The sequence below is a fragment of the Pinus tabuliformis genome, chromosome 7 (assembly GCF_031772625.1).
Source record: "Pinus tabuliformis cultivar Carrire ecotype Pingquan chromosome 7, CPIR1, whole genome shotgun sequence".
NCBI lineage: Eukaryota > Viridiplantae > Streptophyta > Pinopsida > Pinales > Pinaceae > Pinus > Pinus tabuliformis.
In genome coordinates this window covers 1,747,084,601-1,747,156,689 of record NC_142293.1, presented here as the reverse complement: position 1 = coordinate 1,747,156,689, position 72,089 = coordinate 1,747,084,601, and the positions used below count along the sequence as shown (strand labels likewise).

At 37.0% G+C, this 72,089-nt stretch overlaps 1 protein-coding gene across 3 annotated transcripts; it reads right to left on the bottom strand.

Annotated features, from left to right (window-relative positions):
• Window positions 1–29,173: 29,173 nt before the first annotated feature.
• LOC149255318 (uncharacterized) lies at window positions 29,174–41,580 on the bottom strand. 3 transcript variants are annotated; one of them, XR_016267223.1, is made up of 5 exons: window positions 41,475–41,580; window positions 35,244–39,542; window positions 32,276–35,103; window positions 31,676–31,790; window positions 29,174–29,538 (listed from the first exon to the last, which is right to left on the bottom strand). XR_016267223.1 is itself a non-coding variant. In XM_089460455.1 (4 exons), the coding sequence occupies exons 2-3, from the start codon at window positions 39,435–39,437 to the stop codon at window positions 32,320–32,322; spliced, it is 6,978 nt and encodes a 2,325-aa protein (XP_089316581.1). In that variant the 5' UTR covers window positions 39,438–39,542; window positions 41,475–41,580; the 3' UTR covers window positions 29,174–29,538; window positions 32,276–32,319. The 3 variants fall into 3 exon arrangements, 1 of the variants encoding a protein (XP_089316581.1); XR_016267222.1 differs by having other exon boundaries at window positions 31,676–31,782; XM_089460455.1 differs by lacking the exon at window positions 31,676–31,790.
• Between the last annotated feature and the right edge of the window lie 30,509 nt (window positions 41,581–72,089).

Sequence of the window (72,089 nt, the reverse complement as noted above, 5' to 3'; positions counted from 1 at the left end):
AATTCTTACTCAGCAAGGGAATCTAGTGGCTTACCACAGTGAGACACTTTCAAACACAGTCCAAAAGTATCCCACTTATGACAAAGAAATGTATTCCATTGTGCAGGCATGTCATTAATGGAAGCATTACATTATGGGGGAGGAAACGATCATCCACACAGACCATCGACCTCTACAGTTTATACAGACACAAGAAAAGTTGCATAACGATTACCATCATAAATGGCCCACCTACCTACAACAGTTCCAATTGAACATTAAGTACAAGAAGGGAAACACAAATAATGTTGCAGACTGCCTCAGCCGACCACTAGTCATGGCGTTGATCACTGTGCTCGACTCCTCTAGGCACGAGATTTCAGGGTGGCCACATCTCTACCGAAGTGATCCAAAATTCGATAACACATACCAAACACTCTTGGAAGGTAAGAAAGTTCCAAATTTTCACCTTCAGGATGGACTGTTATGCCACCTAGGACACATATGTGTTCCTTCAAGCAAGCGTGCCAAGATGATTTGGGAGGCACACTATAGTTGGGTCGTTGGACATTTTGGAGTAGAGAAAACAGTGGCAGTATTTCAGAAGTATTTTTATTGGATGAAACTTTGTCAGGATGTTGGGAAGTGCATTAGGTCTTGCACCACCTGCGCCATTGCTAAACCAACCATCAAGAAGCAAGGCCTATATAATCCTCTACCTACTCCTAGTCAACCTTGGAAATCTATCTCCATGGATTACATGTCGGGCCTTCCTTCTACTAATCACAACACGACTACGTTTTCTTGGTCGTCGACATATTCTCTAATATGGCCATCATGACGTCCTGTAAGAAGAGTATCACAGCAACGACCACTACTAAGCTCTTCTTTGAGCGAGAGTGGATACACTTTGGGATCCCACAGTCCATTATCTCAGATCGGGACAAAAGTTACCTGAGTGCAATTTGGTCAAGTCTCTGGTTGATGGTGGATACAAAACTTACTAAGTCCATGAATTTCCATTCCCAAGCTGATGGCCAAATAGAGGTTGTCAACATGATGATCATACACATTATGTGCATGTACAACTCGAATCATCCACGCACATGGGATGAAATTCTCCCCTATTTCCAACACAATTACAATAGAGCTCTCCACAGCTCAACGAGCCACAACCCCTTTCAGGTAGGGCTGGGATTTCAGCCATTATGTCCCATTGATGTGGCCATACCATTTGCATCCACTCAGGCAGATTCGACTCACGTCCAGTACGAAGCCAGCAAGGCTACCAACTTCATTGAACGCATTCAACACATCTTCCAACAGATCCATGATATATTGTACAGAGCCAATGCTAAGTACAAGCAACGCCATGATCAACATCAAGTGCTGCACAAGTTCCAGGTGGGCGACCCCACCACAAGATTCAACCACTCTTATATGGGCCATACACCATCACCAAGGCTATCAGTGATAATGCCTTTGAACTCAACATCCCACCATTCCTTGGTCTACACCCAGTGTTCAATGTAGACTGCCTTTGGCCATAGTTTCCACCATTGTTGGACACATCCAACATTGTAGAACAACTCACACCAACAGAGCTCAATTGAGACTGCATAGAATAGGCCACAAACTGATAATCTCATGGACACGTAGATCAAGAAAACTCGCCAATAGAGGATCCAACTATATTTAGTTGACAAATCAGACCAACTCCTTCACCAGGGCAAGTGGTTCACCAGGGACCAGGTTCAACAAAAATTTCCTCACCTCATGGAGACTCTTCATGCAATGGGGACCATTGCTTCCTAAGGGGGAAGGAATGATTCAGGTGGATATTGGTGGCCACCTGCCTATTCCTGTTGGGTTGTGTTATATTCTTTCCATGACTAGAAAACCTAGTAAACCGGGGGGTTAGAGGGGGGGGAGGTACCCCCCCTTGTTTAGGGGGTTTGAGAGGGGCGGGTAGCCCCCCTCTACAGGGTTCAGGGCAGCGCCCCGGAGAAATTTTTTTTTTTTGACCCTATATTAGGTGGGGCAAACCTACCTATGGTTTTATACATGGTTTTCGTACATGGTTTTGGGCGCGATAGTTTTCGGTCCATGGTATTGGATGCTTCAGCATGTATATATATGTCTTGTAACATTGAAAGGAACATAATGAAAAATCAAGCTGGTAGCCCCGGTTTTGGGATCCAGGGGAAAATCTCCGTGTATATTTGTTTTATGTGTTATTCTCTCGCTATTGTTTATTTTCTGTTTTTAGAATTCGTATGCGGTTAATTTCTGTACGGGGTTAAAACCTACATTTGGTATCAGAGTTGTTTTGGCTTCAAGGGGACGCCTTTGTTGCTGAGGGGTTTTGCTCGGGCCTGTGGTAGACCCTGTTTAGTGGGAGATCTGTGGGATCGATTTTGGTGGTGAAAGAAGATGGCGAGCAGTGGAAAGATAGAGATCGAAAAATTTAATGGTTAGAGTTTTGAGATATGGAAAATCAAGATGGAGGATTTGTTGGCAGATAAAGATCAGTGGATCGTGGTAGGTCCAGGTACTAAACCAATGGGAGTGTCCGATAAAGAATGGAACAAGTTGGATCGGAAGGCAAAGAGCACAATACGATTGTGTGTCTCAGATTCAATATTGTTGAATGTATCAAGGGAAGCTACGGTGAAGGCTTTGTGGGACAAGTTAGGGAATTTTTGCCAATCTAAGTCTCTGGTGAATAAATTGTTCCTACGGAAAAAGCTGTATAACTTGAGGATGAAAGATGGAGACTTGGTGAAAAAGCATCTGAATGCATTTACTACTGTGGTAAGTCATTTATTGTCTGTTGATATTAAAATTTCACATGAAGATAAGTGCATTAGTTTTTTGTGTTCTCTACCAGATTCGTGGGATAGTCTGGTTATTGCAATAGGTAGCAATGCAACTGCCTTGCAGTTTGATGAAATAGTCTCATCCTTGCTGACGGAGGAGATGAGACGGAAAAATATGGAGAGCCAGAATGGTGATGCCTTTTCTGTACGAGGATGGTCCCAGAACAGAAACAAAAATAAGTCATTGAGTGGGAGATCTAAATCTCTAAGAAAACCTGTAACGGTGGTGTGCTGGAAATGCGGAAAGTAGGGGCACTACAAAAGGGACTGTAAATCTAAAGCTCCTGACAAAGGAAATGGATCTGATGATGCTCCTTCTACAGAGGCGAAAAACACTTTAGATGAAGGTGGGGATGTGTACTTGGCTTTTTCAAGTACACATGTAGATCTTGAAACATGGTTGATTGACTCAGGTGCATCCTTTCACTTCACTCCCCATAGAGAGTGGTTCTGCGAGTATAAGAAATATGATGGTGGTGACGTCTTCTTAGGGGATGATAGGAAGGTTATAATCGTTGGCCGCGGAAAAGTAAAATTGAAGTTGCAAGGTGGAAGGGTTAGAACACTTTCGGGTGTTCTTCATATTCCTACATTGGCCAAAAATCTGATTTTTGTAAGCAAGGTGGATGATGCAGGTGTAAAAACAGTGTTCGAGAAAGATACCTGCAAGATGGTTTGGGGAGCACTGGTATTGATGCAGGGAGTTTGGATTGGAACTCGGTACACACTGCAAGGTAGCATTGTTATTGGTGGGTGCAACAGTTCTATGGTTCCTAAAAGTGGAGCAGAAAATCTAGTGGTTTGTGGAGAAAAGACTATGCTATGGCATCAAAGGCTTGGACATATTGGAGAGAAGGGCCTTCGAATACTTCATGGTAAAGGTATGGTAGAAGGTATGAATAATAGCTCTCTGGATTTTGATTTATGTGAAAAGTGTGTATATGGGAAGCAGAATCGGGTGAGTTTACCCTCTGGTGGTAAGAGGGCGAAACATATATTAGAGCTTGTGCATAGTGATGTGTTTGGACTGTGAAGGTTCCATCACTGGGTAAGTTTGTGTACTATGTATCATTTATAGATGAATTCTCAAGGAATACATGGATATATTTCCTCAAGAAGAAATTTGAAGTCTTTGACAGGTTTAAATAATTTAAGGCTTTGGTGGAAAACCAGATAGAAAAGAAGATAAAGGTGCTAAGGACAGATACCGGTGGAGAGTTTTGCAGTAAGGAATTTGAATAATTATGTAAGAAGTGTGGTATAGCACGGCAGAAGAATACTCCATATACACTTGAGCAAAATGGAGTTGCAGAAAGAATGAACAAGATGTTGATGGAAAGGGCAAGAAGCATGCTCAGTGGTGCCGGGTTAGGACAGGAATTCTGGGCAGAGGCGTTGGAGACTGCATGTTACCTAGTCAACATGTCACCTTCATAAGCGTTGGAGGATAAGACTCCACAAGAGGTATGGACTGGCAAGAAACCCTCTCTTTCACATTCGAGGGTATTTGGATGTGATGCATATGTACATGTTCCAAAGGAGAAAAGAACAAAGTTGGATAGTAAATTTGAAAAGTGCATCTTTATTGGGTATAGGGATGGTTTAAAAGATTATAAGCTTTGGAACCCAGTAACAAGGAAGGTTGTGTATAGCCGAGATGTGGTGTTCAGAGAGGTTAAAGATGTTATTAAATATGAAGTTCCATCAAAGGAACCTGAGAATATAGAGTTTGAGATAAAGGAGGAAGAATCAGACTCTACACCAGAAGAGGAATCAGAAGATGAAGAGCCACAAACTCCGGTTGTGAGAAGATCAGTTCGAGAAAAAAGGCTGCCAGAAAGGTATAGTCCATCTGCTTTCTGTTCAAATTTTTCTTTATCTATTATTGATGATGATCCTAGAATTGTGAAGGAAGAAGTAGATTCAGAGGATGGAAAACTCTGAAAAGAGGCCATGGTTGATGAAATGGCATCTTTGCACAAAAATTAAGCGTGGGATCTGGTGGAGTTGCCGAGTGGAAGGAAACCCATTGGCAGTAAATGGGTGTTCAAGAAGAAGACAAAGGCAGAAGGAAAGATGGAGAAGCAAAGCTCAGTTGGTAGCAAAAGATTATTCCCAGGTGTCGAGAATTGATTTTGGTGATATTTTTTCTCCTGTTGCCAAGGTAGCTTCTATTAGATTACTTTTGTTTGTTGCTGTTGCTTTTGATTTTGAGGTAGAACAGATGGATGTGAAGACAACATTTCTTCACGAGGATCTGGAAGAGGATATCTACATGAAGCAACCTGAAGGCTTTACGGTGAAGGGTAAGAAAGAACTCGTATGCAAGTTAAAGAAGTCTTTGTATGGGCTAAAACAGTCACCAAGGATGTGGTATCAAAAATTTGATACATTTATACGGGGACTTGGATTCACTAGAAGCAAAGCAGATCACTGTGTGTATTTTAAATTAATTGGTGACTGTGTTATTTATCTGGTCTTGTATGTGGATGACATGTTGTTGGTTGGAAATGACAAAGAAATTATCCAGGATTTGAAGACCCAATTGTCCTCCAAATTCGACATGAAAGATCTTGGTTCTGCAAACTATATTTTGGGCATGGAAATTAAAAGAGATCGGGCAAAGAGGAAGCTCTGGGTAAATTAGAGGAAGTATATCGAGAAAATATTGCAGAGGTTTAATATGCAGGATAGTAAACCAGTGAAAGTTCCTATTCTCGTAGGTGTAAAGTTATCAGCTGAACAATGTCCCAAGATACAAGAAGAGGAAGAGGACATGTCCCATGTTCCATATGCAAGTGCAGTCGGTAGCCTGATGTATGCGATGGTCTGTACTAGACCAGACATTGCACATGCATTGGGAGTATTGAGCAGTTTTATGTCAAAACTAGGGAAGGAGCATTAGACAACAGTGAATCGGGTTTTTAGGTATTTGCGTGGAACTAGTGATTATGGTTTGTGCTACCAAGGAAGCCCAGGATTGGACAAAGTGTTGGATATTTGTGGCTTTGTTGATGCAAATTGGGTTGGAGATCTAGATCAGAGAAGATCTACAAGTGGGTATGTGTTTAACCTATTTGGAGGTGCAATCAGTTGGATGAGTAAGAAACAATTTGTAGTGGCACTATCAACTACAGAGGCAGAATACATGGCAGCCACTCATGCAAGCAAGGAAGAAGTCTGGTTGCAGAGATTGTGTTCAAGTATGGGGTTAGTATAGGGAGCTATAAGGATAGATTGTGACAGCCAAAGTGCAATTTTTTTGGCAAAGAACCCTTCTTACCATTCAAAGACAAAGCACATTGATGTTCAGTATCACTTTGTGAGGGATATGATAGAAGACAAAAAGGTGTTGCTGGTAAAGGTGGACATTTTGAAGAATACTGCAGATGCATTGACAAAATCTGTGAGCTTTGAGAAGTTCTCTTGGTGTAGAGAAACAATGGGTGTTGCAGGGCTGGATAAATGACTAAGCTCTCCTGTGGCCCCCTGTGGAAAGAAAACAACAAGTGGGAGAATTTTGGGTTGTGTTATATTCTTTCCACGACTAGCACACCTAGTAAACCGGGGGGTTAGAGGGGGGGCAGGTAGCCCACCTCTATGGGGTCTAGGGCAGCGCCCCGGGGAATTTTTTTTTTTGGACCCTATATTAAGTGTGGCGAACCTACCTATGGTTTTGTGCATGGTTTTCTCACATGGTTTTGGGCGCGATGGTTTTCGGTCCATGGTATTGGATGCTTCGGCATGTATATATATGTATTGTAACATTGAATGGAACATAACGAAAAATCAAGCTTGTAGTCCCGGTTTTGGGATCTAGGGGAAAATCTCTGTGTATATTTGTTTTATGTGTTATTCTCTCGCTATTGTTTATTTTCTGTTTTTAGAATTCGTATGTAGTTAATTTCTGTATGGGGTTAAAACCTACAATTCCACCTAGACCTCCAGTTGGTTTCATCTATTTCTTTGTTTATTTCAGCATTTACTATTTTTAGCAGTTTTTCGAGTCCTGAATTTCTGGAGCAGTTTTGACCCCCTAAACGACGTTTTTTTGAGGTTTGCTGCAGGACTGTAGCCATTGGCAAGGGTTTGCTGCAAATACTATATTACTCGAAGAGACCTTTCCAATAAGGTATCTGACCAAGTTACGACCCCGGGAAGTTGGCTAGCGAACTAACCCCAACGAGGCCCACAAACTATTGGCGTTACATCTCTTGGGGTTAGCGTTTTGGTTGTTTAGGGTTTTCTCTTATTGTTCAATAATAAATAGGCCATTTAGCCTCATTGTAACACAGTTCAGAGGCATGTAGCTACCATATATCTTCTCAGAGATAAGCTACCATCGCCCGAGCTAGTTTATTTCCATTTTGTTTGTAAGCATATTTTAGTATTTTGATATTAATGAAATGAAGCGTTATTTCTGCTGCATCTTTGTATGTATGGTTATATCCATAATTTTTTGTGTTCCTGTTTAAGTTTCGATCACTTTTATTTTTAGAATTTTTGCAATATTATTGATGACCCCTTGGATGTAAGGTAGATAAGCAATCTTTCCAAGGCTATGGTTGCTGGTGGGTTGAGGCTCCTTGCGAGCTTTCTCAACAGAAGTTCAACCACTTGGATCTATTGTTGTCTTTAAATCATTTAATATTTATCTTGATCCATTTCCCTATCATTTGATTTCTCGTCATGAAGATTGGACTATGGGTTTAAAAATGTTGACAAAAAACTATCCAATCATGGATCTTCTAATCATTAATGGAATTTCATGTTTTGTTAGAATACATTGGAATCCATGAGAACATAGATAAGTAATGAGTGTGTTGGCCAAGGATTATCTTCTCCATACTATGACAATTTATTTGCATTCCATTATATGTGGATTGTCTTTCAAGTTGTTTTTCAATTTTTGTCAACTATTTTCAAGTTTGTTTGTAAGCGTTTTATTTGTTGAATCCTAAAAAGTAGTTAATGCACCAACAACATATAGTCTCCATGGAGAAATCATCCACGACAACCATGTACTTTATATGATACTGCATATATTTTCATAAGTTTTTGATTTATAAAATCATGGAATAGTAGGGAAAAAGCATGGAGCTAGGTTACACTTTTTGGTGAGAGAGGGTGTGTTTGGGTGGAAAAAACAATGGTTCGATCAAAACTTTTTTAAGCGCTCGATTGAGCTCCTTGGGCGCTAAAACGGTAGCTTGATCGAAGTTTAAAAACTAACCCTCGATCGAGCCGCTTTTTTAATATATACCGTTCTTTCGGTCTATTTGCTCCATTTTCACAAACTACATGAGCTCTATCGAGAGTTTCAGAGTAACACGATTGAAATTTATAAAAATATGTTATGAAATTTTATTAGTTTTTTAAATAGGTTTATTTCAAAATTTTACATATATATTTACATAGTTATGCACTATGAATAAAATGCATTATTAAAAAATGAGAAAAAGTGTGAGGGTAGATTTGATCACTTCTTTCGATTGTGTTTACATGGAACTCGATGTACTTTGGTTGATATATTATCAAAAAATGGACTCTAAAGTTTAGGACTTCAAGCTAGATTATTCTGCTTGAGTTTAGTAATGGTGTTTTTGTTAATGTTTTTTTTTTAGATTAGTTTATATGTATTATATGTAATATGTTGAGGCATCCCATATGCTCGCCGCAACTGCAGGCCATTGTAGTGTGAGTGGGTCTATTGTACATGGCTGGGCTTGTGATAAATCACATAGCCCACTGAGAGTTCATGTTCCCCTAGTAGATCCTGCCTTCGACGCCGTCAAAATGTCAGAGGGAGTGTTTCTGTCTCTATTGATGACCATTCTTGTACATTCAGGGGACCTTCTTCGCCCATTTTAGGTACACATCGTGCATGTTTAAATCCTCTTTAAACTTTATGTGTTTATGTCTTGAAATTGTCTTCAACTGATGTGTTTGAATTTAATAGTTATGTTATTATGCTTCTATTTTATTAATTATATCTATTTTAAATTATGTTTACGATTTACAGGTCCTCATCAAGTTGAAGCTGAGGACCAGAGTGCAGCATTGACCCCTCCATAGGATGATGCTACAACTTAGATCACATTAGAGGATGTTATGACCCGTCATGGCTGAATCACAACAGAGATAGAGAAGATCCCTGCCAATTCGGCGACTCATATTGCATTGTCTTTGAGGCTGGATAACATGACTAGGTTGATCAAAACATACCAGATGTTGGGCCCACATAGTCACATATTACAATTCATACATAGGATCAAGAGGCATGAGGTTAGAGGCTTAGATTATTGGGAGGTGGTGAAAGAGGATACCAAGGACATTGATGTTCATGGGGAGTTGTTCGACATCCCTCTGGATCTCCCTACTAGACATAAAGGTCTGATCCCACTGAAATATTTTAGTAATGTTCATGCAACCCCCTTTATGTATGATAGATTCATTGGAGCTTGGGGCAAGTTCCCCAACCATGACCAGGTGGTTGTTTATTTTGTTTAGCATTTATATGCAAAGTTTGTGTTACATATGATGCCAAAGTACATTGATACCGAATCTCATTTTTATGGTACCGATAGGGGACGTACCTGTTAGCTATGAGAACGAGGAGGCTCATAGGGACCCTGGGAATGTACCACCACCTCCGAGATTCTTGCCAGTACTGTCTCAAGCTTGGTATTACCGACAGAGCTAGAGGATTTGTCGCAACTCGGTGGTGAGACGCGGGAGACTATTGCAGACAACATGTACACGTCATTGGCTAGTGCGTGTGCTGCATTGGATGGGGAGATTAGGAGACCACCACCACTGCCTCGTGACCAACAGTGTCCTTATATGATGATTCATTCATCGCGAGTTTACCCTTTGACCAAATTTTGACACATACATGTATGAATTGTGATGCCATTCATGACACTTGGAAGGTGCACGACCTACATGACATAGACCAGGTACATAGATATACAAAACTTTTGACTCTTATTGTCAAATTAGACATAATTATTTATATTAAAATTTGTAGTTCATATTCGATTGGATTTGTATTAATAAGTTCATGATGACATGTAGACACATCCAAACTACATGAATGACTTTATGAGGTCATCTCAAGGGGAAGTTGATCAATTAGGGCATCCTCGACCAGAGCATGTTTCCACCTCCACCTCCACCTCCACCTTATATGTTCACTAATGTGGAGGAGAGTCAATATGTACATTGACCACATGGAAAAAAAATTGAGGTAAACTTTTTTATTCCTAATATTTCAACAATTTTTTTTTAAGTTACATAAATATGTTAATTAATTTGTAGACTAATTATAACTTGTCCTTGTCATTGTGTACACAAGCCCATATGCAGAGTGTTGTTGATGCTAATGTTATGTGGAGACACGAGTGGGATGCTGGGTTTAGAGCCAATGATGATGCATTTCCATCGATGCAAGACCCAATCATCAAATCACAAGCAAGGGAGCACCAAATCTAGATTCATGATTAGACCCCCATCCTATTTGACTTGCATTTGGACTCGACCGAGTTTAGTAGATTCATGTATATGTAATAAAAAATGTGGTTCAATATCATTTATTTCCTTATTGTTTATTTTATACAAATAATGATCTAATTAGTTTGATTTTGAATGTGTTATATTACAACACAACTTATGGACACTTACTTTGTGTGGTAGAACTCACATAGGAGTTCTAGTGGTACTTAGAGTGTCATAGTTTGTATATTTCCAGACTCATTTCATCTAGGGCATATTCACATGTGTGATACCAACTTTGTATATTTTCATACACAGATAATTTATGGATGTACACCATGGACAATATTTTAGCTTATGGATGCTTATTATTTCAGTTTATGGATGTTCATGTGATATTTGTAATTTGTATATATTTTCATATGGATAGTTATTGATACATGTATTCACTATTTCAATTTATGGATTTGTATTAATTTTGTTTATGGATACTCATTAATTTTTGAAGCTTATGTATCTATTAAAATTATTTCACTAATTTAATATTTTTTCTATATACTATAAATTTTATTAGTAAAATATATGTTCAATTCCGATTTCCAGTTTCATAGACTAAGAAAATAAGTACAATCTTAAGTTATGATGCAAGTCACTTTGATACTTAAAATGAACCAAAATATATCATGTATCAATTTAATATTGAACATGGAAAGAATTCCAATCATGCTTCATATTGGCTTGTAGAAAGTGTCTTTTAGTGCAATCAACATGTATGTTATTACAATTCAATTTTAAAAATAAATTATTTGAACTATAAAGTCATCCGTGTGTGTGTATATATATATATAGTTTTCTGACCCACCCATATACCATTGCATGGGAAACGTTTTTAAGTATTTCAATCAATTTCTTATCCCAAGGTTCAATTAAAAAACACAAATATGATTGAAATAAGTTTTATTCAATTTTAATATTAAAAAATGTCATGTAAACAGAAATTATGTTTTATTCAACATTTTTTTATTTTGAGATTATCTGCAAAATCTTAGTCATAACATGATATAAGAAAATCGTGTAAAAAATTAGTATATAGGCAAAACAACAATATATGACAACATTTCTATAATTTTATATAATTGTATCAACTTTCATAAATTTACAAATAGTTATCTAAGTATTTCAATCAATTCCTTATGATGAAAATTTAATTTTTATTCGATTTTTAAAAACTTAAATATGATTGGAATAATTTATATATTCAATTCTTAAAAGATGTGGAGATGTAAAAGTTACAAATACGAATTTTATTTGCTTTTATTTTATTTGAAGTTATCTACAAAAGCTTAGTCATAATGCACGTTGTCAATAATTTTTTTGTGCTTACACTTAAATCAATGCACAATGTTAAACTAATTACCTTGAAATTAATGTACCCCATATACCTAGTTACATCATTTATAAGAAATCAACATCTTCGCTGAAATCAATGCCTCTAATGCAAGCAATCAAATAGGATCAGAAATCATCATCTACACTAAAATCAATGCATCTAATGCAAAAAATCAAATAGGATTAGAAATCAACATCTACACTGAAATCAATGCATCTAATGCTACAAGCAATCAAATAGGACTAGAAATCAACATCTACATTGAAATTAATGCATCTAGGGATAGAAATCAGATAGGATTAGGAATCAACATCTACCATGAAATCACTGCATCTAATGCAAGTTCAATCAATCAAGATTATAAAGTTCGTAACAACTTTAATGAAATGAATGCATCTAATACAAGCAATGAAATAGAATTAGAAATCAACATCAACACAGAAATCAATGAATCTAATTGCAAGAAATCAAATAGGATTATAAATCAACATTCGTACACTGAAATCAATGCATCTAGTGAAAGCAATTTTCTTCCCTTTCTCTCCCCCCTCCATCTATATCGATCTCTCCCTCCATATCTCCTTTTGTTTCACTCTATCTCACCCCCCCCAGAAACACACACACACTCTCTTCATATCTATCTATCTCTCCCTTCCTCCCTCTATCTCTCTCTTCTTCCCTCCCTCCCCCTTCCATCTATATCTCTATCTGCCTCTGTCTCTCCTTCTTCATCTCTCTATATCACCCCATAAACATACACATTATTTCTCCATATCTATCTATCTCTCCCTCCCTCTCCCTCTCTACCTCTCTTCCCCTTATCTCCCTTTGTCTCCCCTTCTATCTCTCTTCCCTCCTACTCTTTTCTCCCCCTCTCTCCAGCTCCCTTGTCACTCCCTCTCCCTCTCTCTCCATCTGCCTTGCCACTCCCTCTCACTCTCTCTCGACCTTTCTCTCCCTATATGTCTTTCTTATTACCTCCCTCTCTTTCCCACTTCAACTCCATCTCTCTCCCTTTCCCTCACTCTCAAGTCCTCTCTCTCTTCCTTTCTTTCTGACGTCCCTAAGTATCTCCCCCACGTCACTCACTCTCTCTCCTGTGCTTTGTCCTACAACTCTATTGACTATCTCCCTCCCTCTCTCATTTTCTCCCCCCTTCTCTCCATATCTCCTTCTTTATCTTTCTATATCACCCCCCAACACACACACTCTCTCCATCTCTCCCTTGTCATTCTCTCTCTCTCCACCTTTCTTTCTCTATTTGTCTTGAACTTATTCCTTCCCTATATTTTCCTCCAACTCCATCTCTCGAGCTCCCTCTCTTTCTCTGAGGTTCTCTCCTCCTCTCCCTCTCTCTATATTTGTGCCACCCCCTCTCTTTTACCCTTCTCTTCCACTCTCTCTGAATCTATATTTCAAAAAAATTAAGACACTTTGACAATTAAAATATTATGTTTAAATAATTTTTTTATTCTTATTTTGATGTCGTATAACAATTTAAGTTTGTTTGTTTGTTTGTGTTTTTTTTTTTTTTTACATATTTAAAATGAAAGATTTCAAATATGCCTTGTACATTCACCAGGAGAGAAAATGATAATTTTCCATGGAAATGTTATCTAAAGGTTTCCAAAATGTTAATGTTCCAGCTACCTCCATCACAGATACATAGAGTGCTTCATGTCTTCCAATTGAAACTGTTTAGGTTTTATTTCTTTAAAGGTAGCTTTAGGTTATGATTACTTCAAGATTTTAAAAATATTATATATTTTATTATGTTAGATTTATAAAAAAATTAGGTTAAATAAAATCAACATATATTGAGTCAGCTTGTATGACTCTTTTTGTGTTAATGGTCAACTCTTTTGTTAATGCTTATGACGTATATCAACCACATTTATTAATGTGGTTGTGCTAATATATAATATAGTATAAGAATGTTTATATTATATTAAAGTTAATACTATTATATTAATCCAAAATTAATAAATTTAATACTAACATCAAATATATTAATATTAATTTTATTTTTTTATTTTTTATTTTTTTATTTTTATATATTAATATCATTTCCTCATTTAATTTAATAATAATAATAATATTCTTTTAATATTAATGTTAAATTAATATGTCCGAGAAGATGGTAATCAGTATTACATTGTAATATTCATATTTGACATGCATAAAATGTTTTAAATTTACTTTGGCTCTAATTCAATTATATTTAAACTAAGCAAGAGTAGCTATTTTGTAGCCTTCATTTAAATGTGAGAGCTAGTTCATGCCTTAATGTTGTTGAGAACTTCTAAAACCTATGTATTTTGTTCGAAGAGTCCGACTTTTGGGTGAACACTTCACCCATCTTCGGGGGCAAGAAGCTTAACTAATGATAGGAAGGGTGCTTGACCAAAATATATAGAGAAGGGGAGAAATTAACCGTTAAAGAAAGTGAGAATAAAGGGAACGTTGATAAAATTGACTAAATCTATAGAAAAAGAAATAATTAATTAAAATTGAAATTAAATAATTTAATATGATTATTATTGGAGTTATCCAAGGTTTGTTATTTATATTAGAATTATTAAAATGAAGAAAGGGGTATAAATAAATAAAAATGACGAAAATAGTATAAATAAATACAAAATTAAAAGAATATAATAAAATTAAGATATTTAAAATTTTTATTTGGTCAAAATACACTTGAAACTTCAGGCTCTTTGAACAAAATGCACAAGTTTCAGAAGTTTTCAACAACATTATGTCACTGACTGTGGAAATATACATACCATAGTTCATACCTTTCAAAGTTCAATAATTAAATTAAACTACAAGAAATGATAGCTATGCTACTTTGTTTTTTTTTCAAATCACAAAAAACATTTAAATCTAACATTGTCTAAAGAATTTATAATTTATAATTTAAGTTATTAAATTACACACTTCACAACAACAAAGTAATTTTTTCTTCCAAAACAGTATATTATACATAACAAAAAAAAATTATTTGCTTCCAACATATTAATGACAAAAAATCACATTTTATTATGTCCTACATTTGAATAAGGGCTAGAGTGTAGATTATGTCAAGACTTATCATTTTCACCTGGCCTCCCGGCCTATGACTTGGTGGGTCCTATAAGTGACTATAAGCTTGTTTATGCAAGATTTTCCCTTAGAATTTTTTTCTAGATTTCTTTCTTGGTTTACAAAGGCTCGAAGCATTCTGACTCTTCTTCTTGAGGGAACAATATGATATATGTCTAACTAGTATTTATCAACACTCACATCCACTATGGAATCTCGCAAACATTTTTCTTTCTTCACAACCACATCTTCGAGTTGCCACTTGACCTCCATTTAAAATATACTGGCTATGACCATCATTGACGAAATTTGTACAATTGATGCTTCTTGACTACCCCGAAGGATAGCCTAGATACTCAATATCTCTATGGACATGCTTCCATCCTAGTAGTACGCATCGAAATACATACTTCTAGTTATATAGCTAAGTTGTTTATGCATTGAGCTTATCCAACAGTCCATCATACAACTAGCCTTTTTTACATACTCACAAAAATATCTTGTAACTGATGCTCTTGAAGCCCGAAGCACAACAAGATCCATCAACATATAACAATGTTAAATAAACAAATCAATGATGTTTTATCTTAGCATCAAAAAATGTTGAAAACCATTAAATTGAAGAATGTTTTTCTGCTCATTAACTGGTCTTTCATATAATTACAATAAAATCATGATAAACTTAAATATAAAACTCTAAAAACAGAAACCCAAAATAAACATTAAAAAATTAACCCACTACAAGCCCATAAAAAACATTCGTAGTCATTTTAATTCAGCACTTGGAAGATGCATAAAATCTGAGCATTGATTCTAATCAACATGGGACAGGTACATGCGACATGCAACTCATTTTATTTTCCATTGCACAACCATCACAAAGAAATCACATTTTCTAGGCATGATAGATTAGATTTGTCATGTGTCTTTGTTTACGTTAACAACACTTCGAGCAACTCACTTCCAACTTGAATATATGTGTCAAAACTTGGCAACATTTTCACATAATTTGGTAGCGTTTTCATATTGGGTGAGAGTTCCACCCACTATTAAACCTTCCTCTCGAACCCAATGCACAGGTCAAACATGAAAGATGTTCAACTGGATTTATTCTATTTGTGCAGATCGAACCAATCATACCAACTTGGATTCCTCTTAGATCTTGAATGGGAAAGAACAAATGGACAACTCCCATTGAACTATCCATATCCATAAAATTCAACTAAGGTGCTCTGGCCTTTAATTATGGCCACTTCACGAAGTTTAAACTCAAAACATGCCATAAGAACTCACGTCCACTAAGGCAAAAAGAACTCACGTCCAAATTTAATTAAATGAATCAAACCATTTGACTCAAAGGCTTGACTTAAAAAAAAACAAAGACTTTCTCTATGTCGCCTTCCAAAAAAGAAATTAACTTTTAAATTAATTGCAATAACAGAAACCGGCTCACGAAAGGTGCTATCTCATGGCTCTTTATTGATCGTTGGCTTTTTTTTGAGCAAAGTCAACCTTCAAAACTCTTCAGGGTGCTTTTAGGGTGGAAAAAGTAGATGAATAAGCTCATATAGCTATTTTTAGCGGGACCCAGTTTGGCAAATTAGAGTCTAAAACCTTATGGGAGTATTTTTAGGCATTAAAGATATGTTTTGGGAGTAAATGTTGTATGCTTAATAAAAAATACCATTTCTTGTTATTCTAGATAGAAATGCCTTTCCATTTGCGTAAGAATCACCTCAATTAGAATTTGTGTGTGAAAGTTATGTCATTTGAAAGTTGACCTTCCTTTCTTTATCATCATAATTTGAGAGGATACTTCATCAATCTCCATTATTCATGGAAAATGTGCTAGCCATGTGATTATTATGAAGAATACTCTAGAAAATTCCATATTGTAGCTCTTGTTAATAGTTGGTGATGAAGATAGCAACAAGAAATGCTAAAAATAGCACTGCTATAAATAGCAGTTTCATTCAATGTTGAACTTAGCTACAATGGATGAAAAGTGAAAGTGCTAAAAATAGCTTTTCTATAAATAGCATTTCGGGACACCTTCTCATTTTAGTCAGTCCCTAAACTATAATAGGAAGTAAAATTCGAATTTGATATTAACAGCGGTTTGAAAATTAATTAATTAATTCATTTTGAGTTAATTAGTTAAGGAAAATCAAACTTGAAGTCTATGTGGGGACATGCAACAGTTTCTCCATTAATTGAGGAATTTATCCATTAGTTAAAGAGATAAGGATGAGTTTTAATTTGAGATGTAATTAGTTGGCTCAATTAACTGAGTCAAGTCCAGTTAGATTGATTTAAACAGTTTGTTTAAATTAAGTAAGTTCAGTTAGTTAATGCATGCTTGCATATAACTGCTGCTCTTCAGTTAACTGAATATTCTCTCATACATAACTCATGCATGTCAGTTTAGACAGAGACCCAGTTGAGATCAAATGGAGGGACAATGTACTATCAGTTGCTAGGATATTCCTTGGTGAATATTCCTTGCATGCAGAAGGATTTCTATCCAAGAGAATTGTGTTGTTACTTCTTCTTGTTCAGTGAGTGTGATGGGGCCAATTCACACATGTGGCTTCACTGGACCCCAAGAAAAATTGCGCAAAGAAATAGGGGCTTGGAGGACTTGAGGAGGATATATACTTGTCTATTGAGTCTATGAGCTTCATTGTTTGATTACAAAGAGAGCAGGAAAGCTTTTGAGCTGATTCTTTTTGTAACTTGGACAAGATTTCCACTTGTATGATAATACAGAGTTGGGGTTTTAGGTTGGTGCTTTCCCCTGGTTATTTCTTCTGTGTTATGTGTGATTGATTTCTTCTTATCAGTTATATGTGTTCAATTGATCTTGCTCATATTCGATTAAGCTTCCGCATAATTGTTTGTAGAAGTAGATCAAGTATTTTTCTTTAGTATATTGCATTATCAGGTGATCTACAGGTGGGAATTTCTACATGGTATCAGAGCAAAGGTGATCAAGGAAGAACAATATACAAGAAGGAGAAGTTCGAAGTTTGGTTTCTGAATATTGAAATTGAGTTCTTATCACATATCTATTTCACCTATGGCGTTTAGTGGTTTAAGACTCAAGTATGCCCTTGATGGCAGCTCGAATTATATAGCCTGGAAGGATCGCATGGAAGCAGTATTAGAGGATAACGGTCTAAAGGACTTCATTGATCAAGAAGTCCCCAAGTCGACTGATGCTACTCAATTGGCGGAATGGAAAAAGTGTGTGGCTAGAGCAAGGAGAATCCTCCTGGAGGGAGTTCGAGACCACATTTTCTCGAGCCTCCATGGGAAGGAGACTCTGTTTTCAATGTGGAAAACATTGAAAGATTTTTATCAGAATAGCAGTGGTCAGAGGAAGCTGGCGCTGAAAGACAAGCTTCGTAAGATCAAGTGTGAAAAGGGTGACACGATCTCTACATATCTGAACAAGCTCACCACCTGCAGGGATGATCTTGGAAGTGTAGGGATTGCAACAACAAATGATGACATGGTGAATCTTGCACTCCTCAGTCTTCCTAAGAGCTGGCATAGCTACCAAGACTCGGTTAATGGAAGAGAGAAACTGCCAGATTAGGAACGACTTTGGTCGGATCTGATGCAAGAGGAGATAAGAAGAAGCACCATAGATGGATCCTCATCGAAGCAAGATGATGAGGAAAATCTAGCCTTAGCGAGTAAGGAAAGGAAGGGGAAAGGGAAGGCATCCCAATCCAAATCCGGTTCTTCCCATGGTGGGAAGAAGTTTGACAAATCAAAGGTGCGATGCTTTCATTGTCATGAAGTGGGCCATTATGCTACTAATTGTCCACAGAAGAAATCCAAGAAGGGTTCCTCAAAGGGATCTGATGGTGATGCACTAGCCTCACAGTTTGAGTTGTATTTCTCTCTTATCGCATGCATGGTTTCATCCATGGTGGGATGTGTTTGGTACCTGGACAATAGAGCCTCTTTCCATATGTCAGGTGACAAGAATCTATTCAGTATCTTGGAGGAGAAGGATCTCCAAATGCGGATCGAGATGGGCGATGATGCAAAGTACTATGTCTCAGGTGAAGGTAAGGTTGTGTTTCAGAGGGAGCACGGAGCTCCCCTCACCTTGACTGATGTAAAGTATGTACCAAGTCTGAAGAAGAATCTTGTGTTCATTATTGTTCTAGAAGATAAAGGCTATGATGTAGTCTTTAGCAAAGGAAAGGTATTCCTGAGGCATATCGGCACTGGACAGACAAAGCGAATAGGGATTTGAGTCAAGAATCTCTACAAGCTAGAGGTAGATGACTGTGCTGCTTTGAGTTCCAAAGCAGAGATGGTGCAGAGCCAAGATGTTGGCGAGCTATGGCATAGAAGACTAGGCCACTTGCACCATGGAGCCCTGAAGATCATGCAACAGATTTCTACCGGATTACCCAAGGGAAAACTTGAGCAGACGAGTACATGCAAAGGTTGTACCTTGGGTAAGTATGCAAAATCTTCCTTTCCGGATCGAGACAGTAGAGCTGGAGCAATCCTAGAGCGAGTTCACTTAAATGTTTGTGGACCTTTCTCTACAGCCTCCACCGCTAAACAAAGGTACTATGTTATTTTTATTGATGATTTTTCTTGTAGATGCTAGATCTACTTTATGCAAAAGAAGGATCAGACCTTCTTGAGGTTTTGTGAGTTTAAAGCCTTGGCAGAGAAAGAATCAGGAAAGAAAATAAAATCCTTGCGTAGCGACAATGGTGGAGAGTATGTCTCCCAGCAGTTTAAGGACTTTTGCGCTGCAGAAACAATTAAACGGTAATTGATGGCACCCCATAACCCACAGCAGAATGGGGTGGCCTAAAGGAAGAACAGATCGATTGTGGGAGCAGCTCGAGCGATGTTGCATGACCAAATCATACCACTGCATTTGTGGGCTAAGGCATGCAATACAGTAGTATACTTGCATATCAAAATCCCGCACCGTATACTGGGGATGAAGACACCTATGGAGGCCTATTCTGGGAAGCGACCTGATGTAAGTCACTTCCGAATCTTTGGATCATCAGTTTACTGTCATGTGACCAAAGATGTCAGGAAGAAGTTACACCCAACAGCTGAGTTGGGAATACTTATCAGGTACACAGATACACCCCACAACTATCGAGTGTACCTTCCTTCCACTTAGAGGACTGTGGTACATAGGGATCTAAAGTTCGACGAGTAGAAAGCCATGCGCTTATCATTTGAGAGGGAGCTTGAGTTGCATGCAAATGAGGAACTTTCAGTTCCTAAGGATGAGGAGCCTCATATTGATGCGGAGCAGCCGCATGCAAAGGATCCGGGAGTGGAGACATCCATTCATGCTGATACTTCCAGAGATGGGCGAAAACGCTCAAGGGAAGCTGATAGGTTGATGCTGGATGTGCGAGAGAATGTGGGACAACCATCTTCTCAGCGTAGACAGAGGAGGTCGCCAGAGCGGTACACTGGTTACATGGCCCTGGTTGGGGAGTGTGTAGATTCCGAGCCTTCTTCATTCGAGGAGGCAGTGCAGCAACCAGTGTGGGTTGATGCAATGGTGGAGGAGTATGACTCCATCATGCGGAACTATGTTTGGGATGTTGTCCCAAGACCTCAAGACAAGTTAGTGGTGAGTTCCAGATGGCTTTACAAGGTAAAGCAGGCAGCTGATGGCAGTGTTGAGAAACACAAGGCAAGGTTTGTTGCCCGAGGTTTCTCACAGGTCGAGGGGATCGACTACGATGAGACTTTTTCTCTTGTAGCAAGGTACTCATCGATTAGATCGATATTGGCACTATCAGCTCAGATGGGGTGGAAGATCCATTATATGGATGTAAAGACAACATTCCTTAATGGGATGATTGAGGAGGAGGTGTACATTGAGCAGCCAAAAGGTTTCGAAACCTTCGATAGTGAGTTGCATGTGTGTAGACTCAAGAGGGCTCTATATGGATTGAAGCAAGCACCCGTGCTTGGTACACCAGGATTGACAGCTTTTTCACCGGTTTGGGCTTCACCAAGAGTGAAACAGATGCGAAACTTTACCACATCATGGTAGAAGGTAAACCATTGATCATTGTTCTTTATGTCGATGATCTAATTTTGGCAGGTGATAATCAACTGATACAGTCTTGCAAGAGAGTTCGAGATGAAGGACATGGGCCTTATGCACTACTTTCTAGGCATGGAGGTGTGGCAGAGATATGGGGAAGTATTTGTGTCTCAAGGCAAGTATGCCAATGAGATACTCAGGCGCTTTCACATGGAGAAGTGCAAGCCCATGCAGACTCCTCTAGCTGGGAACTGGAGGAAGGAGGATGCTACTTCAGGTGAGGTAGTAGCTGCTAGTGTTTATCAGCAACTGGTGGGTTCACTTATGTATCTGGTGAACACACGACTCGACTTATGCTTTGCGGTGAACCAGCTGAGTCAAGTTATGGTTCAACCAACCAAGTTGTTTTGGAAGGCAACGAAGCATCTGCTGAGATACCTCAGAGGCACATCTCAGTTTGGATTGTGGTACAGATGGACAGAGGGAGTGAAGCTTCAGGGCTTCATAGATGCGGATTGGGCAGGGAGTCCATCAGACAAGAAGAGCACTTCTGGAGGAATCTTCAACCTTGGTTCAGCTGCAGTTTCTTGGTACAGCAAGAAACAGAGATCAGTTGCACTTAGCTCAGCAGAGGCTGAATACATGGCTGCTAGTCAGGCTACATGTGAGGCCATTTAGATGCGGAAGATTCTAGTGGGATTGTTTGGTCAGAGGATGGATCCTATAGTGATCTATTGTGATAATCAGAGTTGCATCAAACTCTCTAAGAATCCAGTTTTTCATGACAGGTCCAAGCACATTGATATCTGGTATCACCATCTTCGAGACTGTGTGGTCACGAGGATCATGTTGTTGTTGTATGTTTCGACCGAGGAGCAGGATGCAGATATTTTGACAAAGGCATTGTCAAAATGCAAGTTCGAGTTCCATAGAGACAGGATTGGAGTTACTGATAATCCCTTTCTTGTTGAGAGGGAGTGTTGAAGATAGCAACAAGAAATGTTAAAAATAGAAAATGCTAAAAATAACACTGCTATAAATAGCAGTTTCATCCAGTGTTGAACTTAACTTCAATGGATGAAAAGTGAAAGTGCTAAAAATAGCTTTTCTATAAATAGCATTTCGGGATACCTTCCTATTTTAGTTAGTTCCTAAACTATAATAGGAAGTAAAATTCGAATTTGATATTAACAGCAGTTTGAAAATTAATTAATTAATTCATCTTGAGTGAATTAGTTAAGGAAAATCAATCTTGAAGTCTATGTGGGGACATGCAACAATTTCTCCATTAATTGAGGAATTTATCCATCAGTTAAAGAGATAAGGATGAGTTCTAATTTGAGATGTAATCAGTTGGCTCACTTAACTGAGTCAAGTCCAGTTAAATTGATTTAAACAGTTTGTTTAAATTAAGGTCAGTTAGTTAATGCATGCTTGCATATAACTGTTGCTCTTCAGTTAACTGAATATTCTCTCATACATAACTCATGCATGTCAGTTCAGACAAAGACCCAGTTGAGATCAGATGGAGGGACAGTGTACTATCAGTTGCTAGGATATTCCTTGGTGAATATTCCTTGCATGCAAAAGGATTTCTATCCAAGAGAATTGCGTTGTTACTTCTTCTTGTTCAGTGAGTGTGATGGGGCCAATTCACACATGTGGCTTCACTGGACCCCAAGAAAAATTGCGCAAAGAAATAGGGGCTTGGAGGACTTGAGGAGGATATATACTTGTCTATTGAATCTATGAGCTTCATTGTTTGATTACAGAGAGAGCAGGAAAGCTTTTGAGCTGATTCTTTTTGTAACTTGGACAAGATTTCCACTTGTATGATAATACAGAGTTGGGGATTTAGGCTGGTGCTATCCCCTGGATATTTCTTCTGTGTTATGTGTGATTGATTTCTTCTTATCAGTTATATGTGTTCAATTGATCTTGCTCATATTCGATTAAGCTTCCTCATAATTGTTTGTAGAATTAAATCAAGTATTTTGCTTTAATATATTGCATTATCAAGTGATCTACAGGTGGGAATTTCTACAGTTGGAGTCAAACTTAACCATTAGTAGCCTATTTTGTTGTGTTATAATCATGTCACAAGATGGAAAACGGTTTCCATTCTATTCGAGTGCATTTTTTGTTCCATAGATGAGAAAAAATAACTGAGAGTGGATGGGGAGAGAGAAAATAAAGAGTATTTATGCATTGTAGCAACCCACATGCCATAGGCCTCACTTCTTTGTACTTGAATCCATATTCCATTCAGAGAAACATAGTAGAGTGGCCTCGCCTTCTAGTTGGGTTTTCTCTCAAAAGGGTTTAACATGCTATATCTTGTGTTAATTAGTGGTTTGTGAGTTTTACTTCGTTGATCTCTATGTTCTACATAACTATAATTTGCATGCATACTCAATAAACAATAATTTACAGATCCAAAAATATAAGGAGAAATAAACCATCATAGTGTAGATTTTAGATTTTAAACATAATTTTATTAGATATGTTGTGATGAATTGTCTAGTGGAATATCCATGACAGTTACGGATCAATCAACAGGAGGGGCAGGTCCTACCTTCCATAGATTACTTGGCATTAAATGCTCACATAGATTTCACAAAGGAAATAGTTTTAGATAAGAGGTAAAAAACTACAAGACATGGGCAACATTAACTTTGGTTGATTGGGTTGAAAGGACAACTTCCAGCTAAAACAAAGTGCTACTCAAGGAGAAGGTAGAGGAAAAATTCCCTCACCTCATTCACTAAATTGTTTTAGGACCAAAAACCTCCCTAAATAGGGAGGCATGATCCATATTAGATCATTATATTATTTTTAATCTATCTTGATGCTTTTAGAGTGGAAAAAGTGGAGGAATAAACTTTCATGGTCATTTTTAACGATGAGTCCTAGTTTGGAGAAGTGGGGTCTAAAACCTTCTAGAGCCATTTTGAGGTATCGACAAATGGTTTTTTTTTTTTTTTTTGGTAAGGGCGGGGCAAGGATTTGTAGCATGGGACCTTAAGAAGTTGATCTAAACTCACCTTTCCAATAGTACAAGAATCACGTCAAACACAACTTGCATGCAAAAGTTATGCCTCCCACAAGTGGATTCCATGTCAACGCCTATTACTCACGCATATGAGGCTAGTAGCCACATGTGGAATTTGAAGACGACTCCAGAAGGTTCAAACTTGTACCCTAGTTAATGGTTGAGGGAGTTAAAGTTTAGCCCTAGTTATCTATCATGCTATGTTAAATACTGAGCAGCCAGTAGGAGTATGAGTTTCATTCTATCATATGTTGTCTCTAGTTCCATAGTTTAGTAGAGAAAATTGGGAGTGGGAAGTTAGAAAGCTGAATATAGGGGTTTAAAGTTCTATAGTAGCATCACAAGGCACAGGTATCAACTCCATAAGGAGTATATTTTCCTTTGTACTTGCATATTTCTATACTAGATAAGAGAGTAGAGCAACCTCACATTCTAGGGTTTCCTATGGAAAATTTTGTGTCTATTGTGGATTGTGTGTGTATTTCTTTTTTCTATTTTATATTTCTCACATTTCAATTAATCTGTTCATTTAAGTATAAAAACAATATATAAAGAATCTAAAATCTAAAAGGGATTAACACTCACAGTAAAGACTTACGTATTTTATCATATCTATTTTGATTAATTTCTATAGTGGAATAGGAAATTTACATATGAAAAACACTCTTTCGTTAATTGTTATGAACAAAAATAAATTTTAAAAAGTAAGTTTAAAAAAATTAAAAATTGAAAAAAAAATATGATATAAAAATAATTTATACTTTTCTCCTTCACAATTCATCTCCTCGTTCTTAATAAATTTGTGATATCAAATTTATATTTATAAACCTTCAACTTCTAAAATGTCAACTTGGTTTATCTTGGGTGGTTGGGAGGAATGATTGTTATCCTCCCCACCTAGGTCCAATACCCACAAGTGACATGTTGAGCTTAAACAAATATATTGTTGTAATGGCTTTGAGCCCACAAAATAGATGAATCTTAAGTAAATTTTAAAGGGGACTATGTTAAAAGAAGTTTTATTTTTCTACTTCAAATGAAAACAACTAAATTCTTGTCCCAATTTACACTAGGTAACAAAATCCCCTTGAACAAAATTTGATATCAAACTAAACTTATCCTCCTAAAAACCAAAGAGTTTTAATCTATAAAATATGTATTTGGTTTGAAATCTCTTTAAATGCTTATGGAGAAGATATGTCTTACCCAAAGAGGATGTTGTAAAGGTATCCCTTAGAGACAATATTTCTTACCCAAAGAGGATGATGTAGAAGTATCCTAGCCAAGTAAATTATGTTGCATCCAATTATTTTATTATTAAAAAAAGCATTGTTGGCATAGTTTTCTTTGATGGAAAAGGAGCATCAAAATATGATGGAAAAGGGTCAGTTGATTTATGCATAGTTGAAGTTGATGACATGCTTATTATGCTTATAGAGAAAAAAGGCATGTTGCAAAGCTATTGATGTATGTTGCAAAACAACAAGAGGTATGTTGCAATGTGAATGCAGAAGAGGTGTGATTAATTTGACAACAAAATATAGGGGGCATGAAGAAGTTGTGATTCAAGGCAATGTCAAATTTATGTGTAAATTTGATTAAAGGCTAATTAGAGGTGCTTAAGTTGTTGTGATGCAAGAGGATTTTGACTATGCAGTCATTAAAGTGGTTTATATTAATGCATGTTATTTGAATATTTTAAAATCCATTTTATGTAATTTTAATATTCAAAAGCTGAAAGAGTTTCGAAATAAAAAGATAGACTTGGAATGCAAAGAGACAAACTTTCACTTCATATTCATACACGGAATACTAACAACCAACAAACTATCTTTATAAAAATATTGGCTTTTGGAAAGGTGAATTGGTTAGAGAGCATGTGGAAGAGTTAAGTTGTTGTTCATGAGTTACCTAGCACAAAGAAATAGAGGTCGAAGAGTATATATGAAGTAGATTGGAGAAGGATAAGAAGTTGAAACATAGATGGAGGTATTTAGATTTATTGTCCAGGTAAACCGACACATTATAATTTTTAGGTATCAAGCGATTGTAGTCTCTTTTCAATTTGTAGCTTGAAAAATAACAGGTTGGAACCAGTTGAGGTAGGATCCTCCTGTGAGTTGTAGCCTACATAAAAATTATGTAAGTGGGAGTAGAAGCTTTCCATCAAGTTGTAGCTTATAGAATAACATAGAGATTGGAGCCTCCAAAAATCTGATGTAATAGAAGTCGTAACTTGCCTTTGCATCACAACACTAAAAAATTTGTAGTTTGCTTAGGCTTTATGGGTTTCCACTTATATATGGTATCCATGTGTTGTATTTATGCGTTGATTTTATGTTGTGATTTACATGTTACATGTTGCTTATATGTTAAATTTGTTGTTTATAAAGTGTTAAGCTTCTCATTGAATAGTTCAAACAAATATTAAAAAGAAACGAAATTTTTTTCCATGAATGCACTAAATTGATTCACCCGGGAGATTCCTTTTTAAGTAATGCATATTTTAGGAATGGAATTATGGCGTAAGGTGAAATGGGTTTGTAAATAACTGAACAATGAATTAAAAAAACAAACATATTAGGGTTTGAGGCCATGAACTACCCTTAGCAAGCATTTTAGTGGCAATGGCTTGGACGTCCTAAAAGTACAAAATTGCAAAAGACTCTATTTCACAAACCTATGTATCTTTGCATTGGTGCCAAATTTGGCATCTAGGTTTTTCTAGGAATCTTATGAATTCCAACTTAGCATATTTGGTTTCTCTCTAACATTCATTTTTCTAAGGTTGATAGAAATTGTTTAGGTATTTAGATTATTTTCTCCTTGTGTAAAAGTGTCAAAGTTGTGATGTTTTTGCATGATGACAATGTTTTGAATTCAAAATGAAAATATAAGTGTGGAATGTCCCAAGAAACACTCAAAAACATGGATGACTCAATTTTCACTTGTAATGAAGGTTGGCTATGCATTGTTTTGAAGCTAAACAAATTTAGTCATATTAGGTTTTTCGCTATCTTGACAAGTTTATGGTGAGTAGAAGACAATAATTTGGAATACTCCAGAACATGGATTTTGTAGGTAAGCACCCTTGGTTTGTAAGTGGTGTGTTGTTACACACATTGGGGTGCATTTCCTTGAACTACGTTAAGCTTATTTGTACACTATTATAATGACAAGCATATGCAACTTCCACACCTAGATAAGTTTTAAATATCAAAATTGCTTCATAAGGCTATAGCCATGTGGTTAATAATAATTAAAGCATTTTTAATCATCCTTTCATATGCAAATGATGTGTTTTTACAATTAAGAGGGCTTTTCTTATCATAAGTGAAATAATTTTAATTTTCCCCATTGAGAAATTAAGTTGAAGATTGGTTATGACAATTACCTTGCCATAATGTGATTAAATGAGAGGGGCAATGACCGTGAAAAGAATCACATAGAGATATCAATATAGAAGATGTAATCCTTTGATTCAAAAAGAAATCGAGCAAGGGATCTAGGAAATCTTTAACTAAAGATTGTAATTTCAATGGCTATAGGTATAAGGTTTGGTTTGTCCGTATGATAAAAGTCCTAATTCATCGATCATTGTAATTTGTGAATAAGATTAGTTGTAGAAAAATGTGTGAACCTTTTTATTTTTTATATTAATTATGCTTTTGTTTCTTCTATTATGTAATTCTTATATGTGAACCCCTAAGGTTTGCACCCAAGGACATCTTAACATGACAATAAAATGCAACTTAATGTGACCACCAACATGCTAATATACCTTTAAAGGCTCAAGCACATATATAACATCTCTTAATTTCAACAATTTGTATCCTTCATGATAGGTTGAAGGAGGATGACTTCTAGTACAAAGTTTATTAAACATCTTATAATATAGCTATTATCATTGTTGAATCCTTCTTTGTGGGTTGAGTGAGGATGACTTCCTACATAACGTTTCAGAGAAGACGAGTAAGAAGACTGTTTTACTTAGAATTCTTTGATCTAGATATATTACATATGAACACAAAAGAAGAAAGTAATCGATTAATCAAAAGGTAGACAAAGATGGTTATATAATGTAAAGCACCTTAATATCCCCAAATTGTGCATGCCAATCTTTGTGCACCAAAACTATAATGTGGCCACCACCCATTGTGGCATTCAATACACAATGTCCCTAGTGTCAGTGGTCATTAATAACCATATTGAGGGACAACATCCCAAATCTCTATACCATTTCACACAATCAAGACCATCAACATCTTACTCATCTTACTCCAAAGCAGGCATGCTTATCTTCAATCATCTACATGCACACTCTTTAGCATTATATAACATTAATTATACAACCAAAAATTCCAACAACCACCTCAAACCATTATGGAAGGTCAATCTTTTTATCACATGAAATTGACATATTTGTATAAATAGTTATGTAGGTTCAACTAGCTCAATTCCTTTAGGAATAAAATTACCCTTCATAATTTTTATCATAACTTTTGTACCCAAAATTTCTCAATCTCTCTATCCCTATAGGTTATATTATCATATATTTTCCTCATTTTAATTATTATTATTAATAAAATTTAATACATTATTTATATCTTAAATTTAATTACATCAATAGTAATGAGATGTTCTTTGTAGCAAGAATATTGTTCAGTATTATATTAAAAAATAAATAATTACATATGTATAAATAAGATCAAAACACTTCTTGTAAAAAGATTGGTAAATTAACTTAAAAAAATTATACATAACAATATTTAAAAATATTAAACTAATAATATTTTTAAAATTAAATCTATCAAATATAAATGAAATCAAATTCCTTAATATATAAATTACTTATCTTTTATAAATAAATTAAAAATAAAAATAAATTTAAATTAATTAAATATAATATTTATTATTGAGATAAGAATAAAATTTCTACAAACTTCCCCAATTTTGAAATTGTCCTTTATAACTTTTAATTAAAACTATTCCAAAATTTAAAATTATCTTTCACACCCCATTTTCTAACTTTGAAATTATTATCCCCATTTTCTAAGTTCAAAATTGTTATCCACCCTAGAAGGAAAAAGATAGTTAAACAATTAAATCTCTCCCATATGACCATTAAATCCAAATAAAGTCACAATTGCAAGATTAAATAATAATGTTGCTTGCAATTTTTAAATCGCAAACATATTGGTACTAAAAAAACCAAGATACTTTAAATGGTCTATGTACTCAAGCAGCTCACCTGAGCTGTGTGTTATAGCATTTCTTTAGGTATCAATGCCAAAAGCAAGTTACATAATATTGCTACCCACAAATAGATGTTTAGCAAAATTCCTTCATAAGCCAAGACAGGGTTACGGAGAATTCGCTCCCCCTCTTCTCTTTTACAGTTTTTCATATAGATCAACACTCAATATGATTTTTAAGTAGTATTTTTGGCAAACATTTCCTTCGAAACTTTGACCACCCATCTGAACATAACCAGGAAATATCTGTCAGTCCAATACACTGTGCTGTAGCAAAACTGGGTTGCGAAGACAACTGACCACCTAATGGTGTCACAAAGCTCTCCCAACTCTCTGAACATTTCCTGGAAAATAAAATATATACTGAGAACAGTCCTCTCACATATGAGCTGTTTGTTTATTAAAAACTTCAAATATTTTAGATTTTTACGAAAAAGGATTTATGGCAAATACAAGAAGTAAGAAGTAGCTTGATCTTGGCATGCAAAAAGTAGAATGTCGAAAAAGTTGGGCTAAATTAAAGTCACCATTTCCGCAATTGCATTCAATCCACATCGTGCATGATCTTAAGGGTATTCACATCATGACACGCTGACTATTTACTTGTAAACATAGGCAACCTAGGCAATATACAAGTAACCTCTCAGGTTAATCTTACAAACTACACAGTAATGTTCATATTTGCACATTGCATTCTCGGCTATATCATACAGATACTCACAAGTCCATGCTATTCCCAAACAGAAAATGGCACTAGTTCTAATATATCAGTTTCACACATTAACTTCTGGGAATCTCTTAACTAGCATATTGGCAGGGAACATACCCCACAGCTCTTTATAAGTTATATCAACTCAAATATAAAGGTCTAATCTATGCCTGCTCTTTAAAGCTGTACCAGCAGATATGTCTGGATGATCAGCGTTCGAGATACAAGTTTTCAGTATACAATATAGCAAAAATATAGAATTGAAAAAAATAAAAGATTTACGATAGAATTTGCGATAGTTCCTAAACAAATTTACTCCCACCTATCATATCATGAATTCATCATCCTCCTAGTAGACACTATTGCAACAGTATATTATGTGATGTGTTGGAATGTGATAATTACTCACAGTTAGCTGGTAGTTTCTATATTATGTGATGTGTTGGAATGTGATAATTACTCACAGTTAGCTGGTAGTTTCTAGTAGACTCTGTAAGATCCTAAATCGCTAAATAACCAACACATCTAGAATATTTTAGTGTTTTAAATGAAACATTGACAAGCCAAGCATAGAACACAAGGGATCTAAAAGAAATGCAGCCTTTTATTTATATTATTAGCTGAAAATAACACATGCCCATACAATAAGATTGGAACTCCTGCAAATGGCATGCACGACTGCTTAATAATGACAAATCTAAACACTGAAGCACAGTTGTGGATCACCAGACAATTAAACCCACAGGTTTTTCGTCCCTGGGATCAAAACTAGAACTGGCCTCTGCCAAGTTCTCAAATAAAACAAAATAGATAGATAGACTTCAAATGCCCCCAATGCTTAGCTCTTATCCCCTTTTAAAGGTTGGATGGACTCTCTAGAAGCCTTATTTTATTGTTTTCCTAGAAAAACAAAAGTAAATACCATGGGCCGATATGGGCAAACACCACAGTAAATACCCTGGGAAGATTCTGTCCACTTTGACCATATCAAGAAAAGAGAATATTACAGACTCCATAATTAGTAATAGCATTGGCTTCTATGCATCTTTCTACAGAATTATCCATGATATTTCTAGAAAAATCTGTAGAAGACTTTTTGATCTTCCAACACATAGTTAGGTGAAGCGGCCCACCGGGCATACTACTGATGATAGGATCCTGGGGAGGCAAGGTGATTGATGAATGGATTCTCTCAACTGATGAGTCTGCCGATGAGGCCGGCCGGGAAGGACTGGCCAAAGAAAGGGGGCATGCATCAGTGCATCAAATGGTTACAGGGCTTGTCATTCAAGAAAAAAGTGGTGTCTTTGTGCCAAATATGACTATTTAATCATGTATCCAAGCAATTCAATCAATTCGAATGATAGACCCACAGCTCTAGTATGTTGTGTGTGGTATTCTTCAAGTTTTTGGTTTCCTGCTCAATCCCAGGATAATGGCACTAGTTGTAAATCTGCAATTTGCTCAAGATATAGTGAATTAGATTGATATATGGGCCAATACTTGCACTACTTGATATGTGGTTATTCCCAACGTATAAGTAGAGCATGGATCTACGTTAGTTAACCCAACATCTAATAAGCACCGACAGGGAGAAAAATGAAATGGAACAGTTCTCTCAGTTTATAAGCATTTTAACAGACAGATGGACATGACACATCTCCTTCACCTGGGTTGCATAGTTCACCTTCCTCCTCTCTGTAAATTAACAGATGATGCTAAAGTTAATAAGCATTTCATACAGACAAATGGACATGGCACATATCATTCACCTGGGCTGTAGAGTGCACCTTCCTTCTCTCTGTACATTAAAAGATGATTCAAAAGTTGAGTGGATAAAAGTCTAGATGATCTAAATGTCAACAGCATTCCTGAGAACCTGCAAAACTGGTCGAGCAAAATCAGAGATTGTGCAGTAGAATGGAGATGGTATTTTTTTATATTTTAAACTTAGCAGCAGAGATCATCTCCAGGATATTCCAAAACTCATTATAACAAGAGAGTGAGATAACTCTCAGCAAGAATTCCGCTCTTTTAAGAAAAGGCATGCTCATATCATCTGCATCTAATAAATATAAATACAAACCACTATTTCCTTCTGTGCTTATTCAAAATAGAAAACCTAATGTCTGGTTTCTACTCATCACACTGCAACCCTCAGATAATTAACAAGACTCCGAATCGCCCTACATCTAAGAGAAGTACAGAGTTTGATTAACTAATTTAACAAGATTGTGAAGACCATGACATCTGGAATAGAAATCTAAATTGCTTTACCGGACCACAGCCTAGCAAAGGATAAAATTGAACTCACAAAGGCAAATTTTACTTTTAAAAAATTGATTTTAGAAAGGCAGAAGATTATAGTGTACCTTAAGCGTATAAACAGTGACCTTAAAATTGGGAAGAAACATCATCAGATTAAAGCCGCAACGTTGGGCTTGAGACTAGTGGCTAAATTCTCAAAGCTTCGTGCCAACTGCACTTCATCAAGACTATGCTGGAAGGACCCGTTCCCAATTCCTGCCATTTTCTTTAAAATGGCAACTGTATTATCCGTTCCAAACATGATTGTATGTAATATCGCCCTTGGTTCTACTTTCATCAGTCTATTGACAAAATGAAGAGGATCTTTCCCATCATTGTTTCCACCATCACTCAAAAAAATAACTGTTGGCTTCTTCTTATGCACAATAGGATCATTGGATCCCCGATAAATTACCTCCTCTGCCAATTTCAAACCAGAATAATAACTGGTTCCACTTTTTGTAACATATTGAACAAGTCTGTCCACTATATCTTCCTTCATCTCCTGCATTTCTAGAGCAAGAATTGCTGTCTTGTCAAACAGAACCACAGATAGAGAATCATCATGAGTAGTTCTTCGCCGAGTAGCAATGAATCGAACAATAGCCTCATACACACAACCCAGCCTGCAATTGTGTCGACGCGTAAATTTGGCCATGGTTGGTTTTATGTCAGGACTGGACATTGAACGAGACTTGTCAATAACAAAAACCACATGATGCGGTATGTTCTTTGAATGGTTACAGACAAAAACATGACCATCCGCAGTTATGTGGCCAGCAGAGGATTCCATCGAGGCAGTTCTTTTCACTGGAACATGCCATAATTTTTCTGTGCAGTAAGACCTGGAGGAACTGCCAGCAATTTCATTATGCTCCTCAGACCTGCAAAGATGATTGCATAGAGCAAACTCTGTTTGTTCGTCATCAGTACAAGGATCTTTAAACCGCATTTGCTTCCAGTAAGTCTCATGGGTAAGTTCGTCTTTTGGCAAATCTTCATCAGGGCCATATTTTCTTGTTTCATGCCGAGAGCCATCATAGATACGACTTGTGCAATTATCATGCATAGGACAGTGAATCAAATGAATGTGGCCCCGACCTTGAGCTTTACAATGCATGTTACACATCTCTGCCACGCCAGATTCCCCCCAAGTATATTTCCTACCCTGAATATCAAATTCCTCATGTTCTGAAGCAAAAATGACATTCCTCATGTTGCCATGCACCGTATGATGTAAACCAGAATGATTTATGGGTCTTTGACAAAAATATCCACAAGCTTGACATCTTACCTTACAATAATGCACTGCATCTGGATTTAGTGTGTGGAGATGCTCACCATCATGGTATCTTTGAAAAGGTGGAATGGCAATGCAACAATCCTTCCGAAGACCATTTTGTTCAGACACATGTTCATAATCAAAGGAACCTCTTCTGCCCTGAAATGAGCGTGTCTGTCGCACAAGTTCAGTGAAAATCTCACAAATGCCATCCGCTTCACATTTCTTACGACAAGCATGCTCGTTACCACAGAGATGTTCTTCACTTGTCAATTCATGGAAGTGATCTTTGTGACCACAGTTTCTAAGACACCCCTCCATGATGCAATTTTTAGGACAATATCTCTCATGACAAGCATGTTTTTGATGATCCCCGCGCTCGATTTCTATCACACAAGGATTTTTGCAGCTTGGAAGAGAACAATTCATCTTACACATGTGTTGAGGTGAATTACACTTATGAAAACCTTCATGGCCAACCTTCAAGCAACAAAATTTGCTACAATTAGATGATTTATCAAATAAAGAACAGAGCTTCATACATGTATGATTTTTCTTTTTGCAATCATGACTCCCATCATGACCTGCCAAATTTCGGCATTCCTCCACTTCATTTCCGTGGTGTAATTCAAGAGAGCAATATGTGCACTTCTCATCGCAACAATGGTTACCCATACAAGAGTGATCAGAGGAATGGCCCTTCTCTAGAACACATCGCCAAAAACATACAGAACATTTACAACCACATACAGAGAGTCCCTGTTTCAGTTCTGCAAGAGCTAAAATTGCCTCCAGTTGCAACTTTTGTACATCAGCATTCCCAGAAAATTCTGCAGTGTTGCAGTGAAGCCACTTTTCAACACGATCATGCCGTCTATCAGCCAATGCCACTAAGAAGTCAAGAAATTTAGAGTGCCAAAAATCACCATTTTTGCTTCTCCTTTCCAAGACACCTTCTAGTTTCGATCTGAGATGGTACAAAATTTTGTCATTTGATGTAGATTCATCCAGAGCTGCAAGCTCCAAGCCAGTGTCATGCAAATCAATAAAGAGATCCCCAATTACAAGTGGAGCATCACTTACCTCTTCCTCTGAGTCAAAATTCATAAGCATTTTGTTGGCACCTGGCATAGAAAGGCATCCTGCCTTAACAGCAGAAATCAAGTTCCTGCGAAGGATATCCACCTTCATAGCAACCCGTTTCAAATCTACAGGTGTCCAATCCTTTGCTGCTATCTGGGCAATAACAAGCTTCAAATCCCTTAAGAAAGCACGACCATTCTCATAACTATGTCCCAACTCTTCTTCTACAGTCAGAGCAATATCAGATAGACTTTCTTGATGATATTCTTGTCGAGTGAAAGGAGGCATTGCCGCAAGTTCAACCATTCCTCCATACATCTTCGTCAGAAAGTTTTCACGAGATCTTTTACAAATTTGTAGAAGTTTTACCCGAAATTCATCTTTTAAATCCTCCACATCAGAGACATCAACATCCTTGATCGCTATGTAGAATAATCCCTGGAACAACTTTTCATCATTCTTAACCAAGCTGACCCCACTTTGGAAACGCTGAAAGATAGCTTCGGTCTCTTTGTCAAGATGAAAATCCTGATTAAGAAGATATGACTCACAATTGTTAATAAATTCTTTGAGCAGCTACATTAATATAAAGGTAAAGATGAGCATATTGAAATATGATAAAATCAAACCAGTAAAACCAAACTAATAAAACAGTCCTCAAAACAAACCTTCTTATTGAATATTGTCAAATTACTCAACGCAGCATTTAGGACTGACAGCAACATATCTTCTTGCTCTGTTCTCTCAAAACTCCCTAATCCCTCAAAGTCCATCAATACATAAAGGCACTTTGAATCCATCCGAACTGTGATCCACACTCCATCAGTGCATCTCCCCCCTGCTACATCAAGGAGGGAACCAGAGAGATGGTTTAGTAGGTACGACTTACCACTACTTTGTTTGCCCATTGATGAGATTACCTTGATTTTACCATCCCACTGACTCAAGACAGCATCATACAAACCAAAGCGCAACAAAGTTGCTAGGGATATGCTATCTGCATAAGTGAGGTGTGGTGGTATTTGAAGCCCATCAAGCAAGGGCTGTAATCCATTGTTTTCAGCACGAGTAATTTGGATGGGTACAAGACATATAAGTTGACGGACCCAGTTTCCCAAAGGCTTTTTTAGATAGAGAGGGAATGAGACATCTAGACTGTTCCAGTCCCAACTTTCGAACGTTTGAACCTGGAACTGAATCCTCAGATTTGAAAAATCCTTCCCTTTTTCTTTCTCTAACTGCCTGATAAGAATCTTCAAATATTCTTCACATTTTCTCTGCTCAAGGTCTTCTCCAAGAGTATCACTTGACTTCAGCAAAACATTGAAGTTAATATCCCTGATACTTCCTCTAAAGAGTGCAGGACTAACTGCAAACTTATCAAAAATGTGATATATGTAGTCTAAGGTAGCACAACTCTTCTGGGAGTCCTGGTCCATGTCATTCTTGCAATCACTTTCTGAATTTGACTTTTGTTTTGCTAATTCTTGAAACTCCAAAACTTCTGTGGCCGAAACTAGATTCAATATATTAGAAGAAAGAGAGCCAGGAACAACACTGGAGTACACAAGGTGAATCTGACAACCAAAATATACAAGCTTCACCTGGAATTCACCAACATTTTCAACATTTATATCCAAGGAAATATTCTTCAGAAAGGACATGGCATCACCCAACATGTAAACTTTGAGCTCAAATTGCGACGGAACCTTGCTTTTTTTGGCAGTTTCCTGAGAAGAAGATGAAATGCATTCCTCTTCGTGATCTGAACACAGCGTACATGTCTGAAAAACAAAGAAGAAGGAACCATTCCCTGAAATGCATGCATGCAGAAAACCTGAAGAGAGAGTAATATGCTTAGGTTTCATCAAAGGCTGATGATGAAGTTCGACCACCCTAACCCTGTTTGCGTCATCAACTAGAAGCAATTCTGCTTTCCCAGGAATACACTGCATCCATATTATACATGTACTCCCAGAAAACAAATCCAACGAAATTTCAACACCTGTCCAGTCTACATTCCGGAATGATTCATCAAACTTGTATATTAAAATCTTGGATACTTGAGCTTCATATAAAGCCAGGAATCGGGTACATTCATCAAAAGCTACCAAATCAAAACCCCTTTTAAATGTGTGAATAGGATTGCTCCCAGGCAGAAATGGTATTAGCCTTGGGAAGATGTACAAGTTCAGCGTATTATGTACTTTGTCATGAATAAAAACCAGCAACTCACCAGATCTCAGAAATGCCACCTTTTTGATATCTTCTATCTCAGGATCACAGCACACTAATTCAAATGGGTTTGAGAAAGATGGTATAATGGGATGCATGTAATTTGAATTTAACTCATCTAAGTCTTTTTTCTTTGGTGCCATCTCTACAATCATCCATTGTATTCTGGGCTTTTCTTCTTTTTCACTTGAAATTCGCAAGCTTGCTTCCAAATTTCCCAACCCCAGATATAACTTTTTAACAGAGCAGCTTTCAATGTACCTACGTCTTCCAAGCACTCTTCTTTGGGATAGATTTTCCTTTGTTTGAGTAAGAAAATTTTCCACTTCCTCTTTGAACTGCTGCTCCTGAAGCTTTTCTGCTGCCTCCTTTTTGGATTCAATATTTTTCTTAAGCAGGAGTAGCATATCCTTCCTAATCATTGATAGGACATTTTGGCTGAATTCTTCTTTTCCATCTTTGTAGATGGATGAACAAACGTCTTTCCATGTGTTAATGGAAAAAACGGCACTGCTCAAGGTCTCATCAAGGTTAAAGTTAGAAAACATTGTTTGCCATTGCAGATATGAATCTTGCAAATCTGGTGAAAGGTCTGCTTTCACAGAATCTAATTCCGCCAAAATAATATCAAGGCTACCAGAAGTAAGAAAATTCTTCATGTCAGAAATATCAAAATTATTTACTTGGTCTAAAGTGTCATCGCTCGCAAGGAAAGCCAACAGAAGTTGCTTTTCAATAAAACTTCTCTCTGTGATCAAAAGTTTGTCAATAATAGCCTGACGAAAGTTCTTCATATCACTGCTCATAAGGAAACCCAGGAAAACAATATTCTGTGCTACGTTTAGCAATCTTTTAGGAACTAAAGGTTTTATCCAATCATGAAGTGCATTGTCCGAAACTTGGACGACCTTTACAATCCCTGGTAACATCTTTCTGTTGCTTGCAAATTGAAGAACAAGCTGCTCACCTGATAGCACAGGGCGTTTCCTGACAGATCTATCTGTTGAAATGGGCAAAAACCTCGCCTTCTGGTTTGTATTGTCGCTTTCACCTATACGCCTTAATATAATTTCTTCTTCAAACAAAATCAGGTGGGCAGATTTTTCAGATCTTTCAATGATAAACCCTGATTCCATCCCAATGGAGGGTTGGAATTTAATCTCCGCGCCAGAAAAAAGCAGTTTCTGCTTACGCGATTTGCCACCACAAATAGTAGCCAACTGATGCTCCAATTGCTGGAACCTATTTATTTGAGTAGGAATCTCCTCATCTCCAATATGCTCCCTCTCTTCAGATGCCGAGTCAGGCATATATCGAAAAAAACTGCAGTACTCAGGTAGAACCTGGAGAAAATTCTGCAAGATTTGCTGTTCTAATTCACTAAGCTTTGACTGGATGTTGCACTTCTGACTTTCCATGCGGCTACCTTGTATAGAATTCTTCAAGTCATTATAACTCTGAAACTCTGGCAATGCAGAATGCTTTAAAAGAGAAACAAAGTCGTCATGGCTGAGTCTGGTGAAGTCAAGATCATAGTCTTTGGACATTTGCTCCAACTCAGACGGAAGGGAACTGACATTAACCTTTTTGTACTCAGTACTAAAATACTTTCTTGACTGTTTATAATTAGCAGTGAGAAAAGCACATCTGTGATATCCTTCAGCAAAGAAAAATGTATGTTTGGGCATTGCGAGACCTTCAGGCGGAGCCTTACTGATGTACCTTTCTATGTTTACGTTGAACCCAGAAGAAACCGTGACATCATTTTCAGAATTTTGAACATGACTTATCTTGAGCCTCTGAGTTCGTCTCAGTCTATGAGACGTGGTGACAACAGGAGCAGCTAGAGCGTCAAGAAAGTTATTCTCTTCAACGCACACAAATATATCATCACAGAGATCCACTACATACCGTATGAAATTGCAAGAAACCTGTTTCCTTGATGCATCTTTGAGATGGGTTCCTTGATGCCAATAGAAAACAATTATGAATTGCTTCAAAAAACCAACATACAAACCTGCTTCAAACTTGTCTTCCTCCATTTGCATATGAATGGAATGATCTACGACACCTATTTCTTTCAATATTCGACCCATCGTTCGCTTGTCCCCGTAAAGCCCAATTGTGGGGAAGGATAGCGTATTCAAGGAGTTAAAATTGATTTTAATACCAGGATGTTGGTTTTCTGCCGCATTGGGTACAATTCTATTGCACAGACGGAAAATCTGCTCTTCTGGTATCTGAACCTTGTCTACAAAGCTCAATTCCTGCTTGTCAGATACAATTTTCATCACTTGAAAAAGGGAGACCTCCGGATTCTTAGTTGAGACTTCATCAGTACCAGTGTGGTTCAGTAAATCACGTTGAAGGCCTTCAGAATTGAACAATGCGCTTGGTGATTGTTCACTTATCATAGCTGTTGCTGATGGGGAATCTAGCGTTCCATCTGAAACTTCTGATAGGTTTTCAACTGCCAAATGCGTCACGTTAACATAACCATGCGGTAAGGATGTTGAATCCTCCTCTTCATTTGCCACCCATATGGTATCATCAGAAACGAAAATCTCAGGCACAGTGGATATTCCTTCCCTATTTGTTGGTGAAACAGGGCTATTCTCTGTTTCCATTATGCAGACTGAAATGCCGTTCCCAGAAGACGTCAGGTGGACTCGGAATTTCCTCCTCCTTTATCCCACTTGGAAAAAGATATCCACCGACCAAGCATAGATTATCTGCAGAGAACAGTAAATGAGAATGGCTCGGATAAATTGCAAGAGAAAACTCTTAACTAGGACAGCCATAAAGGTACTCCTATATTTTATAACAAAACAGAAACGATCCTATACAAATATGGGAAAATATACATTTATGCATAAAGTAAAACCACCTTCAAACGCTAAGAACACAGTTCAGTGATTCGACTGAGCATTCTGTATCACTGGAAGCAAAATACATTGACTACCACCTATTATGATCGCAGATGATAAACCAAACCAACGCATAACAAATGAAGTCACCTTTTTTGAAGACTTATTATAGAACACTTAAATTTATAGTGAAAAATTTGAAGTTATTATATCAAAATTTATTGCTGGCGAGGATTTCAATCATTTCTTTCCAACGCTAAAAATAAATCTGGTTGAATCATTTAATAAAAATATATCTTTAACAAATTCATCTGACTAATCTAACAAATACTAAATTTATAACAAAACCCCAAAATTAAACAATATAACAACACAGCTGTTACAAGGACATTTATCCAACTCATCAAAATAATATAACAAACTTTTCAATATACAACCTAATATACAACCTATTATAGCGAGACATCCAACGCATCAAATTTCACAAAAAGCTTAACCATTTAACAAGCATGAATATAATAATAATAAAAAAACCCTAAAAATATAAAACATTTAAGTTAGAAATGTAACCCATCAAATTTGAAGTAAAACTATAAAACTAAACAATATAACTTGTTTATCACATTAACATATTTTATAAAATATCTGGGTGGCAGGGGAAGGGTACTTTTGGCTCTTAAAAAACAAAAAGTTCAAGTATTTATGGGGTCTAGGTCATATAACAAATAATCAAACAGAGATATATTGTCTTTTGTTAGTCAAAGAACATCAGGCTGTCACACTTACGGTTATGAAAGATTCTCTCCTAATCCTGCATCATCTGCTCAAAGGCTCTCTTCCAAAGAAGAAATCTATGGAAAACATCTTGAAAATAATTTGGAAAATTGCAAAAAATATCCCATCCAAAGCATATTTACATGTACTAAGAGGCTTCAACACAGAGAAAACAAGTATGCTAGCGTGAGGTGTAAATTGAAGATAGGTGAATATTAATTGCTAAATCGAGCTTGCTATAATTCTCTATTGACAAATAAAGCCTATTAAAAAAATTCCATAGCAATTTTATGTGTTGTAAATTTTTTGTTTTGTTGAGGTAGTTCTGTAAAATGTTGTCTTACAAAACCTCTCTTTTTGTTACGCAAATATGTCCTCCTAACGAAAATCATATAACAATTGGAAAAAAAAAACTATTAGAAATTTTTCATAAAATAACTCTATAATTCTAAATATATTTATTAAAAACCAAACACAACATTAGATAATACAAATACTCTTTCAAATTTAATTTATACATAACTCTTCCAATTAAAAAATTTAATTTAATTTTAACATAAACTAAATTTACCCTTAAAATTTTCCATCGCCCTATCAATATAGGACTAATTAAAAACCAATTATATTCTAATATGGGGATTCGAAACACATTCAGAATTCCACCTGGAATTTTGAAACACAAGATTGCATTCATGGCCAACCAGAAAGAAACTGAAAAAAACCAGGTACCAATATTACACTAAAAGCAGAGGAAATACAGCACCAGATAAGCTAACCTTCACAAAGACACTCATCCAAGGGAGTAGTTGCAGAGGATAACAAATTCCTTTAGCCCCTCAAAAATACCAGACAGACGGAGACACTGAAAGAGCGACGCTCATCTATTGAATTAAAGCAAAGCACATCCAAAAAAATAATAAAATGTGGCACCACACAATTATATCATCCATGAATCACTTCAGAAAATTACCAGCTATAACAGTGTAATTGTTATTTGTACAGAAAGAGAGGGGTTTCAAAAACCTGACAACGCAAAATTTAAATTCGTCACTGCTCTTCAGCGACAGCGATGTATATAAGCGGATGACAGACGCTGAAAACTCAACAGAAATTGCACTAAACACATGACGACGAGAACTCTGTTGGGGTTGATGTTGGTTTTAACTGTGTGTAGCGTCTCTGGGACAAAAGTATAGTGGCCGGTAAAGCGATATATTATTTTCCTGCGACAAGACTCATTAATGGAATCTTGTACACAATAAAGTTTAGTGGTGATATGATACGATTTGATTAAAGTGTAAACACCATGTAGACAGATGTTGATACTGGTCAAGCGTTCCATATTTTAGTGGATAATTTGATAAGTACTTTTACTTTCTTCCCTACGAAGTTTTCAGCGAAACTAATGGTAAATGATAATTCTTCCAAGTAACTGGCTTAATAAAAGCCGTAGGTTGTTTTTTTTCTAAAAAGTCGTAGGTTGCTTTGCTGAGATTATGTAGATCCACAATTGTCAAATTTCAAGATTTAATATGGGTGCGATAATCTGAAATTCCTTATTCTTCAAATTATAAAGAATATGTTAAAATGAATTCTTATTCTTCAAATTATAAAGAATATGTTAAAATGAATTCTTTATTTTTCAATAATTTCTTATTCTTGTCCATACGACATAATTCCTTATTCTTCAAATTATAAAGAATATGTTAAAATGAATTCTTATTCTTCAAATTATAAAGAATATGTTAAAATGAATTCTTTCTTTTTCAATAATTCCTTGTTCTTGTCCATACGACATGGCTGGTACATACCATGAGCCCTGATATAATTATACCAATGCCCACATATCCTCCACTGCTTTTACTTAGAGCTGTGGGATTCGAACCCGGGTTGATCATACTATCTGTAGCACCGGAGATGGTCGGAAGAACGCCGTCTGGCATAGGAGGAGCCAAGCCCGTTGTTGTTACAGGAGCAGCAACGGAAATGCGAGGGTAAGCAAAGCTGGGAGCCTGTTCCCGGTAAGGGTCAAGCACTATGACACGTTCCAATCCATAAAGGCATGTGTCCTCCATATATAGAAAATCTGATCCTTTCGTGTTAATTTTAGGTATGTTCTATGGTTAGAGCTATTTATTTCAATTTTCACAGTTAGCTCCATACTTTTTCCAGAGTAGCAATCACATCAGCGTTAAAGTAAACTGCAGATAGAACATAAACATAAATCGTAGAAGACAAGCGAAGACAAGATGACACAAGATGTGGCTCTAGCCAAGGACAAACCCCAATATGGGGAAACCCTTGATCAATTCTTCTTATATGTTCTTCAATAGTTTAGCAGAGAGATGGTACGTTTACAACATAAGTCAACACTTTGACTTATCTAGATAAGAGCATAGATCATCTCTAAGAAGATGATACACGAGATCAGTTGAAGACATGCTGCTTCAACTAATTCTCCAAGGTGACTTCTTCACCTATCGTTGTGCTGCATTTCGTCATCACGCTGCACGTCACCGCGCTGCACCACGCTGCATCCATCATCACTATGTTGCATCTCATCACGCTTCATTAATCATGACTATACCCATCGATGTACTGCATTATGTGCTATTGCTACACCATGTTGCCATCATGACCTATGTGTTGGCTACCTCTTGCTTGTTTGTTGTCCCTTGCTTGCTTGTTGTCCTTAGCATGCTTCTTGTTGCATGCTAGTTGTCCCTTGCATGTTAGCTGTAACATTGCATGCTTGTTGCTAAGTACCATACAACTGTCCCAATGTTAGTTAGTTGTCTCTTGCACGCTGCTCTCCTTCGGAGACAGATGCTCCCGCTGTTTCGGCAATTCCCAGCAGTGTTAGCAGTTCCGGCTGTTCCCGCCAGTTCCGGTAGTTCTGGCTTTTCCAGCAATTTCAACTTTTCCGGCATTTCCGGCTTTTCTGGCAGTTCCGGCTTTTCCGGCATTTTCGGCTTTTCCGGAAGTTCCAGTTTTTCCAACATTTCCGGTTTTTCTAGCAGTTCTAGATTTTCCGGTTTTTTCGACAGTTCTAGCAGTTTCGGCTGTTCTCGACTATTTCCGACAGTGCTAGAAGTTAATATCCTTGATACTTCCTCTAAAGAGTGCAGGACTAACTGCAAACTTATCAAAAATGTGATAGATGTAGTCTAAGGTCGCACAACTCTTCTTAGAGTCCTGGTCCATGGCATTCTTGCACTCTCTTTCTAAATTTGACTTCTGTTTTGCTAATTCTTGAAACTCCAAAACTTCTGTGGCCGAAACTAGATTTAGTGTATTAGAAGAAAGAAAGCCCGAAACAACATTGGAGCACACAAGGTGAATCTGACAACCAAAATATACAAGTTTGACCTGGAAACCACCAACATCTTCAGCATTAATATCAAAGGAAATTTTCTTCAAAAAGGACATGGCATCACCTAACATGTAAACTTTGAGATCAAATTGCAACGGAACCTTGCTTTTTTGAGCAGTTTCTTGAGAAGAAGATGAAATGCATTCCTCTTCGTGATCTGAACACAACGTACACGTCTGAAAAACAAAGAAGAAGGAACCATTCCCTGAAATACATGCATGTAGAAAACCTGAAGAGAGAGTAATAAGCTTAGGTTTCATCAAAGGCTGATGATGAAGTTCGACCACCCTAACCCTGTTTGCGTCATCAACTAGAAGCAATTCTGCTTTCCCAGGAATACACTGCATCCATATTATACTTGTACTCCCAGAAAACAGATCCAACGAAATTTCAACACCTGTCCAGTCTACATTCCGGAATGATTCATCAAACTTGTATATTAAAATCTTGGATACTTGAGCTTCATATATAGCCAGGAATCGGGTACATTCATCAAAAGCTACCAAATCAAAACCCCTTTTAAATGTGTGAATAGGATTGCTCCCATGGAGAAATGGTACGACCCTTGGGAAGATGTACAAGTTCAGCCTATTATGTACTTTGTCATGAATAAAAACCAGCAACTCACCAGATCTCAGAAATGCCACCTTTTTGATATCTTCTATCTCAGGATCGCAGCACACTAATTCAAATGGGTTTGAGAAAGATGGTATAATGGGATGCCTGTAATTTGAATTTAACTCATCTAAGTCTTGTTTCTTTGGTGCCATCTCTACAATCATCCATTGTATGCTGGGCTTTTCTTCTTCTTCACTTGAAATTCGCAAGGTAGCCTCCAAATTTCCCAACAACGTATATGACTTTCTAACAGAGCAGCTATCAATGTACCCACGTCTTCCAAGCACTCTTCTTTGGGATAGATTTTTCTTTGTTTGAGTAAGAAAATTTTCCCGTTCCTCTTTGAACTGCTGCTCCTGAAGCTTTTCTGCTGCCTCTTTGTAGCATATCCTTAAGCAGGAGTAGCATATCCTTCCTAATCATTAATAGGACATTTTGGCTGAATTCTTCTTTTCCAACTTTGTAGATGTATGAACAAACGTCTTTCCGAGTGTTAATGGCTCAAGGTCTCTTCAAGGTTAAAATTAGAAAACTTTCTTTGCCATTGCAGATATGAAGCTTGCAAATCTAGTGAAAGGCCTGCTTTCACAGAATCTAATTCCACCAAAATAATATCAAGGCTGCCAGAAGTAAGAAATTTCTCCATGTCACAAATATCAAAATTCTTTACTTGGTTTAAAGTGTCGTCGCTCATAAGGAAAGCCAACAAAAGTTGTTTTTCAATAGAACTTCTCTATGATCAAAAGTTTGTCAATGATACGCTGACTAAAGTTCTTCATTTGCTCTACAATGTCACTGCTCATGAAAACAATATTTTGTGCGACGTTGAGTAATCTTTTAGGAACTAAAGGTTTTATCCAATCATTGTTGAAATATTAATTTGCAACTGCCGTGTGCATTAATTCAGCTGAAAACCATCCAGACTCCATCGGACAGCTTTTACGGAAGGAATGGTATTCTTTCAATCGCCCCCGATGCAATAAAAATCTTTCACGCGTCCACAGTACATTTTTCAAAACCACTTTTTATCGGGACATAATCTTCGGGTGATTTGATCGATCGATGATAGTTCGATTAAAGTGAAGGTTTGAAGCCGTTGATTGAAACAAGATGCGTACAGGCCTGAGCAAATAAACATTGCGTTAAGTTTTTGTTTGACCGCCGTTTACTGCAGTAGAGTAATTAATGGTATTTAAGTTGGTTCGTGTAATTAATGGTATTTAAGTTGGTTCGTAAATTGTTGGTAGAACTTTAAATTTTAATGTTTTTTTTTTTACACCGAAGTATGGGACATAAAAACGTATTGTTATTTTTTTTTTTTATGTTTTTTTGTTTTGTTCGTTGACCATGTATTGTATATGACTTGTAATGAAAAGAACACGGCACAACAATGCGAAGAAAAAGGAACAGGGGGCAGCGTATGTTCACAATTCTTGTGGAGAATGAAAGAATGAAAACCTAAGATGCGCAGCAGCGTGAGGGTGATGTTTTTCTTAATATGCAATGTAGTGCAGTGTAATACGTAGAGGGCGAATGAGTATTGTAATGTAAAAGTTTTTTTTTCACAGCAGAGAATGATATTTTTACACACCAGTGTAAAAATATTTGCAGCAAAGATAGAGTAATTTTTTGTTGAAGTGTTCTTGGTGAATCCTTCTGTGAGAGAGTAATGGTGAATCCTTCTAAGAGAGAGGAAGAAATATGTAACAAGCAGTTTATTAATGAATAGAAAGTTTTATGTGTTGTTGAAACTCTATTTTCTGTAAAAAAAAAAATTTTGCTTCCCTGTGTTAAAGATCCTGGAGAAAAATAGAGTATTGTCTCTGTGTTCAGTTTGTTTGTTTTTGGAAAAATTCCCAACGATCATGAATTGCATTGTCCGAAACATGGACGACCTTTACAATCCCTCGTAACATCTTTCTGTTGCTTGCAAATTGAAGAACAACCTGCTCACCTGATATCACAGGGCGTTTCCTGACGGATCTATCTGTTGAAATGTGTAAAATCCTCGCCTTCTGGTTTGTATTGTCACCTTCACCTATGCGCCTTAATATAATTTCTCCTTCAAACAAAATCGGTTGGGCAGACTTTCCAGATCTTTCAATGATAAACCCTGATTCCATCCCAATGGAGGCTTGAAATTTAATTTCCGCGCCAGAAAAAAGCAGTCTCTGCTTACCCGATTTGCCACCACAAATAGTAGCCAACTGATGCTCCAATTGCTGGAACCTTTTATTTGGATAGGAACCTCCTCAGCTCCAATATGCTCCCTCTCTTCAGATGCTGAGTCAGGCATATATCGAATAAAACTGCAGTACTCATGTAGAACCCGGAGAAATTTCTGCAAGATTTGATGTTCTAATTCATTAAGCTTTGACTGGATGTTGCACTTCTGACTTTCCATGCGGCGACCTTGTAAAGAATTCTTCAAGTCATCATAACTCTGAAACTCTGGCAATGCAGAATGCTTTAAAAGAGAAACAAAGTCATCATGGCTGAGTCTGGTGAAATCAAAGACTCAAGATCATAGTCTTTGGACATTTGCTCCAACTCAGACCGAAGGGAACTGACATTAAACTTTTTGTACTGAGTACTAAAATACTTTCTTGACTGTTTATAATTAGCAGTGAGAAAAGCACATCTGTGATATCCTTCGGCAAAGAAAAATGTATGTTTGGGCATTGCGAGACCTTCAGGAGGAGCCTTACCGATGTACCTTTCTATGTTTACGTTGAACCCAGAAGAAACCGTGACATCATTTTCAGAATTTTGGACATGACTTATCTTGAGCCTCTGAGTTCGACTCAGTCTATGAGACGTGGTGAGGACAGAAGCAGCTAGAGCGTCAAGAAAGTTATGCTCTTCAACGCACACAAAAATATCATCACAGAGATCCACTACATACCGTATGAAATTGCATGAAACATTTTTCCTTGATGCATTTTTGAGATGGGTTCCTTGATGCCAATAGAAAACAATTATGAATTGCTTCAAAAAACCAACATACAAACCTGCTTCAAACTTGTCTTCCTCCATTTGCATATGAATGGAATGATCTACGACACCCAATTCTTTCAATATTCGACCCATCGTTCGCTTGTCCCCGTAAAGCCCAATTGTGGGGAAGGATAGCGTATTCAAGGAGTTAAAATTGATTTTAATACCAGGATGTTGGTTTCTGCAGCATTGGGTACAATTCTATTGCAGAGACGGAAAATCTGTTCTTCTGGTATCTGGACCTTGTCTACAAAGCTCAATTCCTGCTTGTCAGATCAATCTTCATTACTTGAAAGAGGGAGACCTCCGGATTCTTAGTTGAGACTTGATCAGTACCGTTGTGGTTCAGTAAATCAAGTTGAAGGCCTTCAGAATTCAACAATGCGCTTGGTGATTGTTCACCTATGATAGCTGTTGCTGATGGGGAATCCAGCGTCCCATCTGGAATCGCTTCTGAAAGGTTTTCAACTGCCAAATGCATCACGTTAACATAATCATGCGATAAGGATGTCGATTCCTCCACCATCTCTTCATTCGCCACCCACATGGTATCATCAGAAACGAAAATCTCAGGCACATGGGACATTGCTTTCCTATATTTTTTTGGTGAAACAGAGCTATTCTCTGTTTCCACTATGCAGACTGAAATGCCGGTGCCAAAGGCGTCAGATGGACTCAGAATTTCCTCCTCCTTTATCCTGCTTGGAAAAAGATATCCACCACCCACGCAGAGATAATCTGCAGAGAACAGTAAATGAGAATGGCTCGGATAAATTGCAAAAAAAAACTCTTAACTAGGACAGCCAAAATGGTACTCCCATATCATACAACAAGGCAGAAACGATCCTATACAAACATGGAAAATATATATTTATGCATAAACTGAAATGTAACGCTAAGAACACAGTTCAGTGATTCAACTAAGCACTCTTTATCATTCGAAAGGAAAATGCATTGTCTACTACCTATTATGATTGCAGATGATAAACCAAAACAACGCACAAGTATGCATGACAAAGGAAATCAAGTTTTTGAAGATGCATGTCTTACCATAAAACACTAAAATTTATAGTGAAAAAATTAAATTTATTTAATATAAAATTTATAATATATTTAAAATTATTTTTTAATCTAAAACAAAATTTTTATTTTATATATATATATATAAATTTTAATTAAAACCATTTTTTTTTCAGATGGAAAATATATTTATATTTCATACATTACATTGTTTTACTACATCAAAATTTATTCCTTATAGAAATTGAACCTGGTTGAGGAAGATTCCAATTATTTTTCTCAGATACTAAAAATAAATCCAATTGAATTATTTAATAATAAAATAAAAATATATCTTTAACAATTTAACCTAACTAATCCAACAAATACAAAATTTTATAACAAAAATCCAAAACTAAAAAATATAACAAAACTGTTATAAAGGCAAAACCAACTCATTATAAAGGCAAAACCAACTCATTAAAACAATAGAACAAATAACAAACTTTTATATAAGAAGTGGGAAATCCAACTAATCAAATCTCACAAAAATCTAAACAATCTAACAAGCATGCATTTAAAAAAAAACCTAAATTTACAGTTAAAAATTCTAAAAAATATAAAACATTTAATATTCCAGTAAGAAATCTAACTCATCAAATTTGATGTAACACTGAACAATATAACATGTTTATAACATTAATATCTTGTATAAAAAGTCATCAGTAGCAAAAAGGGGAGGGTACTTTATGGTCTTAAGAAAGATAAATGTTCGAGTATTCATGTGTTCTAGGCCATATAACAAATAATCAAGTAGAGATATATGGTCTCTACGAGATATTTCTCTTAGTCTAAGAACATCACGTGAACACACTTATTTTTATGGGAGATTCTTTCCTAATCGCTGGTCAAAAGATCCTTACCAAAAGAGAAATCTATGGAAAACATCATGTAAATAATCAAGAAAATTGCAAAGATATCTCATCCAAAGCATATTTACATGTACTAAAAGACTTCAATAGAGAAGCAAACAAGTAGAGATAGGAAAAGATTAATTGCTAAATCAGGTTTGCGTTAATTCTATAATGGCGAATAAACTCTATTAAAAAAAATCCCTTGTAACTTTTTGTTGTAAATTTTGTATTTTGTTGAGACAGTTTTATAAAATATTGTCTTACAAAACCCCTCATTTTATTACTCATATATAATTTAATAGGGAAAATCATATATTCTAATTAGAAATAAGAAAACAATTAGAAAAAATTAATAAGTTAACTATATACTGCTTGATATATTTGTTAAAAGCTAGACAAAATATTATATAATACAAATAAATTATATAATACAAATATTCTTTCAAATTTAGTTCAGACAACTCTTCCAATTAAAAGATTAAATTTAATTTAAACATAAACTAAATTTAACCTTAAAATTTTCTTTCATCCCATCAGACGAGGCACACGACAAAAACTCTGTTAGTTTTAACTGTGTGTAAGTATAGTTGACGGTAAAGCTATGGATTATTTTCCCGCTACAAGACTCATTAATGAAAAAATCTGGTACACATTAATACCATGATTTGATTTGATTAGATTAAAGTGTACAACACCATAAAATATGATTTGATTTGATTAAAGTGTACAACATAAATAAATATGATACGGTGACAGATGTTGGTACTGGTCAAGTCGTTTCATATTTTGGTGGATGATTTGATAAGTACGATTACTTTTTTTCTAGGAAGTTTTGGCGAAATTAATTGGAAATGCATGAGATTTTAAATTTGTTTGGAAAATAAAGAAATTTTAATTAGATTTTGATAAAAATTTGATAGGAATTTTGGAAAATATAAATTATAGTTGTCAAATTTCAATATTTTGAATATACCACTAATTTTTAATGGCGTTAATTTTATTTTCATTCTCAAAACCAGGATTCAAACGCTCCTACAATCAAATTTTTCCAAAAACAATTTTTACCAAATTCCTGTGATCTTCTAACATCCAGACAAATTTACGGACACCAATGATAATTCCTCTAAATAACTGGCTTAATTAAAAAAAGACTTCTCATGCCCGTGACAATATTTCCTACAATTTACTCTCTTCAAATCTTGTAGCAAAATTTTACTTAAAATGATAGATTCATAGATATTCTATTTTATTTAGTATAATGTTTTGTTGAATATGTTTTTTGGTATTATTATTTATTTATTTATTTATTTTAATAGTGTATTAAATAGGTGAGGAAATTTTATAATTATATATTTAACTTTTAATATTTCAAAATATAATAAAAATATATTTTAAATAACAAAAAAATTATAATGTTTTTTTTTTTTTTTAAAGTACTGTCTTAATGTGTGTAATAACAAAAAATTCACAATTTTATTTAAAATTATATTATCATGTTTAAAATATTAAAAAAAACAATTATTAATCAAAACATCTGATTTTATATAAATATTGATAAAAAAAATCAAAATTATTTTATCTAGTTTAAATGAAAAGAAAATAAAACATTTTTTTTAATGTAAAGATTGATAAAAGAAAACAATTAAATATTTGGTATTTCATTTCATCTCAATATTGTTAATTATACTAATAAGAGTGGTATTTTGAAGTTTTATTAACTGAATGGAAAAAATTCCATATCAAGTGAATATTCCTCCTCTTATACGCCATTTAACAAATGACATTAAAATTCTTTCAATTATTTTTCAATTTTATATAAAAGAATAACAAATTAAATTTGAATAGTATTTCTTTGGCCACATGTTAAGCTGAGCCGTTGCCACTCCATTGTCTTCTGCTGCTTCCACTATCATTTGCTACTTCCATTCTTCATGTACCTACGCTGCAATACAATACAATCATGTACTTGCTTTGCAATGCAATTTTGTCACTAAAATGAAATATACACTCGATAACTTATTTCAAAGAATTCTCTCTGCAAACATACCCAGAGTCAGATCGTCTAGTGAAATGTGTAGGCTTGTGGCCAAATTTGGGTCCTCATTCTCTTTTTTGACAGTTCGGTTCATTCTTGAGCGAAAGCACAACCAAGATTTCCCCTACCTTGGTGACAAACTTCCTTAAAGTTGTCGTATCTAAGTAAGGTCACAAAAGATTTCTCATTTGTTCTCTTGAGATTGATAATTATCTACATGTTACCTAAAAATATTAGGTTTGATAAATCCTATATTTCATTTCATCTTTAATATTTATTGTTAATGTTTTTTTTTGTTTCTAAAAAAGATTAACAAATATATATACTTAGATATATTAGATATGATTAATCATCTATTCTTTAGGGTTTGTAGGTTATGCAAATCCACATCTAGCTCAGATCTATGTCAGATCGAAGTGACATATATTGTTGTGTCTAGATTGTGTGTGCCTTATTACTGCTCAATAAAATCTTTACATAAATTTTTGATATATTGTTCAGGGCTTTATATTCACAGTGGTCCTAACATCTTAGGGTAGGCGGTGGCATGCAACCACATCTGCAATGCGGGTTTCAATGCACTTACCCTTAGATCTACACCTGTAGCATTTCAAATTTTCTTATGACAACTTGTTGGCATCAGCTATGTTTGATTAAGATTTTATATAGTTTGGGAGACACCCGGGGTTTAGAATTAGGGTTTTGGTACATTCTATATTAGAGCTATTAATTTTGCATGATATGAAGGATTTGATAGAAATTCAGATGTAATAGGTGTGATATCCCCTTATTAACATTTTCTTTTCTGTAAATAATTTTAATTACTTTAAAATGATTGAGAAAGGGGCACACATTCCATTGCTTGAGGAAGGGGGTTGCTTGAGGAAATGGTTGTTCTTTAAATAACAATGTTGGTTTGTTGAAATGAATTAAATGTGTTAAATGTGCATTGAAGTTGAGTGAAAGAAGAAGGACTGGTCCAAGTGTCCTTGAACTCAAACAACAAGTAAAGAAAAAGGACAATAGTGTTCTTTTTCTCACAGAAGAAAAATGAAGTAGTGTTACTTTGGGGGATAATGAGTGAGTAAAGATAAGACAAACTGACACAATTAATCTTGATAATGGAAAGACTAAAACCCATAATACTTCGTTCATTGAAACTTTAAAACACAATCTTCAAGTGTCAATCAAATGTATAATTAAGGATGTGACCTCACATTTCATTCTAAACGATGTGAGATAAGAAATATGTGGAAATTCGGTGATTGGGCATAGCGCTATTGCACATTGATTGTGAGATTCGAGTAGTGAATTATGTAGGTAAAACTAGAGGTCAATATTTACAGAAAACTCAGAGTTCACAGGCATGCGGGAAACTAAAAAAGGCCGAGAAACAAATGCAAACCATGCCATATTATTATTTTACAATAAATTAGATTAATCTATGATTAAAAATATATATTTCCACCAAAAAAAAATTACATTCAAAATCCTATAGTAAATAAAAACCTTACCTTAATTAAAAAGTTCACATTAAAAAACAAACAATTGCACTTATCCAATAGAGCAAAATATGAAATGAGTTTATAAGACATGGTCATGTTAATGCACACTTTAATCAAATCAAATCATATCATCGTACCAGCAAATAAATTAACTTCGTCATGGTAATGCATGTTAGCTCCCTTTACGGCTGCCAATGATTTGGAAACCGTCTGCCACCGATTCCAATAATTACGGAAACCATCTGCCGTTGATTAATTTCTTGTTGGGAGCTCCTGGAGTGGTCCATTACTCCCTCTGTAGTTCTCTACCATGTTCTGTGGAACACTTGACACATAGCCAGCAAAAGCTTGATGGAAGCTTGGCTATAAATACTTCTGTTTGGTCCCCAAGCTCACTCACTCAATCCCCTTCAACATTACACCATCAAATCAAAGTGAGCAGAGCTTGGAAGTGCCATGCAGGTGAGAGAAAAAGTCTGCAGAGGGTGAATGGCCTCGTGTCTTTGAGTAGTCAGATCCGTTGTGTTGTGCACTGTACTATTTGGCATTAGCGTTATTATTTGTATGCGTTTTGAATGGCTTTGCGGGAGCTCTGATCATTATACTCTCCCCCAAGGATTCCAACAATGTTCAAGGACCCAATATCTCCATTCACAAATATTTTTCCGTGCCATTTTCTAATGGAATAATAGCTACTACAATAACTGCAGTAGGCCCAGCAAGCAGTGATTTCTAGAGGAATACTTCGTCTTTGCAAACAAAAGGGAAGGGACTACCTCGAAGCGTAGCAGAAAGTCTGGTACTGCGTGAGCTTTGAGCTCAGGTAAACAGTATCAGAGTGTGAGCAAGCATCAATGGCCGGAGGTATGATTTCTTGGGTATTCAAGTTTTCGATTCTTTTAAGTGTTTATTCTTCATTATATGCTATCATTTGGTATCAGAGTGATTTTTATCTCTGCCTTGGTGTTTATAGACATGCTCTGTTTGGCTAAATGCCATATTTTGATAATTTTCTGAATTAAAGCATTTATTTGGAAATATGTTTAATTTTTGCTCAACTTTTATGCTTATAATATTTATTTGGTTTAATTATATGCAATCTGGATAATTGTTGTGCAAATTTATTAACTATGCTCATAGTTAATTTGCATGAATTGATTATTTCTGCTCTAATTAAAACATGCTATTTTGGATGAGTTTACGAGACCCATCGTTGAATGTTATGCATGAATATTATAGTTTTATTTATGCAATTTATAATTATTCTCCTATCAAGTTAATTTTTATGCATAAAAGAAATAATGTCTAGTGATCCATATAATTTTTAATTGATTAGATAATAGCCGCGACATCTCTAATTAAATAATATTATATATTATGATTGATTAGGATCACATAAAGAATATTTAGACATTAATTGTAATTAATTATACTAGATATAATAAATATTTTCCCATGGGAATTTTTATTATATTTATATATAATTAATTAGGACAAAATATCAAATTATTCATAACTTACCCACAGGAATTATGAATTAATAATTTTATCATAAAGTTCAAATCTAAGATAGAATTTATATCAAATTATAATCATAATATACCCATTAGAATTATGAATTAAGTGAATAATTTGATAAATTCTATCATAAAGAATAATTGAATCTGCTTGAATTGAAAATTTAGTCCACACACATTTTTTATGTCATTAGATTCAATTTTAAGAACGATTTACATTGGTAAAACATGAAATTTTATTTAGGCCTCATTTTTAATATAAGCATGTAATCTTTAATTTTATGTAATTGTTCAACCTGCAAATTTCTCTGATATTCGTTGTGATATCCCTGAACTTAAGGGAGATAACTATAAGGTCTAGAAGAAGAGAGTTCTCCTTCATTTGGGGTGGATGGACATAGACTATGCTATTAGGAAAGATGAACCACCGACACTCACTAATACCAGCACTGCAGCGGACATCACGCTCTATGAACGATGGGAGCAATCTAATTGCCTAAGCATGATGTTCATTAAGACTAAAATTTCAGCTAGTATTTGTGGTTCCATTGATCAGCATGAAAAGGTCCGAGACTTGCTGAAAGCCATTGATGATCAATTCATCACTTTAGACAAGGCACTAGCAAGCACCCTAATCATGAAGTTCTCATCCCTAAGGCTCACCAGTGTGAAAAGTGTACGCGAGCACATCATGCAAATGAGGGACACTGTGGCTCAATTGAAGAAACTCGAGGTTGAACTATTGGAGTCCTTCTTGGTGCACTACATCCTGAACACCCTTCTGCACCAATACAGACCCTTCAAGATCTCATACAACACACATAAGGATAAATGGTCAATTATTGAACTCATTACTATGTGTGTTCAAGAGGAAGGGAGACTGGTGATGGAACTGGGAGAAAGTGCAATGTTGGCAACGCGTGGAAAGGGAAAATCTCAAGCCAATCAGAAAGGGAAAGGTAAATTACCTTCCCAAGCCGATATCAAGAAGGATTCCAAGTGTTTCTTCTGTAAAAAGAAGGGACACATGAAGAAGGAATGTGCCAAATTTCAGAAATGGCTTACGGACAAAGGTAATCCAATCTCGTTTGTTTGTTATGAATCTAATATGGTTAATGTCAATATTATCACCTGGTGGATTGATTCTGGATCGACAATTCACATTTCGAACTCCTTGCAGGGTTTGCAAAACCTAAGGAAGCCAGTGGGAAGTGAGCAAAGCATCTTATTAGGAAACAAGATGGGCTCGCCTGTGGAAGCTATAGGAACATGCTATTTAACTTTAAGTAGTGGTTTTGTTTTAGAATTAGAAAAGACCTTTTATGTTTCAAGTTTTTCTAGAAACTTGATTTTAGTTTCAAGGCTTGTACCTTTTGGATATTCCTTTAACTTTTCAGAAACATCCTTCAGTTTATTTTATAAATCTGATTGTGTTGGGAATGGTATTTTGTTTAATGGTCTTTACTGCATTAATTTACAAAACAATGTCACTTATGATTCAATGCATGTTCACACTGACACTAAAAGATGTGTTATTAATGAAGATTCCTCTAAATTATGGCACCAGAGATTAAGTCATATCTCCATAGAAAGAATTAAAAGATTAGTAAATGGACGGGTACTTAATACTCTAGATTTTACTGATTACTTGTGTGGACTGCATAAAGGGAAAGCAGACCAACAAGTCAAAGAAAGGTGCCAATAGGAGTTTGGACATATTAGAGATCATATATATTGATATATGTAGTCCAAACATGGACTCACATGGTTAGAGATACTTCATATCTTTTATAGATGATTACTCACAATATATGTATCTCTACATGCTTCATAAAAAAAACGAAGCATTAGATTCCTTTAAGATCTTTAAGGTTGAAGTAGAAAAACAATGCGGCAAGCAAATTAAGATCATGAGATCAGATAGAGGTGGGGAATATTATGGTAGATACACAGAAGATGGACAAGCACCTGGGCCATTTGCAAAATTTCTTCAAGAGCATGGATTGTTGCCCAATACACCATGCTTGGTTCACCCAACCAGAACGGTGTAGCAGAAAGAAGAAACCAAACATTATTGGACATGGTGCGGAGTATGTTTAGCAACTCCAATCTTCCTAAATCCTTGTGGACTGAAGCACTTAAGACGACAATGTATATATTAAACAGGGTTCCAACCAAGGTTGTTCCTAAAACACCGTTTGAATTATGGAAAGGTTGGAAACCGAGTTTGCGACATATGCACGTTTGGGGATGCCCGTTTGAAGTGAGAATATATAATCCACAAGAGAAGAAGCTAGACCCAAGGAACATTAGTGGGTATTTCATTGGATATGCTGAAAGGTCTAAAGGTTACAGATTTTATTGTCCATCTCACAGCACTAGGATTGTGGAATCAAGAAATGCAAAGTTTCTTGAAAATGACTTGATCAGTGGGAGTGATCATACTAGGAACATAGTTTCTGAGAAGGATCATTCAGAATCTCAACCTTCCACCTCAAGTGATAGATTGGTTCTTGTTCACAGCACCTGTCAAGTACAAACTGGTGTTGAACAACCAATTGTTGAAGTTCCACAAGCTGCAGACGGCATTCCAGTAGATCAGGTAGTTCAAGAGTTTCCAATAACTTTTGAACAACGAGTTGAACCACATACTTCTCAGGAAGATGATGGTACACCATTAAGAAGATCTATTAGACCAAAGAGATCAGCAATTCCTGATGACTATGTTGTGTATCTGCAAGAATCTGACTACAACATTGGATCCAAAAATGATCCCGAGTCTTTTTCACAAGCCATGAGTTGCAAAGAATCAGAATTATGGTACGATGCCATGAAGGAAGAGATGAATTCTATAAAGAGTAATGAAGTTTGGGATCTTGTTGAGTTGCCTAATGGTGCAAAATCCATTGGATGTAAATGGGTCTTTAAGACAAAGAAAGACTCATTGGGAAACATTGAGAGATACAAGGCAAGACTTGTTGCTAAGGGATTCACTCAGAAAGAAGGAATCGACTACACGGAGACTTTCTCTCCTGTATCTAAGAAAGATTCCTTGCGCGTTATTATGGCATTAGTAGCCCATTTTGACTTGGAGTTGCAACAAATGGATGTGAAAATGACATTTCTCAATGGAGATCTAGAGGAGGAGGTTTACATGAAACAACCTGAAGGATTCCCCTCTAGTGATGGTGAGCAATTGGTTTGCAAGCTCAAGAAATCATTATACGGTTTAAAACAAGCATCCTGCCAATGGTATTTGAAATTCCATAATGTAATTTCTTCTTTCGGTTTTGTAGAAAACATTATGGATCAATGTATATACTTGAAAGTCAGTGGGAGTAAAATTTGTTTTCTTGTTTTATATGTGGATGACATTTTGCTAGCAACCAATGATAAGGGTTTGCTGCATGAGGTGAAACAATTCCTCTCTAAAAATTTCGATATGAAGGATATGGGTGAGGCATCTTATGTCATTGGCATTAAGATCCATAGAGACAGATTTCGAGGCATCTTGGGTTTGTCTCAGGAAACCTATATTAATAAAATTTTAGAGAGATTTCGGATGAAGGATTGTTCACCAAGTGTAGCTCCCATTGTGAAGGGTGATAGGTTCAATTTGAACCAATGCCCGAAGAACGACTTTGAAAGGGAACAAATGAAGAACATTCCATATGCTTATGCTATCAGAAGCCTAATGTATGCTCAGGTCTGCACAAGACCTGACATTGCATTTGTTGTGGGAATGTTGGGACGATATCAGAGTGATCCAGGTTTAGACCACTAGAGAGCTGCAAAGAAAGTAATGAGGTACCTTCAAGGAACCAAAAACTACATGCTTATGTATAGACGGACGAACAATTTGGAAGTAATTGGCTACTCAGATTCTGACTTTGTTGGATGTGTTGATTCACGCAAATCAACATCAGGATACATTTTTATGATGGCCGGTGGAGCTGTATCATGGAAGAGTGCCAAGCAGACCTTGATTGCCACTTCCACTATGGAAGCCGAGTTCGTCTCTTGTTTTGAGGCTACTTTACATGGTGTAAGGCTTAAGAGTTTCATTTATGGGCTTAGAATTATAGATTCTATCTCTAAGCCATTGAGAATGTATTGCAACAATTCAGCTACTGTTTTTATGGCTAAAAAAACAAAAGTGGGAGTCGAAATAAACACATCGACATTAAGTATTTAGCTATAAGAGAATGTGTTAAAGAAAAGAAAGTGGTCATTGAGCACGTCAGCACTGAGTTGATGATCGCTGATCCTTTGACTAAGGGCATGCCACCGTTGAAATTCAAGGATCATGTAATGAATATGGGACTTGGTTCCATTATGTAGTTTCTCATTGTATGAACAATGTTATTTTAATGAAATTCTTAATTATTGTGATGTTTTCCTCATACTTATGTGCACCTTAATTTGATTTGAGAAAATTCATCTGTGTAGGACCAAGAATAAACATAAGGTTTATTCATTAAGAAATTGTTGCCACATAAATTATAATAGAAATAAATACATAGTAATACATGGAAGATAATACTCATCATTAGAGGACTTATCGCCATGATTCATGTATCTATTACTTAATACAGATTATCAATGGGTTTTAAGATGAGACATTAGATTGGAAGTATGGACCAAGTGGGAGAATGTTAGCTCCCTTTACGGCCACCGATGATTTGGAAACCGTCTGCCACTGATTCCAATAATTATGGAAACCATCTGTCGTTGATTAATTTCTTGTTGGGAGCTCCTAGAGTGGTCCATTACTCCCTCTGCAGTTCTCTACCATGTTCTGTGGAACACTTGACACATAGCCAACAAAAGCTTGATGGAAGCTTGGCTATAAATACTTCTGTTTGGTCCCCAAGCTCACTCACTCAATCCCCTTCAGCCTTACACCATCAAATCAGAGTGAGCAGAGCTTGGAAGTGCCACGCGGGTGAGAGAAAAAGTCTACAGAGGGTGAATGGCCTCGTGTCTTTGAGTAGTCAGATCCGTTGTGTTGTGCACTGTACTGTTTGGCATTAGCGTTATTATTTGTATGCGTTTTGAATGGCTTTGCGGGAGCTCTGATCATTATACTCTCCCCCAAGGATTCCAACAACATTCAAGGACCCAATATCTCCATTCACAAAGATTTTTCCGTGCCGTTTTCTGATGGAATAATAGCTACTGCAATAACTGCAGCAGGCCCAACAAGCAACGATTTCTAGAGGAATACTTCGTCTTTGCAAACAAAAGGGAAGGGACTGCCTCAAAGTGTAGCAGAAAGTCTAGTACTGCGTGAGCTTTGAGCTCAGGTAAACAGTATGAGAGTGTGAGCAAGCATCAATGGCCACCGGAGATATGATTTCTTGAGTATTCAAGTTTTCGATTTTTTTAAATGTTTATTCCACATTATATACTTTCAATGCGCACTTATTCAAATCATATCATATCAATGTAACAGCCCATGATTTAACTTTAAATAAATTAACTTTGTCATGGTAATACACACTTAATAAAATCATATCATATCATATCAATGTGTACAAATGGTCATTAATGATTCTCCAAATAGAGTCCAAAATTTTATTAATGATTCTCCAAAAAGAGTCCACCCGCCAGCCATCTTTTGTCTCTCATCCCCACACGCACCATAAAACTAACACCAAATCCGAGCGATTCTACGTTGTGTTTTCAGCGTTTTCTATCAGTTTATGTACATCAGTGCAAAGATCCATTGCTGAGGAGCAGTGTCGAACTCGGATTTTGCGTTGCCAGGTTTGTGAAATCCCTCCCTGCCTGCAAAATAACAATTATACTATTATACCGTTACAGCTGGCGATTTCCTGAAACATTTGATGCACCATACAATTTTGTAGTGTTTTGGTATGTTTTCGTTTAATTCAATAAAGAACGTCGCTCTTCTTGTGTCTATGTTTGTCTGGTATTCTTCAGGGGGATAAAAGAAATTGCTATGCTTTGCATCTGCTCCCTTGGATGATTGTCTGTGTAGGTTAGCTTATCTGGTTCTGGAGCTGGTAGGCTTTGATGTAATATTACTACCTGGTTTTTTTTTTTTATTGGTTTGTAGTTGGCCATGCATGCAATCTTCTGCATTTACAACCATAACTCCAACATTATTAGCTTCCAATTTCCAAGGGTGTAAAATGGAACAAGGACAGAGTGTTGAATTGGATCAACTAACACGTGTTGTTGAATTCTGAGTGTATTTGGAATTAGCCATAAAGGAATTAATCAGTTTTTGGGCAATGGCATGACTGCTATGATGAATGGGATCTCTGGGTAAAGTGGATTTTCGAGGATTGGGTTTCCTTCTGTAATATTTGGTGTTTTGTATCTTATTTGCACGCTGATTTCTCTGAAATTTGATGGGTTGGGTTTCCTCTTATCAAACTTGGTGTTTCATATCAAGATTTATAGGTTATGCGCAGACTCGTTATACGTTTTATCTTTATTCGAAACTTGATGGGCTGGATTTCCCACTGTAGCACTTACTTTTTAGGGTTTACTACCATAAAACTTCGTTTTTTATATCAGGTTGTATATCTTAGCTTTTTATATTGTTTAGGGTTTACTACCATAAAGCTTAGTTGTTTATATCATGTTCTATATCTTAGCTTGTTATATTGTTTAGTATCATGTGAAATTTGATGGCTTGGATTTCCACTATAACAGGTATTTTATATTTACTATTCACCGTGTCGTATATAGTTAAACTTTTCTTTCAAACTATAAAAATGTTTTATATTTACTATTCACAGTGTTTTATATAGTTTTTTTTTTTTTTTTCAAACTCTAAAACATTTTTATAGTTGTTCGTTCAATCATTGAATCTTTAATCTTTCGTTTATAAAGACTTTATTTTTATCTCTTCCTAGAAAAAGAATTAGGGATAACACATTAAAAGTTAAAAGATTCAGAGATAACACATTAAAAGTTACAGATTATAAAAAAAAAAAAATTAATATTTTGTGATATTGTTAATGGTTTTTTAAAGCCACCCCAATATTTTATGATAATATCATTTTTTTTTAATTTTATTATAAAGTTTATGATAATTTAGAGTTTTTTTACCTTTAAAAAAAACTTTAATATTTTATAATAATGTAAATGTTTTTAGTTGTATTATAAAGTTTATGATAATGTATACTTTTTAGCTTTTAATAAAAGTTATAATAATTTTTTTCAATATTTTATATTGATATTTTTATTGGAAAATTTAATTACAGATTACTAATATTATAATAAGTGAGAAGTTTTCCAAAAAAATATAAACATGCTTTTAGAATTTTAATAAAATTAATAAATTAAATTTTTCAATACTTTATATTTTATGTTTATGATTAGTATATTATTCAAACCTAAAACTTTGTTAAAGATATTTTATTTTTTTAATATAAAAAATATGTACATGTTAAAATACATATATATTTTAATATCTTGTAATTCTTATAAAATGAATGAATTGAATATTTTAATCATAGCTATGTACATGTATATGTTAATATCATAATGTTATCTAACTTTCTCATAAAATGAATATTTTAACTATAGAGTGTATATTTTTAGCGATGGCGGAAACGAGGGTTTCTGAGTAACTGCAACAGTTTCAGAGCTGGAAGTGAACAGATCACGGATAGCAGCACTGTTAAGCAGGGGACAAAAGCTGACTGTCCAGATGGGTGCAGAGGGGTCCATTGGGACCCCCACCTATAAACAAATAATCATGCAGAAACAGAGGCAGCAAGCAAAGGAGGGAGTCAGAATCTCGGGGAATGACAGGCTCAAGCAGAGCGGCGGGAAAAACAAGGAGAAAACACAAGTGGAAGACAATGAACCAAGCATCAATACAATAATCAAAGGCAAAGAAGATGAGGGTTTGGAAGACAATGAAGACAGAAACGCTTCAGGACAAAATCTGACAGGAAACAAGGAAAAACAACAAGGAGCAAACGGGGAGCCCACAGACAGCAGGCGGGGGAACAAAGAGAAGGAAGGGGACACAAGCTCGAACCCCAACAAAGACTCAACAGCAAACGGTATTTGTAAACCAAGGAAAGCTGACAGTCTTAGAGTTGTAATAACGGATCCAGAGATACAAGCCTATAGAGAGCACATGGCAGAACATGCAGTCATATGCAAGTTCATGGGAATGTGGCCAACTGAAAGAGCCTTGTGTCAGTGGATCAGACAGCATTGGAAGCCCAGAGGAGATGTTAAACAACATTTGGGAGCCAAAGGTTTCTTTACAGTTGTGTTTACTAACCTGGAAAACAAGGACCGGATTTTCGATGGAGGCCCGTATTTCATGGCCTCAGATGGTTTATACATGCGACCATGGAAACCGAACTTTGTTCCGGAGAAGGAATCTTTCACTCAGGTTCCAGTGTGGATCCGCTTGTTTTCTCTCTCGATAGACTATTGGGGTTTGAATGCTCTAAAGCAAATTGGAGATCAGTTGGGGACTTTTATCAAAGCCTCAGAGGCAACATTGCAGAAGAAATACACCTCTTACGCAAGAATATGCGTGGAAATGGATGTATCAGGAGCATTGTACGAGGGGCTATGGCTCGAATATAGGGATGAGGATTATTTTCAGGCAATAGACTATGAGCAGATCCTGTTTCGCTGCCGGAAATGTCATGAACACGGACACTTAATAAGGGAATGCCCTATGAACAAGAAGGAGGAGGACACTAAAACAGAACCAGTAAATAAAGGCAAAGATAACTTTATAACCCCGAAGTCAAGGCAGAGAGCCAACAGAAGAAGGGCATACAGAGCAGGAATAGATAGAAACAACAACAGCAATACCTTTGAGATCTTGGATCTGGAGACAGACTCAGAGGAGATACAGAAAACCAAAGCAGCAGATAAGGAGCCAAGAGACAAGGAGGAACGAACCAGGAAAGAAGAGGAAGAGGACAAAAACAACAACGAAGTCCAAATGAGGGAGCAACCAGAAGAGCCGGAGGAGGACACAGACATGTTGACCAGTGATGGAGGGAGCGAGGACATTGAGCTGGAGGAAGTTTTAGCCCGGGAAGGGATGAATCTACCCGTCATAGTGGAGAACTGGAAAAATCAAGGTATAGAAACGGTACCAGAAGAAGAAATCAAAAAAATCAGTGATCTGTTTACAGCAAGGCAGAAAGCAGCACTAGAAAGGCAACATAGAAAGCTAGGCATCGCAAGAGGTAATAGTCTCCACCCGAAGAGTCTTCTATGGAACTCATCAAGCTCAAGGCAAAAGAAGAAAAGGGGCCGAAAGACAAGCAGTGAAGCTCTGCAGGAGCTAGGAATGATAATGATCAACTCAGGGAAGATGAAGGCTCTCAGCGCCTTCCCGTCCTTTCAATAATACCTCAAGTTTGTCATGAAGATCATATCTTGGAATGTAAGAGGGCTAAACAGCCAAGCAAAGCACAGACTGCTGAAACGCAAATTCCAGAAATATAGACCGGAAATCATGTTCTTACAAGAAACCAAATGCAATGGTTCCAGTATGGCAAGGATTACCAAGAAGATAGGAAGGCACATAAATTTTCTAGAAGTTGAAAGTCAGGGCAGAGAAGGAGGCCTAGCAACACTATGGGACACAAGAGAAATTCAAATACTATCTGCAGAAGTGAACAAGCACTTCATTGCTGTGGAAGCTCAACCCACAGGTAATTCTGAATCATTTTTATGTGTAAATGTTTATGGACCACAGAAGATAGAAGATAAAATCAGTTTCCTGAATTCCTTAAATAGGCTCATTAGCAGGCATCCAATGTCCAAATGTATTATGGGGGGTGACTTCAATATGATAACAACCCTTCTAGAGAAGAAAGGGGGTCTAAGGAAACTTAATAGGGATGCGGAGTCTTTTATTAGTTTCATTGAGAACGCTAAATTGGTAGACATTCATACCAAGAGTGGCAATTTCACCTGGAACAATAGAAGAGGGGGAAATAGAATGATAGCCTCTCGCTTGGATAGATTTTTGGTTTCTTAGAGCATCATAATGGATGGTATCCTTGTAGAGTCAGATATCCTTCCCAGTGGAGGTTCGGACCATTGGCCAATATCGCTCATAGTTGATGTTCATGGCACACCAAGGAATAAACCCTTTAGATTTGAAAAAATTTGGTTGGATCATCCCAACTTCCTTCAGATGGTTGAAAACTGGTGGTTAGAACCTCTGGAGGGTGAGGGCTCCAAAATGTTCAATTTGCAGAAGAAATTAAGACTTATTAAAGATAAGATAAAAGAGTGGAATAGAACAGTTTTTGGAGATATCTTCAAGGAGAAAACCCTTATAGAAAATAAGTTGGAACAAATTCAAAGAGATTGGGCAGCTGGGCAAAGCAGTGAGGAATCCATCGAACAGGAAAATACTCTAACTCAACAGTGGCACAGTCGATGTCGGCAGGAAGAAATTCTCTGGAGGCAAAAATCAAGGATTCAGTGGCTAAAAGAGGGAGAGAAGAATACCAAATTTTTTCACAGATCTGCTCTAGATTACAGAAGTTCAAACAAAATTCTTGAGATGAGAAATGAAAATGGGGAGTCAGTGAAGAACCACCATGACATATCAGAGTTGCTCTCAGCTCATTTCAGATCCATAGCACAGGAACCGCAGTTAAATAGAGGAGAAGCCATTAGGGAACTTCTAAAAGCCATTCCTAAAGCTGTCACCTCAGAGCAGAACTGGGCCCTTAGTAGGGAAATCACATTGGAAGAGGTAGAGGAAGCTGTAAGAAGCATGCCAAACGATAAAGCCCCTGGGCCGGACGGGTTTACAATCAATTTTTACAAGGCTTGCTGGAATATTGTGAAGCAGGATGTTTGGGAGGTTGTAGAGGACTCCAGACGTTCTGGAACCATACTCAAATCCATTAACTCGACCTTCATAGCGCTAATTCCAAAGGTAGAGGAAGCCAACACCCCTGAAAAGTTCAGACCTATTGCTCTCTGCAATGTCATCTATAAAATAATATCAAAAGTTATTGCCAATAGGTTGAAGCCCATTCTCCCGGGCATCATCTCTGAAGAGCAATCGGGCTATGTAGAGGGAAGGCAGATATTAGACAACATTATTCTTGCTCAAGAGATGATCCACACTCTCCATTCAAGGAAAAAAGCAGGGATGTTAATGCAGCTGGATTTATCAAAAGCCTATGACAAGGTGAGCTGGAATTACCTCGAAGCCATTCTGGACGCTTTCGGTTTCAACAGGCATTGGGTTAACTGGATTCTAGCCCTCATCAAATCCTCAAGGTTCTCGATCTTAGTTAATGGAGCCCCCTCTGAACCATTCTCACCTTCGCGAGGAATAAGATAGGGTGATCCTTTATCCCCTTTCCTATTCGTTATCCTCATGGAGGGTCTCAGCAGAATTATAGCCAAGAAGAAAGCTGAAGGGGCAATTAAGGGTCTTCAACCAATCCTATCTATCCCTGCTACTACCCATCAGCAGTTTGTGGACGACACTATGTTACACGGCAGCCCCACAGTGAAAGAGGCCTTGGCATTCAAGGAAATCTTAGATCTCTTTAGCAGAGCCTCAGGAATGGAAATCAACTTTTCCAAATCTACGATTTTCTTCTTCAACACTCATCATGCTATTCAAGCTCACCTTTCTCAACTTCTAGGCTTTCGGATAGGCAGTTTACCTTCGAGATATTTAGGAGCTCCCCTCACTATGCGGCCTTGGCAGAAAGTGCACTGGGAAAAGATCATAGCCAATATGGAAAAAAAATGCAAACACTGGACGCACAGGACGCTCAACTTTGCCGGAAGATTAATCCTCACCAAGGTTGTGTTACAGGCTATACCGCAGTACTTATTATCCATTCTACCAGCCCCCAAAGGGATTCTTCAACAAATCAGAGCTATACAGAGATCCTTTTTATGGAGTGGGAATGGGGACAAGAGAAAATGGGCGTTAGTAGCCTGGAACAAATTATGCAAGCCGAAATATGTGGGGGGACTAAATCTAGTGGATCCGGCAGTTGTCAACATAACCTGTGGTGCAAAGCTATGGTGGAGATGGATTAAAGAGCCCAATTTGCCATGGGCCAGACATTGGAAATACAAGTACATCCCAAACTGCAATCATCAGGATCTCATAAGATTGCAGGAGGTTCCAGAGGGCTCGCCCATATGGAATCTTGCAAGACAAAACCGTAGCCTAGTGCAGGAAAATAGCTTCTGGGAAATACGCAATGGTAGGTTAGCCCTGTTTTGGGAAGATGCATGGCAACAATTCCCCAAATTAGACACCCCAGAGCTATTATATCTCAAACAGATCAGCCAGAATGAAGGCAGAAGCAGAGTCTGCCATTACTGGGACCTAAGCAGCAGAGATGCAAGCTGGAGAGAATGGATACATCTCAACGCTGATAACAACATTGAGGGAAATGAAAGCACAAAACAACTCAACAGTCAGATTCTTAAGAGAAAGATAAGGAAAACAGAGGAAGAGGATCAGCTAAGATGGGGTATGACAGGAAATGGAAATTTCTCACTAAAAGAAGCAAGGGAAATGATAGTAAAGGCAGAACAGGAGGAAGCAGTGCCCTGGTGCAACAAAGTGTGGGACAGCCTATTTTGGCCGAAAATTAAGACATTCCTATGGCTACTAATGCGGAACAAAACCCTGACATGGGACAATCTGCGCAGAAAAGGGTTCGGTGGACCTTCCAGATGCCCGATGTGCTTAGGAGAAGAAGAAACTATAAACCACCTATTTAATTCGTGTGACTGGGCAAACCATCTATGGAACTGGACGGAGGGAATTCTACGGAAATCAGACCGTGATCGAGAGTCCATCCAAAACACGATTCTAAACTGGCAAAACAATTTTTCCAAAAACCAGAGAGTCAATAACATCTGGAAAGCCATGCCAGGCTTCTTATTGTGGACAATATGGAAAGAGCGCAACAGGAGGGTATTTCAGGATGAACACAGAAATATTGAGCAATCAAAAGTAACTATTCTAACAAATATTAAACAATTGATTCAGACTAAGTGCAAGGTAGATCCCAACGAGAAGCCATCGGCTCGGGACTTACATATCTTGAAGTGCTTTCAACTGGAAGTCAACCACAGCATCACGACGCCGAGACACCAGCAACAACCAAACTCGGAGGCCGATAGATGGAATTGCCCGCCAGAGGGAGGTCTGAAGCTGAATTTTGATGGTGCCTCCAGAGGCAACCCCGGGATAGCTGGCATTGGAGGTGTTATTAGAAACCAGGAAGGAGAAATTGTGCATATTTACTGCAGGGCGTTGGGGGAAGGCACGAACAATGAGATGGAGTTCGCGGCGTTAGAACAAGGGCTGAGAATTCTAAAGAATTTACTGACAAGAAATGCAGTGGTAGAAGGCGACTCGTCCCTGGTCATCTCAGTCGCAAAGAAAATTCAGGGAGGCACTCAGGCTTGCAAAGCTACGAGACACTGGAGGCTAGCCAAGGTGACGGAGAACATTGCACAGTTAATTGGCGAAATGAAAGGATTAGTCTTTCAATCGGTGAGGCGTAAGGCAAATGGGCTAGCTGATTACTTGGCAAACTACAACATTGACAACCAAGACAGGGGATGGGACAGTTGTTGGCAACAAGTGGACAGTCCGAGCCTTAAGGAGAGATGCTTACAGCTGGCAAGAGAGGACGTGGGTAATTTAAACCGGGCTTAACCGGAAAACGGTAGACTATTACGGTTCCTCAAAATGGAATACTCGGGAGACGATATGAGTGGTGAAAGTTGGCACAGGTCGAAAGGACAAGCTCGGCGAAAGTATTTATGGCAACAGAAGGTGCACAAAGATCACATCTACAATTTGATATATCGAAGGGACTACTGCAGCTGCCTCTTCAGCAGGATGGACATTTGCAACGAATACATTCATCAAGGTATGAGCAACATTTATTTTCATATCTGGAGGCATCACGCAGCATTCACGGCCATCCACAGGAAATATGATGATAGTACTCCCACGACATTTCGGGAGGTGAGGCTCAGCATGGGAAACCTCAAGGTGAAAAGCTATTTAACAAACAGTTGGAGCAACGTTTCAATTACTCCTTCTAAGGGTATTACTCTGGGTTACTATTGTTCTCGGTTCCGAGCTGATCATCGAGCGACGGATAACAGGCTCAACAGGGATACTGGAAGCTGTCGAAGCATAAATGCAAACTAGGAGCTCCAGGCTGCAAGAAGCATGTATGAAACCCGAACGACAACGAGAAACAAATGAAGGATTGCTGAGATGGAAGCTGCAGTTAAGGAGGAGGAACGGCCGCGCACAGAGGAGGATATAGCAAGGGAGGTCGATTGGTTGATGGACCCAGGCACTGCATCCAGGCGAGCTACGCAATTCGTGCGTACACAAGTGGAAAGTTGGAGGATCAAGACCCTATTGGCGAGAGCTCTGGAATCCAGGGATGAAGGGAACCAACATTCTCAAGGGGAGAACCACATCTCTGAAGCCCAACTAAAAAGTCTGTTTGAGATTTGTGAGGCGTTAGACAACAAAATCTCGGCTGTGCATGATGTTGCGGAAACTGTCAATAAGAAGTTAACTCTGCTTATTAAACTTCTTCGGCAGACGTTGAGTCCGGATCCCCCGAGCTCTGATAGTAAGCAGCAAGCACCGCCGAAGGAAATTCACAATTATCGTTCCCTGCAGGAAAGAGTGGACAAGCACGTCCTGGAACAAGGATTGGACATTGCAAGCAGGTTCGGGATGCCCCCGCAGTAAGTCGGGACTGTCTGTGCCATCTCTTTGGTTTTTTTTGTTAACTGTTTCGGTGGACTTCTTGGACTGTAACTTTGTCATATCCTGAAAGTTTTCTAGTTACAGTGGCGCAGTTCAAGAATAGTCTGTGTTAAAGCTATGCGTAGTAGATAAATGGCTATGCCACCCTGCGTGGTGTGCGGTTAGCATTTTGAACTTTTATAGTATCTTGATGTCTTAGGGCTGGTGTCTTGTGTCTGTTGACCTGTCTGCCTCAGGTCTCGATCTGCAACAGCAGATTTTTTGTACTATATTTTGTTCCATAATATAACTATCTGACTTACACAAAAAAAGAATATTTTAACTATAGACATATATATGTTAATATGTTAATAGTATGTAATCTTCTCATAAAATAAATGAATTAAATATTTTAACTATAAACATGTACATATTAATGAACATGTATATGTTAATATTTTGTAGCTATCTCATAAAATGAATGAATTGAATATTTTAATTATAAATAAGTACATGTTAACTAACATTTCAATCCCTTGTTACAAATTCACATGGTTAATCCTCATCCTCAATTAAACCGACTTCAGCAGCTATTCCGTTGAGTGTAATATGGTGATTGAACACCATAAAAATACACGGCCTCCACATAATGGCGGGCGGCAGGAACCGAAACAACGGATGGTGATGAAAACCTAGTATTTGAAACAAATTCCAGACTTTTATGAAAATATTATTCAGGTATCAAGTAAATAGGGCTCATTTTGGGTAAAAAGTGAGCAGAGATAAATAATATTCAAAATCTTCATTATTTTCATTGAAATTTTATAAATTTAAATACACTATATTGAAAAAAAATATCATATAAAAATTATGGATTGTCAAAATCCCAAGTTCAACGAGCACTAATATTTACATTACATGTAACATTTATTTCCTACAACATTTATGGGCATATATATATATGGGCATATATATATATGAATGAATGGAATATTTTAACTATAAATTTATAAACTAAATATTTTAATTATTAATTTGAATTGAATATTTTAAAAATCTATTTTATAAATAAAATATTTTAATATTTTATACAGTAACATTGTTTAATTTTTTAATTAAAATAAATAAATTAAATATTTTAATAGTAATTAATCTTATTTTTTTTTCTCAGTAAAAACTAATTCTATTAAGAGAACGTATGGTACAATAAGAGATTACAAACAAGAGAAGCAAGAACACAGGCAGCCGGAAAGGATAGGCTATCCACCTCGGCTCCTAAGAGAGAATGAGAAGAGAGCAGAGCTGAGCAAGAAGAAACAAGAGGAATAGAGGAGCAAGAACAAAACAGAGGATTCTACCCAACATGTGTAGAATCAACTATTCAGCATTTTTTCCCTTTCTTTTTACCAACTTTGACCCACTCAAGAGGACTTTGCTGAGCTGGCATGATTTGCAAACTGAGATGAGCTGACGGAGAGGTCTCCTTGTCTGAGTCCGAGGTGGAGGATTCATGATTCCTTTTCTGTGAGACTGGTAGGACGGACGAATCCACAGGACCAGTCGAGGGCGGATCCTGTTCCGACGCTGCTGCCAAACCTTCCTTATTCTCTTCCTCTTCATCGGAGCTGAAATCAAAATCGTCCATGGGGGGAGGATCATGAGGCTTCCAGCTTTTGGATTTCTGCTTAGGATTGGCTTTCTTCTTTTGGGCTGGCATCGTGGGACAAGAGCTCTGAAGGTGACCTGTATGATGGCAGTTTCGGCAGCGAAAGGCTGTGTTCTCGTAATCCAAAGTTTGAGTCCAATGGAAGTCTCCAATTTTGAGATTGATCTGGTCCGGGAGACCTTTGCTCATGTCTATTTCTGCACAGATCCTGGCAAAGGTGTATAAGCCCTTTTCCCCTCTAGAGATGTCTGTGTCTAAAAAGCGGCCTAGAGAGTTGCCAATCCCTTGGAATACAGCAAAGTGCCATAGATGCGCCGGGAGGTTTGGAAGTCTGACCCAGATGGGGAGTTTGGTGATGACTGCTGTAGAGGGATCGAAATCTGGGAACCAAGGGGTGAGGAATAAACCAGCTGCACCCCAGAACCATGGGCCATTAGTTAAGGCTTTTTGATAGTCCTCAGCGAAAGCAAACACTACAATGAAGAATCCCTTTGAGCATAACAGAACCTTGCAATTGTTGGTCCAGTTAGAGTGAATCCATTGATAGAGGTCTGCTGTGCGTGGCCATAGCCCATTAAACCTGCAAATAATGCCATGTTCCGCAAAATGTTGGGTTTGCTCATCCAGCGTTGGATGCTTTATTTCAATGGAGGGGGTTTCCTCCAGTTTATCCACCAGGAAAGGCTTGGGAGCCTGAGCAGGTGGAGCTGTTCTCTTAGGCAGCTTAGCATGGACAACGTCCTTGTATGAAAACGCCTCAGCTGAGGATGACTGTCCTACAGCTCCCCCTCTCAAACGAAGGGTAAGAGCAATGGAGGCATTTCTCTTAATGCTGTAAAAAGACAGGGGGTAAAGATCCTCGAGTTGTTTACCTTCGTGGAGAAGTCGTTGTGCTGCAGAGGGAATCCCCAGCTTGAGTTCCAGAGCCTGCTTGAGGTCTTGCACTTGATCCGACGCTCTCACCCATTGTAGCAGAGTTTTGCCAGAGATAAGCTTGATCAGGATCTGGAATGAGGCAGAGAGACCAGAGTTCTGCTTGCCTCTGCAGATCTGAGACGAGAGGAGGCTGGAACTTTGAAGGGCCTTCTTTTCCTGTATTTGCCGCAGGGGTTTGTGAGGAGAAGAGGAGAGAGTCCTAGGGTCGCCGAGTCTGACATTGCGTTCCGCCCAAAAGAGCTTCCAGATGCTCCGTCCGGGCTGATCCAGGAAGGTTAAAGATTTCTGAAGGTCAAATACAGAGTATTGGCTGTTCTGGG

What these genes read in the sequence shown, in the direction of transcription:
- LOC149255318 (XM_089460455.1), bottom strand. Translation starts at nt 39,437, where the DNA reads ATGGAAACAGAGAATAGCCCTGTTTCACCAACAAATAGGGAAGGAATA. An exon ending in TGACAATATTCAATAAGAAG is followed by an intron (nt 35,104 to 35,243) that starts GTTTGTTTTGAG and finishes CTTCTTAATCAG; the next exon opens with GATTTTCATCTTGACAAAGA.